Below are 72,089 nucleotides of genomic sequence, written 5' to 3'. Positions count from 1 at the left end.
GGGAGAGAAACATGGGTGGGAGACAACTGGCTGCCAGACCCTGGGCTTATAGATAATAGAAATACAAAGATGAATAAACATACTTCTTGCCCTCAAGAAGCTCTCAGTTTAGTGGATTTTTGTTTAGATTAATTCTAAGCAGTTAAAAATATCACAAAGATAGATGGATTAATGAAGAGTTCACTGGATTTTTACTTCTAGTGTAGTGCTATTCAACCAAAAAAAGAAAGGTATAGAGACACAGAAGGCATGACAATCAAATTTTTAGGTGACAAAAACCTGGAGGGGTGACTAAAAGTGTGGATGTCTGAATAAGTACTCTTAAAAAGTTCTGACATATCAGAATCAATTAAGTCCAAGTTGAACCTTCACTTAGTTTCAGAATAATTAATTAAGCAAGTGTACTGTTGAACAACCTCTGATTTATGTTTTGTTTTTTGTTTTTTGCTTTTTAACAGTAAGGTTGTTTTAGTCAACCACAGACTCATCATGAGCCAGGAGCACAATGTGGTTGCTACAAGCATGAATGCAGCTGGAGGATTTAATAATAGATGTAGCACATCTGGAACAAGGGAACTTATGACACCACAGTCTACTGTTCAGGTCTAGTCTTGCTCAGAAAGAATGGTGTGTGGTTTGGAGTACCACATTACTTAAGGATATATTCATAAGTTCCCTATTCTTCCATAAAGTATGTCTTTCGTTTTTTGGTAAATAGGCTGTTGAAAATGCATTGAAAACTATTATAATCACCCAAACAGAAGAAGTTTTAAATAATGACCCAGACTTAAGAGATGAAAGCCAGAATACTCATGGATAGAGTTTAGTCTTCCTGGATTTTCCTGGATCTCCTCATTACATTCCATAGATTTCACCATTCTGTTCTCGAATTGCCTCCATGACACAACATCCTCTTTCTTTAAACTCTTCTCTAGTTCGTGATTGCCCCACTGACAAAGACTCTCTCCTTGACTAAACTTTAGTTAGGCCCCTCTTAGTCCTCCTTTCTGCTAGGCCTTGTCTTTGGGCCCTGTCTTCAGCCTGCCTACGCCAGTTGTAGAAAGAATCCTGTTGAGTCTATCTAGCAAGAATCCCCCTACCCTTGATTTCTCCTCTTAGTAATTTTCCATCCACCACGTCCCTCACCCCCTTGGCTCTGAATCCCCAGCTGCCTTTACCACATTCAGAGTTGAGGCTCTCCCCTACTGTGAGAGTCCTGACACCTATCACAAGAGGCCTGAATAAAGTCTTCCTTATCATATAAAGTCTTCCTCTTTCTCTTCCCTTTCTCCTTGATAATTCATCTACTCCTGTGGTTTACAACTTCTGACTTCTTTGATAACCTAGAAATCTATTGTTGCACCTGATGCTTTGAATGCCAGTGCTGTGTCCAACTGTTGAGGGAAAAAGGATAAGAGAGTATAAATGCGTTTAGTAGTGTTTTACCTATGTGATCTTACTTAATGCCCACAATATCCCTGTTTCGTGTGAGTAGTTGTATACCTATTTTTCAGATGTGGACAATGAAGCTCAGAGAGCCTGAAGTCAGACTTTTGTAGAATGACAAGTTGGTAATTTGCACCTTGGCCTTCTGGCTCCTATTCTAGGACTTTTCTCACCATAGCACAGAAGCGGCCCTCACCCAGAGTCGGGTTTATGCTCACGCCAGGCAGGGCTCAAGCTCACCCGAAGCGGGGCTCAAAATGAGGAACAGTGAGATCATGGCCTGAGCTGGAGTCTGATGCTTAACTAACTGAACCACCCAGACACCCCACAGTTCTTTCTTTTTGAAGCTAACAGTCTAGAAGGCGAGATGATAAAAAGGCAGATGACAGAGCCAGGTTACAAGGACTTGATCTACTATGGGATGAGCAGTTTACCTTAGATTCTTGAGGAGGCAGTATCTGACACTGGTGGGGTCATCTCTCCTGACACTTGGTGGGGTCTTGGAGGAGAAGTAGAAATTTGACTAATATAGCTGTGCCTTTTATTTCACTTTGCACATTTATATGTGTTATCTTCCTCCCCACCTCATGTATGTGCGCAGTAGGCCCTCAAATTGTTGAATGCAAGCTTTGAACAGGACTATGGCTGTAATGCAATCAAATATCCACACTTAATTCTTACATGAAAATCTCAGTACATCAAACAGATGGTTTTTCATTACCTGTATCAGAATACTTATCAGTAGAACATGTTGCTTCTTTATTTTGTGAGGGAAGAAATCACGTAGCAGGGAAGTTTAGTTACTTGTGGAAGGTCACACGGCATTCAATGTCAAAAACTCCGTGTTGGATCTGTTCTTTGGGCTCCCAATCCCTGGTGCTCACCATTGTAGCAATCAACATCCGAATGTTCCCATCTCTTCAAAGAACAGCTGGAGATAGAGCCTGAGCAAGAATAGACATGTGTTTTATCACTGTGGGTGAGAGAAGGGTCCACAAAAGCACATTCAGTATAGAAATGCTAATAACTTATTAGGATCTCAAAATTTAGGCAATTTCTTACCACCTGGACATTAATGGCTGCAATCAGTTATCCACCTTGGTCTGACCCTGGGAAAACCTGCCAAGTGCTGTCCCACCCTACAGAAACCACTTTGCTGGCAAGAAGAGAAGGGCCATTTTTTGTCACTGAATTCATAGAGGGGGGAGCAGTTCACTTTAATAGTTCTGGAATCTGAAGTTTCATAAAAGGCACCGTATCTCTCTGACTTTCTCATATGTCTTCATCTGTTCCATCGACTCTCTTTGATGGAATATACCAGCAGGTGCTGCAAAGTGCTTTTTAATACTTTAGTAAACAGTTGAGAGAGAAGCCTCATTACAGATAAAGTGAGGAGTGAAGTTGGACAGCCCATTTATCTTACTTGAAATGAAATAAGTGCCATTGTTCAATTAGGCTAAAATAAAATCTCTCATGTTTCTTTCCTAATGTCTTGTTTGGGGCAGAGGTGTGTGGGGGTGGGGGGAAGTAAGCGGCAGGATGAGTAAGCTTCTGAAATATTGCCCAAGATGTGACAACAGAAAAATATCCTCTTTTGAGGAGGGGCGATGGGCATGGGGGCAGGGGAACAACAGCCTCAGCAGCTGCTCCCGCAGAAGTTGCTTTGCACTGATTTCTGCTGGCATGTCCAATTAGGAAGCAGGGGCATGACACAGCTAGGGACCCATCAGAGAGAGCCAGCTCAAGTCCTTCTTCACTGATGGAACTTTAATTAGCATGTCTCAGAGAGGAAACGGGAGGAGGGAGATAGATGGCAAAGGAATATCGCTGGGGGTTTTAGGAAGGGGAGTTTGAAGAGTCAGCTTGATCCCTACCAAAAATGTAGGAAGATTGCATATCTGCTCTTATCCTTTCGCCATTAATCATAGCCAATGTTTTTGCTGATTTGAAGGGGATGGAAGGGGGAAAGTGTTGAGCTGAAGGGTGGGGTGTAGGTGTTGGGAAAGCATGGTGGTTGTGGAGGAGAGAAAGAAAGCTTGTCTTCTCACCGAAGTTTGCACCTGGCTCTTTCTCAGCTGCTGTTCTGGTTAAGAGAATGCTTTCATTTGTTTTCTCCCTGTGGATACACATGCTTGTTTTCAAGAAATGTGGGAAAATCCCATTTTTGCTCCCAGACTGTTCATCTGGTAGAAGGCTATGATCTTTGCTAGGAGATATCTTTCCCCCTGACTTTTTCCACTTTGCCTGAACCAAATCAAATTTAGTGTAAGGTATCTGATACACTGGGGGGAGAAAAAAGGCAGCGAGAATGAAAGCTGAAGTTCTGGCTCATTCGTTTGAGGTTTCAGACCTAGGTAGAAATATCCCCTCCTGCTCTCAATAGTAATCTTGTTTTATGTGTGATATCCAGGGTGATAAGTCCTTGTATTCTACTCTTTCTACTATGGCTCCAGTATTTTTCAAATATTTTTATCTACATGGAAAATACAAACTATTCACCTATTTCTTCAAAACTTTTTTTGTTAGCCTAAGAGACTCATGCATGAAAGTATTGCCAAATGGTGTTTTGATTCAGTTCCTGATTAAGTTCTTAAAATAAGAGGATTTCACTTCCTCAAACTTTCCTCTACTTCAAAAGGCAACCATGTGCCTCTAGTTGGAAGGACAGCAGCCTCCTGGTCAACTGGCCCTCAGGATGCTGAAAACCAAAGAACTATCACAATACTAAAACCTGGGCTCAGGAGTACCTGCTTGTCCTGGAAGCTCCAGGACAGTGTCCTAGAGCTGCCTCTCTTAAGGCCTCAGGAAAGAGAAAATGCTTCAGAAATCATTTAGAATACTTAACTCATCATATATAATAGAGCAGAACGAAAAATCTGGATTTGGTTTATGGAATGGTAAAGAAGCAATACCTTGTTCAATCCTTGTTATTAGGATAGATTAGTTTAGAGATTAATTTACCAGGAATGTGCCATGAAACAACACTAAGAGGCAACTGTGAAGTTCTTCATACAGTTATCAGCTTCCGAAGAGAGAAGTCAAATCAGATGCTGGTTCAGGGTGGGTCGAACTGGCAAGAACCAGGCAACACCCAGAGAGCAGAACCAAGTGACCAATGCCCAATGTCTCTTGAAAACCACTTTTAAATTTTAGGAAACTTTACAGTCTTTGGGAGGGCAGATATGGTAGCATTGCAGTTATAAATTGCAATTGTTTGTATGAACCTCAGCCTCCTATACTCTGAGCTCCTTGAGAGTAGACATCCTGTTTCTTTCATTTATTCAGTAGGCACAGAGAGTGTAACAAACATGGCTGAGCTGAACTGAACTGAACTCAGTGGATGGCTGGACATGTCCCACTGTTGTAGACTATAGCGAACACAGTAGTTTCTACTTTCTAGCAAATTCAGTAAGAAACCTTCACAAAATAGGAGGCTGAAAATCCCCCTGGAACAAGAAGCATATTTCCCCAGAAATATTCCTATCACTACAGAAGGGTGCGTGGTCTATGTTGGAGGCAGGGGAAGTTGCTCAAGCTTTTCCACAGCTGCATCAAGGAACTTCAGGTTCATAAGTTATTTGACCATCATTCATAAGTAAGATAATCCAACTCCAAATTCAGTTTCTGCATTCACCAACCTGCCCTTAAATTTCCATTGTGGGTTTCCTGATAACTTTTAACCGAGAAGGGGATGCCCCAGCCAGGACTTTCTTTTCAGACAGGACAAGAGAAGCCACAAAAAGTTTTCACAGTGTCTTCATTCAAGATATTTAGACCTCCTTTCAGAATAAAAATGAAAAGTCACAGTTAATGGGCAACAAAAAAAATGGAGGACTGAGTGTATAACCACGAAAGGGTTTTCTGAAACCAAAATGTGGATCATAAAGTTGGCACACTCAATACTCCAATGCAACCAAGCCCGTGTGTCAAATTAGACTTTGGGTCTCCTCTTGGGACTTCAGGATGGTGCCTTACAACCCAGGGAATGCCCACCCACTGGAGGAGAACAAATGAGTTCTTAACAAATTAAGGGACTCTTAAGTTTAAGTTAATAAATTTCTAGATCTTCAATTTCCAACTGTACTCTTTTCTAAATTTGACCTGCCAAGTCTGTGTTCTGCTGATTCTTCCCACCTCTTATTTTAAATTACCTTTTTACAAACGAAAGACAAACCTTTTACCCATCTTAAGTCTTATAATTGCCCCAGAGTATCAAAGAAGAGGACAATTCCAAAATACCTTGCTCCAGAGGGGAGTCCTGTAAGTGCCAGCAGAACTTATTGAAAGGAGAAGTCCCTTATTTCATCTGAGAGGCGAACTCTTGGCAAGGATCTGAGGGCTTGCTTATCTACCCATTCATCCATCCATCCCTCCTCTAGTTAAAATTCAAAAGTGAGACGGCTATCACGGGACTGAGCTTTAACATGCTTATTTTAATTGAAAAATAAAGTAAGACTTTCTGACAGGAAAGTGATTCTGTTTGGGACGGTTGGTTTGGCAATGAGAACTGGGTTTGCTAATATATATGGTAGATATTGTCTATAAATTAACTGAATTAAGTATGAAGCTCCAAGATTTTGACCAAAAAACATATTCAGAGCACATAGACATCATAGAATATGATAGAATATGTTGGAAATTAAACATATGATGAACATTTCTCAATGTCAGCTCAAAATCATGGAGGGTCACATAGATTATTTTTCAAAGATTGTAACGGAATGTGCAAGGAAATTTGAAGACAGCTGCTCTGGGGTTTCAGCAGGGACTAGGTTAAGCTAGATCAATCGGAAGAGGTTCATTGAAGTGGATTGGTTTGGGTGTTAGCTAGGATGGTTCAAAGTAAAAAGGCAGGGTAAGGATACCTGGTCATTTGTTCAATGTTGACAGCACATGCAAGGACTTCGAGGTTATGCCAAATGTGTCCAGTGGCAGGATGATAATATGACTGGTGTCACTTCAGGGCAGGAACCAATGGGATGGAAGGGACAAATACTTGGGCCACCTGTCTCAGCCTGGAAAAATTTAATATCGTTCTTGCTGGGGAGTAGTAGGGGAGTAGATTGGACAGGTGAATGAGAAATAGGGCAGGTTAGAAAAGGTTTTGAAAACCCCATGAAGGACTTTTGTAAAAATGTTTTTATTTATTTTTTAAGAGAGAGAGAGCAAGTAGGGGAGGGGCAGAGAGACAGGGCCAGAGGATCTGAAGTGGGCTCTGCACTGATGGGCTGACAGCTGCGAGCCCGATGTGGGGCTCCAACCCACAAACCATGAGATCATGACCCGAGCTGAAGTCTGACGCTCAACCCACTGAGCCACCCAGGCGCCCTGAAAAACCCATGAAGGATTTTAAACCACATGACCAAAGCAGGATTTACTCAGTCTTAGTCCCTCAACTTTTCTAAGCAGGGCATGTTGCTCTATTGGATTCCCATAAAATTATTTCCATTTTCTGTTAGAGGAGGTCTCTCATGTCATGGCCATTGTTTGGTTACAGGTTGGTCTCCTCCATTATTAGTCTGTGAACTCTTCAATAACATCGGTTATGTCTCATATATCTTTGTAACCCCAAGGCCCAGCACGTCTTCCCTCAAGTGATAGGATCTTATAAACTTTTTCATAAATAAAATAATAAACAAAGGAAGTCCAAAAGGAAGGCGAAAGGGATGAGATAGGAAAAGAGGCCCAATATGCTATATAGTCCTGTATACCAGGGACTGTGTGCTAGTTCTCCAAAGTCCTCCCAGCTCAAGGGAAGTCCTTTCTCCTCTGACCAGCTGTTTTGCTCTGTCTGTAGCTTTGCACTTTCAGGTTGGTGTATTATCACTAATTTGTCATTATTATGTTGTTAGGTGTATGAAATTTGATATAACTCACACATTGGTAGCGTGCAGTAGTAAAAAAAGCAACACTTCAAGGAAATACCTAGGTTTAAAAAAAATGTTTTTTTTCCTTGAAGCCTTGGATCACAGCAGCTGACAGAGAACATCTGAAAGTGCAACCCGAGAAACATAATTTGTCTCTTTTTTTTTATCTAGTTCTTGAATTATTTTCACCCTAAAATCTGTCCTATCTATGGAATCCTTCATAATGGACACTACAAGTTGCAAACTCAATACCCATTCCTTGCTTTCTTGCTAAGAAAACCCTAATTTCCTTTTCAGGCATCTACTCTTTTCCTATATGACTTCTGGAACTGCGTCCCCAGCTCCTAGGATAGATCCTACAGATCTAAGCTAATTATGATAATCTCATTTCCCCTGCTAGTGATTGGTTTAGAAATGACCAGAGAAAGTGAAAACAGAAGTGTCCTTGTACAGTGGGAATTTCTGCAGAAAGGCCCAAATCTCTTTAGCCTAAATACAATTTAAGGGAAGGAAGAAGATTCCCTTTAGGGCATTGACCAGACATTAGGTAAAAGCAGAGATTTTTTTTTTTTTTTAAGCTGGTGAGGTCAGCAAGGATCTTAATTTATTTCTCATGCTTTGCTTAGACAAGATAATGCACTTAGTACTGCTTGGTCGGTCTCAAATGCTTGGCCAGCTCTCAAAGAGCATTTGATTTGGGGAAAGGATAGAACAGGGCATTCCCAGCCAGCCTTATCAGGACCAGACAGTACTCAGAACTGCAGCCTCAATTGTGTGTGTGCCCTTTTGTGAAACCTTTAAAAGGCTGGATCTGCTTACAGAGCCATTAACTACGGGGTCCCAAAAGTCACCTTACAGGGATGGCTGAGCATCCCTCTCCTAAATGCATAGCAGTCATCAAGCTGGAGCCTTTCACTCTTAACCATTGCCAACCCACAACATACTTAACAGATGCAGGGAAACTCACCAAATCTGTGTGGAAATAAAAATTTCTATTTATTCTGTTAACATACCATTAACTGACCCTAAAATGGGATGGTCACAGGGGGCAACTTGGAGGAAGTAGGATTTTGATTCATTCATTTCCTCATAAACTCAGCCTTTCTCAACTAGGGTTCCCCTTTTGAACTAACTATAGCACACAAACAGTGATTTCAGTGACTATTTTCTCATTCTAAGAATGGTACAAAGCTAGCGCCATTCATGAGGCATGGGAGAATAAATTAGTTCATGCAGTGGATGGGACATTAGGGCTTAATTCTCTCATGGAACCACAGTTCATTCATTCATTATATTTATTGAATGTTTACTATGTGCCAGATACTCTTATAGGTACTGGTTATACAGCAATGAACAAAACAAAGTCCCTGTTTCGTGGAGCTTACACACACACACACACACACACACACACACACACAAACACATACACACACTCTGTATGTATATAAATAATATGTATGCTATATGCTTGGGTCTGGAAGAAAATGGAATTTTGGATAGTGGAAGGGAAGGGGGAGCCATTCAACATGATCTAGGAAGGCCAGACCATCTGGAAATGGATCCAGTACCTGGATGGTTTCTGCTCTGGTCACTTCCACCAATAGGAAGGGCTAAGAGGGCAGGCTCTCCCCATCTCTGACTGCCAACCATCATAATCTCTAAGCATATGCCTCTTTGTCCATGGGGCCATGGTCAAGCTCCACTTTTGTGGGGCTGACAGTACAGGAGCCAGATGTCACTTAGGTTATGACCAGGAATTTGGTAACAAGGTTGGGCATCTTGGGTCACCAGAAAAGTAGACACCAGAAAAGTACATGGGGTGATTTAGGGATCCTGAAGTCATCCTTCTCACAAAGACTTTCCCCAGAGCTTGCTAAGGAGCTCCAGATGCTACCCTTACTTTCTCCGTTAGCCTAGGGCAGAATTTCCTGAACTTTCTCAGTTTATGGTACATTTATTTTTTTTCATGGTTCTCCTAGGTCAAAAGAAAGATCTAACAGTTTTATTTATTAAGTAGTTAAGACCAAATACTGTAACTTAGTTTGTAGTAGTTCCTGCAGAGTCTGGCAAATGTCTCTATGTTTCCCTCCAAAATTTAAAATATCCCACAGTACCCCAGTGAGTTCACTGTGGAAAGCTTGGCACATGTTTGTGGTTGTAGACTCGATGCACTGAAAGTTCCTGTTAAGATATAAGTCATCTATCAACCCTGAAAGCCAAATGTGTGTCTCTGGTTTGTTGGAGAGTGGTCTGAGCCTAAAGAGATGGAACACATGATGGTTCAATTTGGATGGAGGGGAAAAGATGTAAAGGCCAGGATATAAAGTGCTATGGGAGTCAGACCTGTGGAGGGGGAAAAGGCTGCCTGCCAGGAGGAGAAAGAGAAAGCAGTGAGAGTCCCACATGGGGAGCCTGCAGAGCCATAGGAAGTGAAGGCAAGGAGGAGGGTCATGAAGTAGATGCAAATTATCTACTGCTAGTACACACTGCAGCCCCCAGTATGGACCCAGTCAAGTGAGAGCCTCTCCTAGGTGTGAGAAGTCACTCTGAAGGGCTGGCTCACCCTCTTCAGATGGACCCGCGCTTTAGTGTTCCTGAAATTCCGAAGTTGCCCCTCTTGGCCATACCTCTCCCAGTCCTATACGGACTTCCAGGACAGGTAGGAGATATCATCTTGGCATCCCACTCACTTTGTTTCTATAGGTGAACATTTACCAGGCTCTACCTTGAGAAAACGCTCAGGTGTTAGGGATGAATGAAATGCAATTTCTAATTTTATGAGCTTAGAGTTCCAACATCCATCTGGAAGACCTTTGGATCTTCCCTGTCTTCTTCCCTTTTGTCTGGGAGTATTTAGATTCATCAGGTGTTAGAAAAGTATGGGTCTCTTGACTAGCTCTGTTGCACATATTCTCTTTGAATTTTACCAATTAATTTCCAGATTCTGTAGGGAAAATCTAAGAGAGAACTACCAAATTCCAAAGGCTCTAAAATGACAATTCCAAGATGCACCCAATATTTATGTATCTCTAAGAAAGAAAAAAATGTTCTTAATTATGGTTGTGAGATTTTATTGATTTTAAGATATAACTTGTCTTTAGAAATGTTAAAATGTTAAAGAGAAGGTGTGTCTCAGAGAAGAGAAAATATAGTAACATTGATTAAGCATCTGTCATGGTTAGGGACTGAGCTAGACACTGTTTATATATTATCTCATTTAATCCCTGTTTTCTGCAGGTAGAGACTACATGACCAATCTCTGAATAACTAAGGCATATTCAGATGGGTTTTTTGTTTGTTTTTTGTTGTTTTTTTGCTATGTTACTCATAACTTGATCTCTTAATTTAAGTTTCTCAGAAAGTCAAGCATTTAGATAGCAATCTAGTTATTTGGGAAGTGATTCCAAATAATTCCCTGAGGGACCATGGAGAGTGCACAGGGAGAAGGAAAAAGTCAATCAGGTGTGCATTATCAAAACCACCGATTTTGGCTACAGGGGCTGAACTCTGCAGGGACCATTGAGGCCTACAGAAAGGCTTCCAGAATTGTCTCTCCATCATAAAGGAGGTTGGGGCATCTGTCCAATGGATCCTATTTCCCTTTGGCTGAAAGTTCTCCCTGGGGGCTTTAACTACTCCCATGTCCTGGAGAACACGTGTGCCGGTTGAGTGGGTTCTTCCTGTGTTTTTAGAGAAACCCTTGAAATGGAAGAACAGAGAAAGGCAGGGGTACACTTCAGGTGAAACTGTGATAGCTGCAAGCTGTAGCTGAGAGGATATGATGCTATGAAGATACTTTGCCATCACTTGCAACCTTGAGTTCTGACTAATCTTATAGTTTAGGATGAGTCAAGGGGCTGAGCTCCACACAGTACTGTGTAGTCTTGGGCAGGACTGTTCACATATCTGGGCCTCAGCTTCCTCCTCTGTTGAATGAGGGCGGTGGACCACACCAATTTTGAGGAGCCCCTTAATCGATATTCTATCACTTGACCTCAATCTTCTATTTACCATGATTATACTATTATTAGTTTCAGCATTGGCCACCTTCCTATCTACCTCCTCTCTTTGTTAGATATCTCCCTGAAGGCCACCCAGATGGTAAGGGATGAGACTGGAATTTATATGCAGCGTTGTCTGGTATAGACTATACAGTCTGAATCAACGTTAAAATCAATGCTGAATCAACATTAAAATATAGAACTCAAGTTACATTTTCCTCTTTCTTTAATCCATTCATTCATTCAATAAAATTTTATTTGATGCCTATCACGTATCAGTCACCAAGCCAGGCTCTGGTACACAGCAGCAAACAAAAAGACAAAGTCCCTATCCTTTTGAAATTTATATTCTAATGGAGAAGGACATATAATAAACAATTAAACATTTAAGTACTGAGGGGAAGATAAGTGCTATGAAGAAGAAAAAAATAGGCTAAGGAGATAGAAAGTGGTGGGGGTACTCTTTTCTATAGGATGAAGGTTGTTTGCCAGCAAAGTCTTCATTGATAACCTTAATTGGTGTGGTAGATGTGGCATGTCAACCCTTACAACTTTTCTCTTACCGCAGTTGAAGACCCCTCCCCAGTCTTTCCTACCCCTACCCTCTATTTCTAGCTGGAGCCTTGTACGGCGGGTTGCATTTTCCAAAGATGGCTATAACAAGCTCTTTTGCTCTGCGTGCTCTTCTTATAATGTGACTTTTAAACTCCTTTCATCAGGAGGTAGATACTATGCTCTTCCCTTTGAATTTGAGTGGGTTTATGACATTAGAATAAGTGATGTTATTAAAATTCTGAGGCTAACTCATTGAAGGTAATGCAGCAAGCAGGGACTCAAACAGGTATTTGCATACTCATGTTCATACCAGCATTATTTGCAAGAGCTGAGAGGTGACATTTAGGTTGAGATTGGAAGGATAAGAAGGCAATTGTCTTCTACTGGAAGAATACAGTGAAGAGTATCCAGGCATAGGAGAAAGCACTTGTGAAGGTTTTGAAGCCCAAAGAACTTGCCGTGTATAATATACTTAATACATGTGTGTTTGCCTGGGCCTGCTCAGAGCTGTAGGTGTGGTCCAGATTATTCCACAAGTCTCTTATCCTGTTTGAACTAATGTTAGCAGGGTAGGCTCTTCTCTGGTGCTGGCAGAAGCCCAAGAAGGCAAGCCCAATTGTGTAAACACATTACAAGCCACTGTTTACATGCTTTAAGCATCCCATTGGACCAAGCAGGTCACATGACCAAGTCCAGCATCATTGGGGGATCCATGGAAGAAAGGGAAAAGGGGTACATCCTGTTTTGGGGACAATCCTCTACATTTGTCAAATTCCCTGAATCCTTACCTATTATGAATATTGCCTGGGCTCCCCCTTTTGATCTATGAATGCTAATAATTTTGTAGATTGTACTGACACCAAGTAGACTGTTCTTCCTGATACTTCCAGGTAGGTCATGCCCCCTCTCCTGGCCCCTCCTACCATCCTACCATCACGGCTCATGCCAATGCCTTGTTTGATTTTCCATCCTCATCAGTCTGCCCCTCTCTGCAGCGTTTAACTGTCTGTACCAGCTGCATCCGGCTATGACAAGAAAATCTGATGAAAATGTAGGGTGCTGGCAAAAATCATTTCATGTAGAGAAATTAAAATAAAATCGCCTAGGCTGATTAAAACCCTGAAGAAGAATTGAATTGGAACAGGGTAATAAAACTCACTTATCTTAGAGAGATGCCATGAAAATTAGCTAGTCAGTATTCATGATTTGAACACAAAAGAAAAATTGTTATTGATTTACATATAATGTCTCTGTTCTGTCTTCCAAAAGCCTCTTCAACTAATATATAATGGGATGGCAAAACCAAATGTTAAGCTTAGGACCCATTCATCATGGCTTTCTTTTTTTGTTGTTGTTTTTTTTTTTTTCCTTTTTTTTTTTTTTTTTTTAATTTGGTCAATCAAAGAATACCATTAGCAGAGGCAAAGATAGCAGCTCTCTCGGCAGTGCGTGGAAAAAGCAAAGAGAGCTGGCTCTGGACCTAGACATCTTAAAGAACTGCCGAGTAGATCGTAAAACACCATTACATTCATAAAGTATGGTTCATTAGATTTTTGATGGAAAACTTCAAGAGGCATCTGTTTTCCCCTCTCTGTTCTCGCCCCACCCCCCATCACCATTAGAGGCCATTTTGGAGTAAATTATGGCCTGTTCTCAAGCCTGATTATTCCGGGCCTGCTTGGCTTGGCTGCTTTCTTTTTCCTGCCAACCAGCGTCCCTCCATCTCACAGCTTCTTAGCCCTAACCTCTGAGAGCACAGAAGCAGAAATAAAGAGGAGGGACTCATGCCAATTCATTATGCCTCTTGGTGGTGGTGCTGGTAAGAGGTTTGCTGGGAAAAGAGATTGGAATTATGGCCCTCATTAACTGAGGCAATGGAAGGCGGGCCCTGCACTGCTGTTCAGCACTACATCACAGTTTAGGGGTAAAACCTCCTTCCTTCCAAGCTTGTCTTAGCAATGTCTATTGAGAAGAACTTTCCAGCAGGTTTTGTTTTTTTTTTTTCAGAGTCAAATGATATTATGCTATGATAATGGTTATAATTATAAGAAGACATGTTCAGTTAGGCACTGTGCAGAGTATTTCCAGTGTATCATCTCATTTAATGCCCATAAAGACCCTAGAGGTGAGAACTGTTACGGTGCTTATTTTACAGAGCAATAACCAACTTGCCGGAGACCGTGGCCCAGAGCAGCAGTAGAAACTGTGAAGAAAAGAGAAAACTGTTCTCCACTACAAGCAGCTTCATCATCTCTTATGGCTGCCCCACTGACACCCTCTGTCCCCGAGGTGCAGAAGCTCGTGTGGGTGTAACACTCTTTCCCACCTTTGTGGAGGGATTCACCAGAGCTCCTTCCCAGCCACTCCCCACCTGCTTGCTTGTGAGATTTCCCTGTGCACATCATGGCCTCTGCCTGCATGATAGAGCCTCCATGGTTTTCTCCCCAACCCTCAGACAGCAAACAAAGGCTCACTGAGGTAATACAGCACACTTGTTAGTCATTCTGGTTTTGGATCCAGACTCCTGGGCTCCATTCTTGCCTCTCTTACTGATCCCCTCTGTGACCTTGGGAAGTCAGTTAGCTTCTCTGTGCCTCAGTTTGCTAAGGCTGATAATCATGCTTACTGTCTACAGCTGTTGTGAAGGTCAAATGCCCATAGTTTCAAGCACTTGGCAAATGCTCAATAAATACTAGCTATTATTATGTCTTACTACATACTGTCCTAGGACTAAAGAGGCATGGAAAAAAAAACCCACTGGGCTCAGATAAATTTAGGGGTCTTCAGTAACCTTACATTTTTATGGACTGCTCTAGGTATTAATACTATTTTAGGCATATTTTTGGTTAAATAGATTTTGGTGCACTGACTCGGGAGCCTTGTTACCATTTATGACATATCAATGTGCTCTGAGTTTGAGCAACTAACTTTCAAGGACCCTTGGGAAAGTTCGCTTACTGGGACGAGCTGAGTAGACTGGAGAAGCAGCACTCATTTCCTACACTAATGATGAGGCTAGGAAGGGAGGGTCCCTGATTAGGAGAGGAGCGATCCCAACCTGCTGAACATTCCAAAATGGTGGGCACCACAATGGGTTAAGAAACAAGAGGAAAGAGAAACCATTTCTTGGAATAGCATCCACTGGGCAGGAACCATCAAACTGTGGTTGAGTATTATGTTTAGCTGCATTTGAGAAGCTGCACTCTATCTTGTTCATAGAATAAGTGTCTGCTCCTACCCATTTTATTTTATTTTTTATTTATTTATTTTTTTAACGTTTATTTATTTTTGGGACAGAGAGAGACAGAGCATGAACGGGGGAGGGGCAGAGAGAGGGGGAGACACACAGAATCGGAAACAGGCTCCAGGCTCCAAGCCATCAGCCCAGAGCCTGACGCGGGGCTCGAACCCACGGACCGCGAGATCGTGACCTGGCTGAAGTCGGACGCTTAACCGACTGCGCCACCCAGGCGCCCCATGCTCCTACCCATTTTAAATATTGGTTAGGCTTAATGGTATAATAGTTCATTTGGGGGGAACCCTCAATGTAGAAACTGAATGTGAGGCTTTTGGAATTAGGGAGACTTGGGTCAAATCCCAGGCTTCCTACTCTACCTGCTGGGTGGTTTAAAAGCTTTTATTTCCCCTTTTGTAAAACAGAGATAAGAGTGGTACCCACCTCACATGTTGTTAGAATGAGATAATGGGTGTAAGTCACCTGTGCCTGGCATGCAGGAAGCACTTAAATCATTGCAGCTATTATTATTTCATTGTTTTCTTAAGTTGCAAGGTTTCTGTTGATAGGACATTTGGAGAGAGGAAGTTGGGAAGGGGGTAGGGAAGACCAGCAAAGGAATCCCTGTCCACTACCTGCTCATGACTGTGGTTCCTGTGATCGGCGATGTGAAGCCACCTCAAATGAAGCAAGTGACCCCAGATGGGAGGAGATCTCTCCAGCACAGCCAGATTGGTTTCTAAGATAGACACCTGGCTGCTAAGGGCTTGACAAGTTTCTGGGTCACCACCAGTGTTTGTCCACTACTAATCCAAGGAGGATTTTTTTGCATTATTGCATTGGAATGTATGCACTGTTGGTGGATCTATGTTCTCTAATCTAGGGAAATACAGGTGTGACCAGTGGCCTCTCCAACTCTGAAGTAGTGAGCAGACAGCTGTCCCATGTCTGCAACCCCTGAAGTGTGGCACTATCATAGTAGCAAAGTCACTATTCCAGCAAAACAACACACGAAGTTATCCAACCCATCTAATAATTTGCATACTAATTATTTTGCTATATGCTAGTGAAGCAGATATGGTAAGCTATTTATAAAAATCACCATACTTCTGTTGAAACCAAAACCAAAGAATAAAATGAAAAACAGCCTTGAAAATTCCCCAAGCAGATAAAACCAGCGTGGTTCTACAAGCAAAGCTTCATTTAGCTAACTTTGTAAGACAAACTTTACCTGGGTTATTTCCTGCTTATGCCTCTGAAAATCATAAAAAAAAGCTTAAACCATCTCCAGGGTTAATAAGAGGTAACCACTAACCAATTCCCTATCATTTAAGAAAATTCTAGGGGCACCTGGGTGGCTCAGTCAGTTAAGTGTCCGACTTGATCTTGGCTCAGGTCATGAACTCACGGTTCATGAGTTCGAGTTCTGTGTCTGGCTCTGTGAGGCAGAGCCTGCTTGGAATTCTCTCTTCCTCTTTCTCTATTCCTACCCCACTCGTGTGTACTTTTTCTCTCAGAATAAGTAAACAAACTTAAAAAAATTAAAAGCCAACAAAATAAAAAGGAAAAGAAAATTCTAATATAACTAATCACTGTGAAGAATAAAAGTCCCTTCTTCCTCACTATATATGCTGCTTTATAGTAATATACCTTTCAGCCTCATTCCATGTTTTGGTTTGTGTTCCTCTGGTTTGCAAACTGCCTTTTTGTTGTGTGGGCAAACTAAACTTTTACTACTTACTTCCTCAGTAATTAATTGGCTTTACTACTGTTATTTCTGAACTTTTGACACTTCCCATGATTTCCATATGGACCAGTCATATTTTTAGTTGTTCTCTTTGCTAGTTGCCTAGCATCTCTCTGCTCAGGGTCCCTATTGACATAGTTTTCCACCTTCTAGAAGTCATGCCTCCTGCTACTACTGCTATTCTTCCTTTGTCCTCCCAGGAGGTATTCCTGTCCCCCCTCCCAGTGAGCTCCTGGGTCTCAGCAGCCCTCCTAGATCAGCTGTCTGGGAGCTGGAGGGCTAGAGTTTGCAGAAATTGGGCTTAAAATCAGCCACAATGGGCATCATGTTGGGAGTGAGAGAAAAAGTGGAAATGGGCTGAGAAGAAAGACCTAGAGCACTGGCCCCAGTGCTTAATAGTACTCTCCCTGCCCCCCTCACCCCAAGTAAAGAAATGGAGGGCTAGCTAGCAATATGGAGGGAGAGGAAAGAGGAGCTACAGTTTAAGGAATGTACCGTCTCTGGAGACTCCGGGACCTTGGAATAAGCACAGCAGGTTCACACTTAATGTCTCTAGTGAAGCTTCAGTGTTCTCATCTGCAGAGTGAGGACAACAAGGTCTCCCTCACAGTGTTGGTTCAAGAGTGAAGACAGAGAATGTGTGTGAAGCACTCCATACAGTGACCAGCATCCTGTAAATGCCGATGAATGGCACCGGCTGTTTTTTGTAATGGCGTCCTCTTGTCTTGCCCAATAGGGCATATAAGCCCCTCCGTGGAAAATAAGACTCTGGCTAGAAAGAATACTAACGATTATATAGATCTGTTATCTTGATAAAAGACAAATTTTTAGAACATATCCCATTATGGCTAAATTTTGGAATAAAACTACTTTAATCCATGGGCCCTTTCCCCTGTTCTGATTATATTCTGAGTATTTCACTTGCTCGCCAAATTTCTCACTAGTAATGGCCTATTTATTTGACAGAGTCAGTAAAGTGGTATTACATTTCAGCTTATTTTAACAAGTTAGAGTAATATGGGGGGGGGGGCTGTCATTGCTCCTTTTTTTTTTTTTTTACTGTTTCTGCAGTAAGTCAGCTTTAAAGTGAAAGACAAAAAGGCAGTTTCAGTCTCTGCTTTATTTACATCAGTGTTTCTCAAATGTGCCCATCAGAATCACCTGGAGAGCTCTTGAAACACAAGATGGCTAGATCTCACCTGCAGAGATTCTGAGGACTGTGCTTTGAGAACTACTGATTAAACCCAGGCTGATTTCTTTGCCCTTTTAGCTGTGCTGGTTAATGAAAGATCCCCACTTGGCTTGATGAACTTTGTAGATACTTTTTTCATTGGTTAAGAATTAAGAAAAAAATTTTTTTCTGCTCTAAGAAAAGTTACTAGGCCAGGAGGATGGCAGGGAATAATAGGTCATTGACCATATTTGGGGACACATATAAAAAAAGGTTTTGGGCAATTGACTGGCTCAGTCAGTGGAGCTTGCTACTCTTGATCTTGGGGGTGAGACGTTAAGCCTCACATTGGGTGTAGTGATTACTTAAAAAATAAAATCTTTAGGGGCACCTGGGTGGCTCAGTCGGTTAAGCGTCCGACTTAGGCTCAGGTCATGATCTCGTGGTTTGTGGGTTCAAGCCCCACATTGGGCTCTGTGCTGACAGCTCGGAGCCTGGAGCCTGCCTCAGATTCTGTGTCTCCTTCTCTCTCTGCCCCTCTCCAACTTGTGCTCTGTCTCTCTGTGTCTCTCAAAAGATAAATAAATGTAAAAAATATTTTTTTCAAATAAAATGTTTAAAAAATTAAAAATAAAAATAAAAATGGTGTCTATGTTACACACCGATTAAGAGCTTGGGTTTTGGGGTGGGAAGACAAGAATGAGACCCAGCTCTGCCACTGTCTGTTTCTGTGGCTCCCCAAACTTTGTTTCCTTTGTCTGTAAAACGGGGTCAAGGATAGCTTGTTGCCAGGTTTAAAGCAGGAAATGCATATAAACAATTCAATAAGTATTAGCAATGTTTTTCAAAGCAAAGTAAAAACTCAACAATGCCCAAGACTGTTGAGTTCCACTGTTCATGACGTGAAGGCTAGTTAGACTCTGTCAGTCCATGTGGAGAGGGATTTCCAAAGGAATCTCTCTCAAGTTGTCATTCAGTCTTTTCTAGAAAATTCACACTGAAGAGTTTTGTTCTCTAAAATTAAATATTGATAAAACAGCCCCATTGATTATCTGCCCATAGGTTGTGCGTGCTGTTTACGTTAATTAATAAATTGGGGGTTAGCATCAGTTACGACTAAAACATGAACAGCTTTGCCTTTTTTTTTAAAATTTTTTTTTTCAACGTTTATTTATTTTTGGGACAGAGAGAGACAGAGCATGAACAGGGCAGGGGCAGAGAGAGAGGGAGACACAGAATCGGAAACAGGCTCCAGGCTCTGAGCCATCAGCTCAGAGCCTGACGTGGGGCTCGAACTCCCGGACCGCGAGATCGTGACCTGGCTGAAGTCGGACGCTTAACCGACTGCGCCACCTAGGCGCCCCCAGCTTTACCTTTTTTAGAATATCTTAGGATGCAAGAGCTAGGATGGTAGAGATCACCAGCCTCAATACTTTTATTTTACAGATAAGAAACCTCTGGGTCAGGCGGGTTAAGTGAATAATTTGCCGGAGGATACATAACCACAAATTTAATTGTTACTGGACTTGCTATCTAAATGCTCTCAGAAGGAATGGCTAATGATGAACTATTCTAAAACCACAAGTATTTTAGTCTCTTGCAATATGTAATTGGTTTATATCCACACACCCTAAGTAGAAGGTAAATCCATTTAGTTTCACAGGGTGACATGAAACAAATTTATCTGGAGACATTTCTCGGGAAGTCACAGGGAATAAAGCTAGTCATTTTATGATTGCATCATTGCAACTGTTTCATAACCACAACATCCAACAGGTAACATACGCTTTCAAACACCTCGGGTCAAAACGTCATGGGTCCTGGGTGTATTCTATGAATAAGAACATTGGAGCTTCAATGTCCCCCTTTTCCATCCACGTAATTACACGCTGGACTGTTTTCTGAGAAAAATCTTGACCTTTCTCCAGTTGCATAGACCCTTTCTCCACTTGACCCTTTCTTTTTGCATAGACGGAATGATGTTCTGTACTTTCAGTTGGTGAATTTTTGGTAAAAATAAGTTCAACTCATTTTCTACACAAGTGGTTAATGTATAGGGATTTGTGCTCCCTTTCTTCATCAGAGACCTTAACTTCAAACGTTCAGCTGCCAAATTCTTATGAAAAGTTGGGTAATGAAACAACTATATGGAACTTTGTGTGAAGGGTGTGTAGTTCATTACTTTAGAAATTCTGATAGCGATGATAATAATAATAGTAATAATAATAGACATTGTTAAGTATTTACCATATGCCGATTACCATGCGCCATGAGTCAAGATTTTTCGTGCACTGTTTTATTTGATCCTTAGAATCAGTGCTTCTCCAACTTCAGCATGCACCAAATCACCCGAGGGCTTGTTAGAACACAAATTGTTTCTGATTCATTTGGAGTCTGAGAATTTGCATTTCTAATAAATTCCTAGGTGATGCTGATGCTCTTGGTTTGGGGACTGTGTTTTGAGAACTACTGCTTGCTATTCACCTAGGAGGTAGGGATTTCAATCCGTATTTTACAGATAAAGAAACAAGAATTGAAGTTATGTAACATGCTCTACACACAGCTAATAACGGGCAGAGGTGGGATTTGAAATTTTGCCTCTTTGATTCCAAAGTCTGTATATAGTCTTAATTTCTGTGCTAGCTGGTTTTGCAAGAAGACATTCTGTCTAGGAAGAATAGTATAGGACTCTACTGCTCCCAATACTGAGGTTCAAATACAGGCACACTTCGGACATTTTGCAGGTTTGGTTCCAGACCACTGTAATAAAGCAAATATTGCAATAAAGCAAGTTAAATGAATTTTTTTTTGTTTCCCAGTGCATATAAAAGTTACGTTTACACTATACTGCAGTCTATTAAGTGTGCAATAGCATTGTGCTAAAAAATGTACTTACTTTAGGGGCGCCTGGGTGGCTCAGTCAGTTAAGCATCTGACTTCTGCTCAGGTGATGATCTCATGGTTCATGAGTTCGAGCTCTGTGTTGGGGTCTGTGCTGACAGCTAAGAGCCTGGAGCCTGCTTTGGATTCTGTGTCTCCCTCTCTCCGTTCCTCCCCGCTCACACTCTGTCTCTCTCTCTCTCAAAAATAAATAAAGATTAACCAAATGTACTTACTTTAATTAAAAATACTTTATTGCTAAAAAATGCTTGCCATCATCTGAGCTTTCAACAAATCATCTCGCCTCGATGTTGATGGCTGCCGACTGATCAGGGTGATGGTTGCTGAACGCTGGGGTGACTGTGGTGATATCTGAAAATTAGTGAATTTGCCACATCGACTGAGCCCTCCTTTCAAGAATAAGTTTTCTGTGGCACACGGTGCTGCTTGATAGCATTTTAGCACAGTAGAACTTGTTTCCAAATTAGAGTCAGCTCTCTCAACCCCTGATGCTGCTTCATCAACTAAGTTGATGTCATATTCTACATCCTTTGTTGTCATTCCAACAGTCTTCACAGCACTTACACCGGGAGCAGATTCCATCTCAGGAAACCACTGTTTTTGCTCATCCGTAAGAAGCAACTCCTCGTCCATTAGTTTTGATCATGAGATTGCAGTCATTCAGTCACATGTTCAGGCTCCACTTCCCATTCTAGCTCTCTTGCTGTTTCCACCACACCTGCTGTTACTTCCTCTACTGAAGTCCTGAGCCCCTCCAAGTCATCCATGAGGGCTGGAATCTTCTTCCAAACTTCTTTTCATGTTGATATAGTGAAGTTTCCCCATGAATCACGGATAGTATTAATGACATCTAGAATGGTGAATCCTGTCCAGAAAGTTTTCCATTTACTTTGCCCAGATGCAACAGAGGAATCACTGTCTGTGCCAGTGATAGCCTCATGAAATATATTTCTTAAGTGATGAGATTTGAAAGTTGAGATGACTCCTTGATCCATGGGCTGCCGAATGGATGTTGTGTTAGCAGACATTAAAAACAACATTAATCTTGGGGCGCCTGGGTGGCTCAGTCCGTTGAGCATCCGACTTTGACTCAGGTCATGATCTCACGGCTAGTGAGTTTGAGCCCCACGTTGGGCTCTGTGCTGACAGCTCAGAGCCTGGAGCCTGTTTCGGATTCTGTGTCTCCCTCTCTCTCTGCCCCTCCCCTGATCAGGCTCTGCCTGTCAGTCTCTCTCTCTCTCTCTCTCAAAATAAATAAGTGTTAAAAGAATAAAAACAAAAAACAAAAAACAACATTGATCTTATCGTACTTCTCCATCTTGTAGGTGACCAGGTACATTGTTAATGAGCAGAGATATTTTGAAAGGAATCTTTTGTTCTGAGCAGTAGATCTCAACAGTGGGCTTAAAATATTCAGTAAACTATGTTGTAAACAGATGTGCCCTCATCCAGGCTGTTGTTCCATTTCTAGAGCATAGGCAGAATAGATTTAGTGTAATTCTTAAGGGCCTTAGGATTTTTGGAATGGTACATGAGGCTGCGCTTCAACCTAAAGTTCTCAGCTTCATTAGCTCCTGACAGCAGCATCAGCCATTTCTTTGAATTTCAAAGCCGTGCATTGGCCTCTCCTCTCTAGTGATGAAAGTCCCAGATGGCGTCTTCTTCCAATAGAAGGCTGTTTTGCCTACATTGAAAATCTGTTGTTTGGTGTAGCCGCCTTCATGAATTTTCTTAGCTGGATCTTCTGGATAACTTACTGCAGCTTCTCCATCAGCACTTCTTGCATCACCTTGCACTTTCTGTTACAGAGACAGCTTCTTTCCTTAAACCTCATAAACCAACCTCTGCTAGCGTCAAACTTTTCTCCTATAGCGTCCCCACCTCTCCCCACCTTCACAGAAAGGAAGAGAGTTAAGGCCTTGCTTTGGATCAGTCATGCTTTGGCTTAGCAGAATGTTGTGGCTGGTTGGATCCTTCATCCAGACCACTCCAGCTTTCTCCATATCAGCAATAAGCCTGTTGGGTTTTTTGTTTGTTTGTTTCCTTTTTTAAAACATTTATGTGTTCTCTGGAGGAACACTTTTGATTACTTTCAAGAACTTTTCCTTTACATTCACAACTTGGCTAAGTGGCACAAAAGTCCTGGCTTTAAGCCTGCACTGGCTTTCAGTATGCCTTCCTCACTAAGCTTAATCATTTCTAGCTTTCGATTCAAAGTGAGAGATGTGTGACTCTGCCTTTCACTTGAACACTTAGAGGCCGATATAGGGTTTTTAGTTGGCTTAGTTTTAATATTATGTGTCTCAGGGAATAGGGAGGCCTGAGGATAGGGAGAAAGACAGGAATGGCTCATTGGTAGAGAAGTCAAAACAAACGCAACATTTACTATTAAGTTCCCCATCTTACATGAGCGCGACTCGCGGTGCCCCAAACCAATGACAATAGTAACATCAAAGATCACTGATCACAGATTGATTGCTGCCAGAGGGGAGGGTGGTGGTGGGACAAGCAAAATGGGTGAAGGGGAGTGGGAGACACAGGCTTCCAGTTACAGAATGAATAAGTCACAAGAATAAAAGGCACAGCATAGAGAATATAGTCAGTAATATTGTAATAATTCTATAACAGTGACAGGTGGTAACAACACTTGTGGTGAGCGTAGCATAACTTATGAACCTGTTGAGTCACTACGTTGATCCCTGAAACTAATACAGCATTGTGTGTCAACTATACCCAAATTGAAAACTTTTCTAAAAAGTAAAAAAAAAAAAAAAAAAAAAAAATCACTGATTACAGGTTACCGTAACAATTTATAATAGTAACGAAAAAGGTTGGAAATATTGCAAGACTACCAAACTATGACACAGAGACAAGATGAGAACAAATGTTGGTAAAATGGCACTGATAGACTCGTTCGATGCAGGATTGCTGCAGACCTTCAATCTGTAAAAAAATGCAATGCCTGTGAAGCATACTAAAGGGAAGTACGAACGAAGGTCTGCCTGGAGGCTGGCGAGCAGCCCTCCTCCCCCAAAGGCTATGGGATGAAGGGGAGTCTTGTTCCAGGTGGACACTGCAAAGTGTACGATCGTGGGATTTGTCTCCACCAGCCATCCTCGTTGGGGCTTGTTCCCGAAAGATTTGGCTGCATGTGGAACCTGAAAGAACTCTTTAGCTTAGGGAGCTGTGCTTTGAGAGGCCCTCAGTTGAGCATCATAAGGAGGAAGAAATGGCTTATTGTGCATAGTGCTCTGATTTCTACCTCTAAGGGAGCAGTAAACCTGGCATGGGGCGCCGTAGTTGGCACTGAAAAAGGGGGTGGTGGATTAGGGTTAACAAGATGCATGGGTGACTGGGTAAGACCTGTATTGCTAAGGTAGTGCATCCCCATGAGTTATAGAGGGGAGGGGAAAAGTTCTGTCCTGTAACAGCTATAATACTTCAAGTCATGATGAGCAACTTCATTGCTTGCAATTAAATTGTATTAATTAAAACAGCATTCCTGGCTCAATTCTGTAGACTGTTACATCAGAGGCCAAGGGTGACCTTCCAGTTTTGCCACTGTAACCCCTGCATCACTGGCTGCAGCTGCAATTTTTGAGTCAACTGGAATGGGGGGTGTGCAAGATGGGGTGGAGGGCCTAGGCTGTCCTAGAATGAGGCAGGAAGCTGGTCCCTGAATCCTTTCTGCACTAGCAGGTAGAAAGGAGAAGATTGATCTGTGGTCTTTAAGTGTCCCTGGAGACTGTGAGAAATATGTAGGGAAGGGGAGTCCTTGACAGGTGAAAGCTGGGAGTCATTGTATTTCAGGGTGTTAAATGAATCCTTGTGTGCTCATTTATACTCCCAGGTTGAGGAAACCTACAAAATAGCAGATATGTAACATTTAATTCCTGAATCAGGGCAAGAGCTCTGGCCTCTTTTTTTTTTATTTTGTTTTTTTTAACTCTGCTTTGGTGCTTGATATTGTCTTTGGTGCCACCCCAATGAGTGGCCTTTGGAGCGCCAGCATGTTTCTATAGGTGGATCATTGATATGAAGTTCAATCATACTTCCTTCTTTTTTTGGTTGCTAAAATCTGAGTCAGATTTGCCACTCAGGAATAGAAATTGACCAAAATCAATCATACATTTTATTTTTCCTATTTGACCATTTTTCTTTTATACATTTACCTTTTTCCTGTTATGTGGTATACATTCTCCTAATCATCTAATCTTTCTGAAAGAAGGGAGAGGGAGTATGCACAGAAATAGAAAAGAAAAGTAGGATGAAAAAAGAGGTAAAGGAGAGGAGACAAGAAGGAAAGTTAACCCATTTTACAGAGGACATTTACATGGAAAAGCTAATGACCTAAATTGCCCAATCTTCACTTAATTGAGATGACTAATCCTAAATTTAACTTGAAGTATCTAACCAGCAAAAAAATGTCCTAATAAATTATAGTTTTGCAAAATACAATTTAGTGATGGCAATTGTTTAAAGTGGATCAGAATCAACAGGAAGTAATAACAATAGATTCTGGAGTTTATGCTCAAAGAAAAGTAGGCATCATTTTCTATATTGGTGTGCAAAAGGAGAAATGTTTCTTAGGGCAAACATACATTTAATAGCACCAAGTCTGAATCATTAATAGATCTTTTGTAGAAATTAGAATGCTGGAAGCAGCTTCGGGGGTGCTGGAACTCAGCTTTGGGTGAGCTAGGAGTTAGGGGACACAAGGTCCCTGTCCTTGAGCTCAGCTATGTTGGCAAATAATTGCAATTCAAGGCAATAAATGCTATAGGTGAGTTACACATATAGATATATGGATAATTAATTCTGCCTAAGGGAGCCCAGAATATCTTCGTAGAGGAGGGAGCCTTTGAGCTTGCTCTTAACAATGAGGGTCTTCAGGCAGACCGAACAGAAGAAACTACACAGAAGGCAAGCAGCCATCAGAATATGTGGTTGCTGGGGATTACCCAGTATTTCAGACACTGTCACTAGAATGTGAGACAGGGCAGAAACATGTACGCTGAACCCCCCAGTGCATCAGGCTTCCAAATATTTGCTGTAATAATAGCCCATTTTCTTTTACCTTATAATCATTTAACTTCTGTTTTGTTCTCACAAACCTGAAGCCTTCTCTATAGGCTTTCTTACTTACATCCCTCTTTAGTTCTCTTATTACTCAGTTTTTATTGGCTGAGTAGCTCCCAGTTATAATCAAGACTAGAGGCTAATTTAAACTTACTGGGGTTCATCCAAATGTGACGAGTTGGTTTCTGGGGTTTTGTCTGCTATGATTACTGTAGCTGTTAACCCTGAGACATCTATCTTTTGGAAATACTGCTGAGCAACTTTTAGAATTTAGATACATCTCTAAATTTCTTCCATTATGGATGGATCAATTCTCTGTCCTCTAGTTCTGGAGATGCTATTGGGACTTAGCAAATTACCGTTACCTGTATATTGAGCTGAGCCCTTTGTGCCAGGTTCTCAGACTAGTGTGGGGCAGTTTCCATTAGGAGAAGTCTGGCATGGTCGGCCTGTCCAGCTCACCATTTTAGAATAATCTGATCACCACTTTGTTATGGCCATAAAAGCATAGCAGTTGAAATCTTCTATGTTACCCCTTGACCGAGAGTTTTATTCTGGTTAGGTACTTGAATGCCTAAGTGTGCAAAAATTAGACAGCTTTTTAAAGAACTAGATTTTGTAGGTATAGCAGGATATACCAGGCAATATCCATTTATCACGACAGCTTCCAGGAAGATTTTATTCGGCAACAGCCGTGATATTCACTCCACTGAGGTTGGTAACAGCAACTGCCCTAACACACTCAGCTGGAAAGCGTAATAAATTATCTATTGGGTGCCAGGCACTTTGTAACATGGTACTCCTTTCAACCCTACAAGAAAGGTTTATGTTACTCTCATTCTAGAGTTGAGCAAAAAGGCTCAAGGAGGAAAGTCAGTGTTCTGCTTACCTTCCAAAGTTTTTACTTCTCTTTTTATAGCTAAGCTTTCTAAAACCAACTACAAGCCTGCATTAGAATGCAGAGGGGCCCCATTACAGGGGTGCCTGGGTGGTTCAGTCGGTTTAGGGTCTGACTCTTGATTTTAGCTAAGGTCATGATCTCCTGGTTCATGGAATCGAGCCCCGAGTTGGGCTCTGCACTGTCGGAGCTTGCTTCGGATTCTCTCTCTGCACCCTGCCCCCCCCCTCAAAATAAACAATAAAAAAAAAAATTAGCACAAGGTTCCACTCAAGATTGTTCTCTTACCATTTCACCACAGTCAGAAAGGTGATTGTGTTTCCAGGAGATTGAATTAAAGGAGCAAGCTAGTACTACAAACATTCCGAAAGGATTACAAAACACATCATAGAAAGTGGAACAGTAAATGACGTCACATTGGAATAATTTAAGACTGATCTTGTCTTAATTTTGCAGGGTCATTTTACCTTCCTCTTACACTTCAGTTTTAAACTGAAGGCCCTAAGAATCTTTAGTTGGAAGCCCTCCAAAAAGAAACAGTATTCTTTTACATACTACTGATAGAAGTGTAAATTGGTGTTTTCTAGGGGGCAAAGTGGCAGTAACAAAAGCTTTTAAAAACTGGCATATTCTCTCCACTAGCAATTCCAAGTATTCATCTTAAAGAAATATTAAGAACACATAAAAGATTTAGCAACACAATGTTCTTTAGAGCAGTTTATTAGTGAAAAATTGGAAACAGCCTAAAAGTCAACAAGTTTAATAAAATGTGGCACATACGATGGCATACTGTGCAGCCATTAAAAAAGATGTAGAAATAGATTCAACACAGCAGGATAGTTATGGTATTGTCAAGTGAAGAAAAGTTACAAAACAGTACGTACAACTTGATTCCAATTAAAAAAAAATGTATAAATGCACAAGAGTCTGGAAGGCTATATACCTCAATAACAGTCCTCCCGGATGGTGGGATGATAGGTGATTTTTATCTTTCAAACTAAATTTTCATTTTTTTTCCCTTTTTACCAACACATCTATGACTTGTATTATTAAAAAAGCATTAACAATTCTCAAAAAGTCTCCTGTGAAGTAGGAATGAGAGTGGAGCTTAGTAACCTGAGGCACAGGGATGTAAACATTAGTCTGAAACTGCTTTAATGGCTTGTCAGGGTGCTTTGATGTCAAACTGTCACTGTGTTTAAGTGGAAATGTGGGTGGTCGTAGAGCTTACCCTTCTTCAGACTACGGGATTCATTCCTAAGAAACCTTCCACAGCAACCAAGAACTGGCATTCCAAGCAAGATTTCCCTTGCACACACTAAGCATAACTTTATCTCACCCACTTGTAACAGAGCCCAGCAAGGTGCCTCTACCCTTGAGAACAGTGCTGGGTGACAGTACAAAAGGCAGGGAAAATTTCTCAAGTGATGTCAAAGAGTACCTGAAGGTGAAAGGCAAGTTTTTTGTTCTACTGAGGTGGTTCTCAAACTCACAAAAACAGATTGTGGGGCCTTACTCCCTGGGTTTAATTCAGTGGATCTCAGATAAGGCTTACGAATTGCCTTTCCCCCCCTTTCATTTGACAAGTATTTATTGAGTACATAAAACGTGCTAGGTCTTGTATTGTTGGAAATTTGTGATCAAAAGAATTATAGCCTCTATCTCAGAGAGCCTATATTGTAGATTGACAGATATATATTAAATAAATTATAAAAGTAACTCTATATATAATTAAAATTATGATAGTGCTAGAATAAAGACAATTTTTGTCTTAAAACTATTTTTTAAAAATGTTACATGAAAGAACTAAGACCAGTTCTATAGCCCCTTCAAGACAAAAAATTAAGTACAAACAAAGAAAGTACTTGGAAATACGAATTAGCATTTTAGACAAGTCCCTAGGTGATGCTGATACTGCATCTTAGGGTCTCACACTGAGAACCACTGAGCCCTAACTGAGTAGACTTTCTAATTAGGATAATGTGGGAGGAAGGGCACAAGGCAACAGCCATTTAATCATCTGGGGGAGGGGCTGAGGCAAAGCTAGCTAGCTATTATGGCTCCTTACTCAGGCTTCAAGTGTTACATACTAGGCAACACAGATCTCAAAATTTTAAGCATTTGGGAGGCAGGGAAGAGATTTTTGAGGAATCCTGTCAACAAAGCATGGAGGTGAGCTGAGCCTCTGGGTAAACGGAGCTGTTGCTTTTTGTCCTGCACTTGTCACCTCTCCCACAGTATCTCAGAAAGGTGCTCCCGTAACAGCTCCTCCATTCACATTCTGTTCTTTTGTCCTAGTGGGTAACAGCAGACTGTGTGGATGGACTCGAACCCACTGGTGACCCTAGCCTCAGGTTTCTTATTTCTCCTGTTACTCAGAATGAGGCACATTCCCATTTCTGGGACCTAATGTTCTAATGTATCAGTTTTTCTGATTTAGCACCATAAAAAAAGATTTAACACCATGACCTTTCAGGTTAGATTACTTTGAGAACAGATGCAGAGGCAATCCAGTAATTTTTTTCAGTCTGTAAAAGAGCCTACAATTATTTCCAAGTTTATTACATCATTCGTATGTGCATCTTTCACGTTACTATACCTTTAAGCTCTGGGCCACAGAGCTTATTTAAATAATTTTAAATTGCACCATAAATTATTAGGCTTCCCAAGCTTTTCTTCTATGCTTAAGAAACTTTATGGGCTTTTACCTGAGTAAAAATCAAACTTATGACTTCATAAGTCAAAGCCAAAACCAAAAACCCACAGAAAACAAAACCAAAAAAACCTCCCAAACCACCAAACAAAACCCCTTTAACATAAAAAGCAATGAACATGAGAACAAGCCCATATATTATGGTGGATTTGTGGTAGACAAAGGCACTAGAAGCCTTTGGACCTTAACATTATTGAACGTTACTAACATTATTGGATTACTATAGTCAACATTCATTTGATGGAAAACAAAAGGTTCTGATAAAACTTATGCTCTGGTGAGGTTAAACCTAGATCTAGGTCTGATTTAAAGGGGGTAGAGGACACAGGTAAGTAGAACAGAGCTTGGATATAAAAGGTATCTCTGGTACACAGTCATAAACAAGGCCTATAGTCTGGATTGGTCAGGAAGCTAGGGGGGCTAACAAAGGGAAACTGGTATTTACAGAATGTTTCTACTATGTGTCAAACTCTTCCCTAAAAAAGACTTACCATACAAGTTAACATTTGCTATATAATCCTCACAATAACCTTAAGGTGGCATAACTATTATCCCTATTTTACTAAAAAGGAAGCAACAGTTTATATAATATTGAAGCTCAAAGAGCACAGGATATGAGGAAGACTGGATTTGAACTCAGGGTGGTTTCACTCCAGTATGCATACTTTTTCTCCTTGACTACTCTACTTCTCATAAACTTCACTTCCAGTTGCTGTTTAAGTTGACCTAGATTTTTTCTATGATCTCCTAAATCCTAAACCTGGACTGATGTAACATAAAAGATGGTACTCTCTCGGCTGGCTACAGACTTCCCTTCTGGGGAAAGAAAAAGTTCACTCACTTGGCTGGTGCTATAGCTAACTAACCAGCGTGAACACCTGTTAGGGTTACGAGTATGGTGATTCACAGTGTGAATCAAAGTGTCTTTGTACAATTATAAAATTGTAGAGCAATGTGTCTCAGCACAGAAATAAAAGGGTAACAACTACTGTTACAGTTTGGACTGTGGGCTAAATTATTATCAACATGTTGACAAAGTTCTGATTAGGAGCTCTTAAATAAATTTGAAAATACTTTTTGTGTTATGTGTCCATTTTTTAAAGTACCAAAAAGTGTTTTAATGCATTAACATTCCCTGAAGAAATGAACTACATTTTTGCACTTCACGAGTAAGCCAGACTGAACTCCTTTCAATTGTCAGAACGTGTCACATTCTCTTGGCTCGAGGCTCTTTTTCCCTCTGCCTCGAACACTTCCCCTCCATACCATCTCCCACTCCCCAAATCCAAATTAAGTGACTCAAAAGGTCTCAAACACAACACCCTGCATTCCTTCTATCATGACATGGATTCTGTTATATGGCAACTGCCTATTTATTTACTTAAGGTCTGCAGGGGGAAGGACTGTGCATCTTGTTCAGGGTAGTATCCCCAGCTGATCAGCATAGTGCCTGGCCCTCAAACAAATGTTTGATGAATGAACGAATGAGAATGAATGCAGAAGTCCTAACATGGAAACAATCTGCTGATTCATAGCAATGCTCCAAACAGCAATTTTCTGACCGTAAGTGTGTTTCACAACCGGAGATCCTGATCAAGATAACCTAAGTTCATTAATAAATATTCAAAATTTTATTAGTAAATTGAGTAACCAAAAATGTATTGTTTGTATGCAGTTTTCCTCTATAATGAGTGTAGTTGCACTAATCAATATTTTGATAAGAATTTGTTGTTCCATAAGAACACATTCTCTTTACTGAAATAGGTTCTTAACAGATCCAGTTCTGATTATGCATTAAATTGTGCCAATTAAACAATCTTAAAAGCATTGTTTAGCAAATTGAACTTGTTCCAGATGTTTTAGAACCTTAACGAAATACATAGCAGAGAAATATGGTAATCCTTTTCAAGGATTTCAAGGACTAGTTGTTCTTAAATTTAAAAGAAATCATTCAGTAGTGTTTAATAACCACCGCCCCCCCCCCCCACACCAAACCTCCAAAACAAACCATTGAGATACAATATTGAAATCACTCCATTTCTGTTGGAAAACAAGGTAAACATGGTAGATTAACTGCATTTCTGTTTATGGAAACATTCAGAAATATTATATTTTTCACAAAAGAGGCTTACACCCTAGAGCTCTTTTAAAACCAACAGTTTAAAACAAATTTTAATTTTATTCTTTGGCTATTAAATTATGCCTAATAAATGAGTCACTGATATCAATTCACAATAAATTTATTTTACATAAAAGAAAAAGCTTGCCATTAATGAAAAAATTCAGTAGAAAACAGTTCTTCTGCTTTAAGTTGGAGCTCAAAAGTAGAAGCTGCTTATTAGTGAAACTCAGTAGAAAGGGAATTTTGTAAGAAAACATTCTTGGCATGAAAGCACTAACATAAATTCTGTAATGAAATATTTACCATGCAATTTCACTGGCAGAAAGGCTGGTTTCTGATGGCTGGTATTTCTTTTCAGTCTCCTAAGAACATTAACATGGAAGATACTTAAACCTGCTTTATTCAGAGTTAATTGTATATAAATACTGGTGTCATGATGGGTAATCTTTCCATAGTCCACCTATTTAATTGAGCAGTTCTAAGTAGGTAATTGGCACCCTGCCCTTCTGATTTCCCCTTTCCCCCATTAGCCAGTCTGAATCCATTCCAACGACACTGAACACAGTGATCACCTACAAAATAAAATAGTTCCAGTTACTAACTATGTCAGAAAATAAACATTTGTAACTTGTTTAAGCTATTCATTATCAAAGTTCTTTAAACATTATTAATTTTGCTGAAAGATAAAGGATTTTATTAGAGGCAGTTTTAGAAATTTTCTAGTTATTTAGCAGTTAAAAACTTTAAATCTGTGCTATTCTATTAAAGAATAGTAGTTAAGGGCGCCTGGGTGGCGCAGTCGGTTAAGCGTCCGACTTCAGCCAGGTCACGATCTCGCGGTCCGTGAGTTTGAGCCCCGCGTCAGGCTCTGGGCTGATGGCTCAGAGCCTGGAGCCTGTTTCCGATTCTGTGTCCCCCTCTCTCTCTCCCCTCCCCCGTTCATGCTCTGTCTCTGTCCCAAAAATAAATAAACGTTGAAAAAAAAAAATTTATAAAAAAAAAAAAAAAAGAATAGTAGTTAAAATTTTTATAAAATGTTGATATAACCATCTTAAATCTATGAAAGCATTCATGATAAACTATTTCCCAAGAAGTAATAAAGAATTTGCATTTTATTATAATACTAGAAGGTATGTCAATCTATGATACAGTTTTCTTCTTAAACCCATATATTACTCACCTCATCTGCCAGAAGTGATAATTCACTACTGTTTGCAGCATCATAATCATACAGAACCCTGGCCTTCCTGCTGCCACTGCACTCCTTAAGGTCAATGAGGTTGGAAGGGGAGGTGATTACCAGACCACTTGTTGAAGACAAGGCAGAAGAACCAATCACATTTGATGAAGCAGATGGTGCAGGTGCCACAGAAGTCTGATTGTTGTTACAATAATTGGATGGAAAACTGTTGGAAAAAAATGGCCAATTATCAATTTCCAAGTGACTATAGCTTCTGAATACCGCCACTTGGTGGCAGTGTTTACTTTCTACCAACTTCCACTTTGGCTAAAGATTTACAGATGTAATATTTTAATAGCAAAGTACCCTAACTAACTTATGCCTCTTAGGCCATAGAGAGGAAGACACAGAATCTGAAGCAGGCTCCAGGCTCTGAACTGTCAGCACAGGCCTGATGTGGAACTTGAACTCATGAACCGCGAGATCATGACCTGAGCCAAAGTTGGACGCTTAACCGACTGAGCCACCCAAGCGCCCCATGCAGGTGTTTTTCAAATATAAGTACTTGGAAGTTTTTTTCAAAGCTGTCTTTACAATTATAAACTTGAAGTTTAAAAACAACCCCCCCCCCCAAACATGCTATTTCCAGAAAAAAATGAGTTTATCCTTAAAACACTTCCAAAAAACTTCTACTAGTATGTTTTATTAATCTTTTCTTGCCTTTATGAATTGTTAAATAAAAATATCAATGAATAACACTTCTATACTAGATACCACCACAAGAGTGAAGTCTTCTCAAGTTAATTCTTTGAGAAATATTTGAATAACCAAACTCTCTTTATAAAACTGGTCCAATCACACTTTCCTATTCATTCAAATGACAAATATTTATGGAAAATCTACATGTCCAACATCACTACCACAAGCTAAAGACACAAGGATGAAACAATACCCTTCCTTTATGGACATATACACAAGGGAAGGACACGGACATACAAATACTATGTTATGAGTAATAATTACCATAATGAAGACTCGATGGGAGAATAGGGCAAATTTCACAAGCTCATTCTGTCTTGTATTTTTTGTAGGGGAAAAATAGTAAAGTTTTATTAGAAACTAGTGAAATCTAGGGATGCCTCGGTGGCTTAGTTGGTTAAGCGTCCAACTTCAGCTCAGGTAATGATCTCACGGTTCGTGAGTTCAAGCCCCGCGTTGGGCTCTGTGCTGACAGCTCAGAGCCTGGAGCCTGCTTCGGATTCTGAGTCTCCCTCTCTCTCTGCCCCTCCCCTGCTCACACTCTTGTCTCTCTCTCGAAAAAATAAAACATTAAAAAAAAAATTTTTTTTTAAAAAGAAGTTAGTGAAATTTCTGTGGCAAATGTGCTTGTAAATATTTTAAAGATAATTAAAATTTTCAATTTAGTGTAAAGCTACTGTTTCTCCAATACTACATGGAAAAGAGTATCAAATGGCTGGCCTATATTCATTCTCATCCAGCCATTTCTAAGGTTGAAAATTTCCTATGAAAATTCATATTTAAATTTTAATAAATATGAAAGGTCTCATCTGGTAAGGTGGGTGAAATTCATCCCTAAATAAAACACAACTTCCTTCTTCTCTTTATGACCACTGTGCCATCTGGAAATCAGTCAGCCAACAACACAATTCTCGTTAGTCTCATAACCTCTTCTCTAAACCTTCCTTCACCCTCTTATGCTTGTGTTTATTTTTCATACTTATTGAGTCTACAAGTGGATGGAGTAGGAGTTGTATGGTTCTCATTACCATTTCTACACTCTTCTAACCAATCTTGCCCAATCTTGGAATTTCAGGTTATTTGACTCTTTACTACCCATCATCTCTTGTTGCCATCATCTATGGATGTTTCATTCTCTTCTCCATTTCTACAAGATTTTAGTTCCTGGCTCACAGATACTGTATCTCACCTGGTGATTATAATATCCATAGAGACAATCTTCCAACACTTTGCCTTTTCAGATCCATGGTATCTTCTCTTTCTGTACCTGATCCTGTAGTTCAGCCACCCATTTCTACTGCCTCATCTAGACCTCATTAATTCCAAAAACTATAACCCTTGCAATAATAATTTCCAACATCCCATTGTCTGACCATCATCCTTTTTTTCGCCAGTACTCTCCAACAAGTCTATAGTGGATCTATGGTCCTACTAATACGTCCTTCATGGCCATGGTAATTACTATAATCACTCCCTTGCATATGTCTTCATCTCCTATATTCCTCACTTTAAATTACTCATTTGGTAAAAATCTATGAACCTACTCAGTATCCATGTTATTTACTGTTGAGAGGAGAAAAGTACAAAACCATGTTGTCTGGCCTTGCCCTGAATTTATGAGTAGGAACCTCAAGTGGGTCCACAATGCTGCTTAGCAATTACTATACATTTCTCTAAGTCCATTCACTTTCCATTCTTCTAATATTTCATACACTTTCATCCATCCTCAAAATTCTAGCAATTTCTCCTCTAACCTTATACTCGGTTGATGAGCTGTTTCCTTTTTCACAAAGAGGAAAAAGAACAATCAGGACACATCTACGTGTTTGTGGTCATCTCTCCTCTTACTACAGATGAGCTGTCTATGCTTCTATGGCTAATTTCTCCACCTGTGCACAAAATCTCATTTTTACCTCTCAAGGATATCACGCTAGCAATTCTTCCTTTTCCCATGCTATCTTATTTCTCTATGTGCTGTATCATTCTCATCAGCTTGCAAACATGCTCTGATTTCTCCTATCTTAAAAACAAAAATCTGCGAGACACACTTTCTCCTCCAGCTACTACTTCATTTTCCTGTTCCTCTTTACACTAGAACTCCTTTGAAAGATTTATCTAAACTTACCATCATAGTCCCTCCTCTTCTGTTCTCTTACACTGTAGACATGATCTGGCCCTATTGTTCTACCAAAACTACTCTTGTCAAGGTCAGCAAGGACTTCAGTGTTCTAATCCAATGGTCTATTGACATTCCTCACTTCACTTGACATATCTAGTGATCACAGTGGATCCTTTCCCTCCACTTTCCTGTACCTTCCTCACTTGACTTCCAGGCCACACTCTTGGTTTATATCTTACCTTACTGTTCATTCCTTACCGCCACTTCCTTAGCTGTGCTGGAGTACTTCAGGGTTTAGCCCTTAGCCCTCTTCTTTTCTCTGCCTATATTTTCTCTGCCTTTCATCTAGTCTGAGACTTAAACATCCCTGATATGCTGACCACTCTCTAACTTGTATCTCTAATTTAGCTCCCAAACTCCAGACCTGCATATCCTAAAACTGGGCATCTCCACTTAGATGTTTAATAGACATTTCAAACTTCATTATGTCTAAAATTGGGCTTCTGGTGTAAAACTGGGGTGATCTACCACCCCAACCACCTCCTCCTGTGACACTCCCCATTTTAATTAACTACAGCTCCCTTCTTTCAGTTGCACAGGCCAAACACCTGCAATAATTCTTAACTCCTCTGAGCCCTATGTAAATGAAGTCTGTCAGCAAATCCTGCTGGTTCTACCTCTAAAATGTACCCAGGGTTTGATCATTTCTACCACATCTATCACATTCACCATGATCATCTCCTGACTGGATAGGCTAAAAGTTTGCAATCAGCTCCAAACAGTTCTGTGTGCTTCCACTCATGCCCTCTAGCATTTATCTTTAACAGAGCAGCAAGAATAGTCCTATTAGATGCTAGTTGAATCTGTCACTCTTCAGGGCAAAACCCTCAAAGGCTTCTCACCTCTGAATAAAGGCCAAAGCCCCATATGTCCCAGCTTCCCGTTTTCGTTTTCTCCCGTTTTCTCGATTCATCTCCAGCCGAGCCCTCCTCACTGTTGCTTGAACATTACAGCTATGTTCCTGCTTCAGGGTTTTGTACTTGCTGTACCCTCTCCTGGAGCAATTTTTCTCACATGCCTGCATGGTTTGCTTCCTCTCATCTTTCAGGTCTGTCTTCTCTAACTAGTGCAAACCTTTACCCCTAACCAAGGCACTTCTCCACTTATTTTTCTTCACAGCATTTATCACCTTCTAATGTAGTATGTAATTCACAGCCATATCGATTTTCTACTTCCCTCTGTCCCCAAATAGATGTAGGTTCAACGAAGACAGGGATTTGGTCTGTTTTGTTTACGCTGTATCCTTCATGCCTGGAATAGTGCATTTTTAAAAATTAAAAGCAAATGTTTCTCTGATAGATAATAGGGTTTTAATGACAAAAAGAACTAATTTCTAATTCAGGTTTTACTATAAAGTTAGGAACACATTTCTTAGCATCTCTTGCTCAGTGAACTCAGTTCCTCAGCAGTGGTTAAATATACACATTTCTGAAGATAAAAAAAAAAAAAAACTCTCTTTCCCCACATAAGTGTGTTTATACACACGTGTTTTTAAAGCCTCTAACTATGGAATTTTACTTTCAAATTTACTAGTATAATTAACCTTTGTTCACCACTGACCTCTACCTATGTCACTTTGGGGGAATTAATGGTAAAAAGAAAAACACCCAACCCCCATCCCTCCAACCAAACAACAACAAAAACCCTGAAAGACCATTTTTACCTTCTAAGAACTTTTATTGATATTTTAAAAACTATAGACTTTCTGCTACTGTAGCTTGATGTATTAAAACCTTCTAATTATTTAAAAGTAAAATACATTTGCTAGCCTTGTGACTAGTGCTTCTGTTTCCTCATCTGGAAAACGTGGATAATGGTACCCACCCTCACAGGTATGAGGACTGTAACATTACATATGAGGTGTCTAGAGGAGTGCCTGGGGACAACTAGAGCCCTTCCTAAATGACTACTGTTTTCAGTTACTACTACTGCTACTAACACTGCTCTTATAACCTGGTTCTACTTCTCAGAAATAGCTTCTGAATTAGCATGGAATTGGATGATTTGTCAAGTTCTGCAACTGAATACTTCTATACACTCTTAAAAAGCATAACCTGCAACATTAAAGACTTTAAACTCTCTCCCCCTCCCCCACTCTCTATTACTGGTCCTTACCAGTAATCTAATTCTTTGAGGGCAGGCTTTCTTCCCCAGAACAGCAGCACTCAGTTCACGGTAATGTCTGAGCTTACCCTAAAGTGCAATAACTAGCATTTTGTTTGGATGGAAGAGTTCCAAGCATTTGTATGGCTTTAAGCAGAGTGCAAGTATAGATGGTAACATCAGCAACCCCTCTGCTGTATCAAGACACAGTGAAAAGAAAGTACTAAGGCTTCTTGGGCTTAAAATAGTTGTAACGACGTGGGGATAAAGTGGTGTTCTGCTTTCAGGTATTTAACACCACTAACAAAACTTTAAATATACAGAAGTGTAAATCTTCTGTAAATCCTATTGGAATAACCAATGCTATCAGACCACGATTCATTTTTAAGATCTAAAATTGGTTTTGTGGATGTGCCTAATATTGTTCTAAGCCCAGTTTTAAAGGATTATGCAGAAAAGAATATTGAATCCACTTAAAAAAACCCCACCTTATTCCTTAAAATTATCTTCTCTTGATATTTTTCCTTCAAATATTATGTATCACCCACTCCCTGCTTTAATGGTTTCTCACTATATAAATCTTAAACTCCTTACTATTACTTACTTTACAGGACATTGGTGACATGACCCTGCTTCACTCATCTAGCCTCATCTACCATCCCATTCCTTAACTCAAACACCATGCACACTCTAGCCAGAACGAACTACTGTCAGTTCCCTGAACTTGCCACACTACTCTTTTTTCCCTGGCCTTTTTACATGCGTGTTCTTCCTTTGTCTGAATATTTGTTGTCCCTGCCCCTTTCTTCATCTAAATTATTTCCACTAAAATAATTTCATTTGTGAAACTTTGCTAGACCCACCTGAGTCACAGTTAGACGTCCCTTGCAGGAACCTACACTTCTACCTTTCCACTTGCCATCTGGCCCATCCCCCAATGGCCTTTATTTCTAGCTAGACTTTAAATACCTAGGTATTTCCATCTAGACCTTGTAGAGACCATGTTTGTCCTATACATCATTTTATTTCCAGTGTAACCTTACAATGTGAACTCCATAAGGGTAATAAGCAATTTTGCCTGTTCTGTGTGCTGATATAATCCTAGAGTACAGAACAGTGCTTGGTATATGGCATGTGTTCAATAAATATCTGATGAATGAATGACTGAGCTATGCATGTTATATGTTACCACTTTGCTTTAAAGTATATTAAAATATGATTTTTAATAATAACATCAATGGGCTTGAGGTCTTACAGACTATTCCAAAACTTTTTTTTTTTTTTTTTTTTAAAGCAGTGAACAAGTGAGTAATGAATAAGTATAAATTAGCTAGCTGATCTCTAAGGGCAAATAAGTGTCAATGTAACTAGTTAATCTTCCTCAACTAATTGCAAAGGTATTCCACAGAAAAGTGAACTTCAAACACTTTTGGTGCCAGGAGGGTTCAAAATGTTTTTGCTACCTCAAGTCTGACAATTACTTTCCTTAAGAAAAAAAAATCTGATTTTAAGCAAGCTAACACAAGCCTTTAATTCTTTGAATCTTCACCTCTATCATTAGTTCATATGCAAAAATCTGAATTTCTTCTCTTATCAGGAGTTTTATGTGTGAAAAGGAAATTACCACCTTCCTAGTTGTTTCTGGAGGTCTAACATGTACTGGTAACATTGTGCATAATAAGTCATCTGGGCTTCCACAAAGTCATTCAGACAGCGGAGATGATGGGCCTGTAAAGGAAAGTTACAGTTACTTCTCAGTTCTATAATCTACTTAAAAGTGTTAAATTCCAAGGGGCAAGAAAGCACGACATATACTCATGGCAAAACACCAGTAACGAGCATTCTACTACATATACTCATGGCAAAACACCAGTAACTAGCATTCTACTACAAGGCTTATTGAGACTGACCTCGGTCAGCAGTGTAAGAACAAAACGTGTAGCCAATAAAGGCCAACAAATGATGATAGTGGGAGAACTAGGTGATGAAGTATAAGCAAAAATTTAAAATATTTCTCCATGTATCTTGGAAAGTGCCACAATTTAAATTTTCCTTGATAAGTGACTGAAAAAGAAGTTCAGTTTTCCCCTCTCAAAGTGCCTTAGGACCATCAAAGTCTTCTGTTTCAAACAAACTTCCAGTTAATGAACACTCACGTGCGTACTGCTGATTCCCTCTAACAGAAGTCTTGTAATCTCTGCTTGACGATCAAATTCACTTTGGGTTATTCTCAATTCCTGTTCAGACTTAAATTGGAATACAGTTTTAGAATTTTGCTTAATGACTTAGTCCGTTTCACGTACATTTGTTTACACAGTTTACAAATCTCTCAGGAAACCCTGAATGATGAGCTGGCAATGCTCTCATTCTGCTTTGAGTTTAAACTGTTCCCTGAACTCTACACCTCAGCTTTTCTATATTACTCAATCTAGATAGAATGTATTCCTTACCATTAATTGACTCAAAAAAATCTATTAATGTCAAAGCTTAATGACATACACATAAAAGCCTAGAAACACTACTATGGGACAGTCAATATACTGTCATGTATTTTGTCATGTCAATATAAAAGGTCATAACATTTTATAAAATCTTAAGAATATTAGTTTATATGGATATTTGAAAAAATTCTCAATTATTACTATAGTTAATTTATTTTGAAGTTAAAGATAGCCTTTAATCTCAAATGAAAAAACTTAAGAGTAAAGCCGTAAGATTTTAATCTCTCTCTTTTTTTTAATGTTTGTTTACTTTTGAGAGAGAGCACGTGAGGGAGGATGGGATAGAGAAGGAGACAGAGGATCAGGAGCAGGCTCTGAGCTGAGAGCGCAGAGCCCGATGTGGGACTTGAACTCATGACCTCAAACTCATGACATCATGATCGGAGCTGAAGTCAGACGCTTAACAGACTGAGCCACTCAGGTGCCCTAGATTTTAACCTCTTATGTTTAGTTATCAAACATACTGTTTCTAGACATATAGTTCTTAGGTTCCTTAAGAAGGAACTCTTTTTGCATAAGGGGTGACTTTTTAGTTTTCTTTCTAAACTTTGCATTTTATATGGCTTAAGCATCACTATTATCTACAAGATGTACTAGGGTTTTTCTGCAAGTTATGGGTGACCTTTAATCAGTAGTGTGCTGATAAACTGGCTGGGGTTGGGGAAGTTCTAATGTGCTGATTTTCATGGTGCAAATACTCCAACCACACATCATTTCAAGCTACCAAGGTGAAGTCACTGACCTCATGGCTGGAAAGAGGTTTATATAATAGCACTCCACTACTACTAGCTTCAACCCTCTCATACAGGTTCAGTGCTGGGACAAAATAGTTCACTAAAAAATCAACTCAATAAAAATAGTAAATACTCAATAAAAAACATCTTAAACCTTTAGCCAGAGCTGGTTGGTAGTAAGTGAGGAGGAGAAAAATAAAATCTCACACCTCACTCAAAATACTCAGCTTATCCCAGAGGGGAATCATCATTGGTGAGAATATCATTAATACTGTTATGTTATACTACCTCTCCAGGATAAATAGCTCCCCCCACCTATCCAAGTAATATTTCTAAGACTGTAGTAAGTATAAAAATTAGGTCTAAACTTTTTCCTTGCACATCCCATCTTCCTCTCCGTCAACATTTGGTGGCAATAGTTAACCTAGTGAACCAGTCAACAAGGAAGCAAAATAATCAGTTGCTATAATCATTTTCATCCCACTGGTAACAGACCTGGCAGAGTGACTAAGAAGTGACCACTAGATTGGATTTATGGAAATGAGCTTGAATTACTCAATAATTCAAAAGTTAAAATTAAATTTTACTTGGCTGAAACCAGAATGCATGGTGCTTTGATAACAGAGCTGAAGTTACAAGTTTCACGTAGAAGCCAGTATGAAGCAGAAAAAAGTCCCAGGAGAAGGAAAGAATCAATCAATATTCTTCCTAAGTAAAGTGTTAAGGAAAACCAATCACTTCAGAGTTACATTTGCATTATTTATTGTTCTGCTTGGTTGAATACAAAACGGTTTTAAGAAGTTACCATAATAAACCCAAAATAAATGAAATTCAGAAGTAAACAAGACTAGTGAAAGTACAATTTGATTTAATGGCTCTTAGGAAAAAGGGCAGAAAAGCCTACTAAATAGCAATATTTCTATACAAGGTGTAAACAAGTAAGCTAGATAATAGATTAAGGGACTGGAAAGTCTGAGTATGAAGTGGAAGTGTTTTAGTTAAGGACACTGAGTAAAAAAAGTTATAAAATGATCTCACAAAGGATAAGAGATCAGTCTTCCGTGTTTGAGCAAAACTGAATGATTTCATTATGAAGAAAGGCACCATGTTACAAAGCCTAGGAAGTCATTCTTTGAACAATTCAGACTTCGTATTTAGAAAAGGTAAATGACAGGAAGGAAATGAATCCCATTTTTTGAACAAGTTTCAGTGTATGCCTGGGGTAGCTGCAGTCAGATGTCCCAAACCATCTCTACTGCTGACACATATAATGATCATAATAATTAATATAAAAGGCTGAGGTATCTAAAATAGGTTTGGCATCATTTACTTAGGAAGAGAATGATCCCTATTAGAAAGACAGATAAAAAGGGTTTAAAGAAAGAACTGTCTTTCTTTAAACATTTAAGGGTTTTTATTCTGTCCTCCAGAAGACCTCATTCCCTGACGAATTTTACAATTAAGACAAAGAGTTCTAGGGGAAAGACCTTTTCCTGCCAGAGTATATGACAGCATAACTTGGGTTAGGGAAGCAAGAACTCTTTTAGGATGTAACTTGGAAAAAGGGCAAGAATTTGTTGATCTGTGATATCAGGACTGGCTAACTAGAAGCTAGAAATTTGGTGGTTATGCTTTTGAGGCATTTGCTGTGAAATTTTGTTCAGTGTTATTTTTTTCTATAGGCTTAACTCTTAAAACATTTGAAGATATGAAGTTTTAAAATTATATATTTTTTAAATTATAAAAATGACAGAAGTGAGTATGGAAGAAAAAAATCTCCCTAAATCCATTTTAATATATTTTCTTAAGTTACACACACACACACACTATAAATATTTGTTTCATGGGCTTCTTCCCATTGTATATATCACATATTTCCCAAACTTACAGAGACTGCAGTATCAGAGATTTTTTGGTGTATCTGTTTGCTAACCAGAGTGGAAGAGACCCTGGTTTCATTGTTCAACTTATATTCTCTTCCATGTTACTCTGCCCTCTTTTCATGCTAGAGGTTCAGGAACAACCAGAGACCATGGCAGAAACATAACTAAGCTGACAAATGGATTTCACAATAGAGGATGGAAGAAGTCAAGCATTTCATACTGAATTTCCAATTCATAGAGTCAAAACCCCATAACCTACTCAGGGAACAGACTGTATAGTCAGCATTCCTACAAAGCCAAAAAATAAAAAGATAAAGTTTGAAAAAAAAAAAAAAATAGGGGCCACAGTTACCACTTAATCTCCAGCACTGTCCTCATCTGGAGGTCAAATTTTGGTAGGCATGAACATGAGGAGTAACTAAAAAATGCTTCTGAAGACCTTAAGTAGCATTTGAAACAAATCTGCCTAAAGTCATAATTTTATTCCTTACATTCTTGCTGATTATTTCCCAGCCTAGATAAAATGAGAAATGGAAATACAGAAAGAGGGCCTACTAGTAGTAGTAGCAGTCATGTGGGGCTTCTAAGTGACAGTCCAACACTGAGGGAGGAGACAACATACTTCAAAAACAAACAACAGATCTAATTGTTATACAGTACAATAATGTACATTTATAATAGTGACCCTAACTGTAAATGAAATTAAATACATGCTATCCTGTATTTACCTAATGGAGCAGTAAAATACTATTTTAAAACTGTTTTCAACTAAAGTGACAGAAGACTTAGCTCTGGTGCTGGAGGAACAAGCTTTGGTTACCTAGGAAACTCATTTGTGTGACATATGATATATTCAATCTCTGAATATACAAGACATGGCATAAACTATATTTTACATAATTGTCATGTAAGTAAACCAAGTATTTAAACTGTTTCCTGGCAAGCACTGTAAATATTACTACTTAATGTAGCATGTATCTAGTATTTATCAGAGTGTGTGCACAGTACATCTCTGTAATATTCTTCTACTGCTCTGTGGAGCTACTACTAGCCAAAGAGATCTGAGCTTTCTATAATAATTTTCAGATTTTATAAGTAACAAAGATATAGTAACAAAGACTGTCACTGGCCCTATCCTATTGGCTGTTGTCCAAGAAATATTTACTGAATGAATGACAATTAAATTCTTGTTTCATAATTCTGTAGTTTAATAATTTACTTACTTTTGTCACTTCCTCTGCCCAAATCTAGCCAGCATTAAAAATTAGAGAAAAATATACAGCATGAAATAAAGTTGGAATTTAACATTTTCTACAACTTAGTATAGAAAAATGTAATTATTTTAAATTCAAAGGGCATACTCTCCTTTTCCGGAGTCACATTAACACAATAGTGAATCAGTATAGTTTAATATACTGTGAAAGTATGCCTTCATATGTATCAATACTGTTAATTTTTGAATCTTATACTAATTTTATAAATTAATAAGAGTAATAGTTTTCCAAAATTGGGACTATTTAGCCCCTCTTAGTTGTAGTTTTCTAATCTGTAAAATGAGAGGTTTGGACTAAGTAATTTCTAATTTCTCATTTAGGTCTAAAATTCTAGAATTTTGGGAAACTAAAATAAAGCAAGGATAAACAGACAGTGAACATTGATATAGCCACTGGTGGAGCACATTATACTTGAGAAATAGTTTAAAATTACCAGAGTTAAACACATATAAATAGATGACACCAGTAGTAACACAAATGCCTAATAAATGGAACATAGTCTTGCTAACTGTTTAGGATACTTTTACCTAAAATAAAAGAAAACCTATGATCTATAGACAATTACCAATGACTGAAATAGTCTAACACTTTCATTCACCTACAGATAGGACAATGGAAATAAATGAATGCATTCTCTTGCTATCTAAGGAAAGCCCTGATTTAGCCAGGGCTTTGGTGATCATAGTAGTTTAAACAACAAAAATGCATTTTAAATATTGTTTACATAAACTTTCCGATTACACAGACATTTTCCCCCCTTCAGCTCAATGCTAATGGAATAAAAACAGCTGACTGTGAATTTATTATAAACTGTACTACAGATTCCAGGTCACTTCTATGGAAGTAATTTATCTAGCAGTACAATGCCAAACACCACATCTATAAATCTTTATTGGCTAATGTTTATGAGTTTTGGGGCTATATTCAGATTTTATGAATTTCCATTTTGTTAAAAATTAAAAATTACTAACATCTCAAAAATTTCCTCAAGCCAGACTCAACATATATAGAACAATCCTCATTCCCAATTCTTACCCAAGGCTATTAATTAATATCCTGAAGCTTTCCAAAGTAAATTAGCAATGGATAGGGAATGGGCCTTGCTACTATAAAAATACCCAAAATATCAGGGGGAGGTGGAGTGTCTTGGCCTGAAACTGAAGAAATTAATTCAATGTTGAGTTTGGGTGAAAGTTGAGGTAAACATCAAAGATACTAAGAAACAAAGTAAATCTGTATACCTTACACTTTTCTCTAAGTAAATTTTGTTAATTTTCTTTGCTAAAAGTAAAAATGCAAAGTGCCAGCCAAATTAATGTCTTAATTACTAGGTATAAAAGGCACTATATATTTATATATAAATTCATATTTTAAAACCTGAATTTGGCATAGATAATAATATTTGGCAATTAGAACACAATTTCTTTTTTTCAAGTTCCAATATTACTTCAGCTAGTATTCCCTGTGATTTTTGCTGGACTAATGAATTCACGGCTTCGACTACTTTAGACTTTTACATGCAGATAATAGCAAGAGAAGGCACTTTACTGAGGATGTAGAAAACACAGTAGGCCAACAAACCTTCAGCCATTTTACATGCAGGAAGTTGAGCATGTAAGAGAAATTTACCATAATGTTATCTCCTTCAAGGCGAGCTGAGTTTAGTTGCTTAAGTGCATAGGTAAGAGACAAAGAACACATTATACCAATGAACACAGTGAAACAAGTTACTTCTTCACAATAAAGAACACACAAACAAGTATTAAGAGAGCTGAAAAATGGTCTTCTACTTAAAAAAAAACCCACAATAAACTATATTGCTCTATGGAATGTCACATAGTAGTGCCTATTCAAAATTTTCCAAAAGATACAAATTTTTAAAGACAAAAAACATGGTTGATGCTTGATTTTAAATTAGAATCATTTAAGGAAACATCACTTTAAAAACTGCTGCAGTTACCTATAATTTTTACTAAATTTTCACCTATGAAAGCCCTTCTGCCTACCCACAATTTTCCTATTCAAAGATCATTTCTATTTTATGAATATATGATGCCTTTAACCACATTTTCTTTTCAGTCAGCCTCAGCCAGGTCTTGGCATACCCTAAGGAAATATGAAAGGCAGGTCAATTTTTAATATTTTCAATATTAAATTTTAATATTTTTTAATATTTTTAATAAGCTTTAAATTCTCATATGTGTACATTAAGGTTAAAGTAATATGATGGTGCTCAGTTTACAGATTAAAGATTTAGACATCTGTGGAAATAAATGCTTAAGCAGGCAGAGGGACATTCATAATACTGTGTTATTTGAAGATGTATTTTCTGTATTTGTATACCTAAAAGTGAGGTCTAAACCTCGAAATACTAGCTTTGAAACCAGATGATTTTTTTCTTCCCATTAACAGAAGTCTAAAATAATTAAAAAAAATTTATATAGAACTAAATAAAGCTATTTAGTGCCTTATATAAAGTGCCTTATAATTTAAATGCAGAAATTTTATTTGCCTTTGCTACTTATGATGTAAGTTTTAGAATATTTTCAAAACTGTGTTTCTGTTCATTATAAAACATTCAAGTAGGTTTTCTTTCTGCTCAACTGGTATATTTTTGAGAAAAGCTTTTGATGTTGCGTTACCATTCTTCAACATGCTAACTAATAAAATACAAGTTAGTAAAGTAGCAATACTGTATACAGGCATAAATATTTTACTGATAGGGCTAACATCATCAAAAAGTTCAATCTAGTGTACTATATTGTGAACTGAGGGCAGCAGAAATTTTGCATTATTTATCTCTGAACTCCTCAGCAGAGCATGTTATACAAAATAAGCATTTGATAAATATAGAATTGAAAAAGAGGTCACAAGAAGCCAGTAAACAAGCTAAAAAAAAAGTCTTCAGGTACACAGGTCCCAAACCTTACTTGCAGAGAAATAACTACTCACAAAACAATACATGGAGATTTATAAAGTGAAATCAAAGAAATTCTGAGATTAGAATAACCTCTTCAAGCTGCCAACTAGGAACGAGGAAATGGGTCAAAGAAGGAAAAAAACCCCGCAAATTCCTAGTGGTTTCTATTTTTCTGTATTCTTCAAGTAAACAGAAGAGAAATACAGAAAACAAACCCCACCAGAGATCACAAAATATAGGCATGCCTCAAGGTTTTATGTAATAACAAACTAATAGGACTTTTCCTTTCTAAAGTATTTCAGACTTACTGCTATAAAGTTGGAAGAAAAAGGAGTTGGTTATCTAGGGGAAAAGAACACAACTAAAATCAGGAAATGTGAATTTCTGTTTGGACTAACGTTTTAAATATTTGGCTATAGTTAAATTTGTTTTATGTAATATATAAATTCTAGAAAAGTTGTATAAAAATAAAATTGTTCAATAAAGTCATTTGTATACTCTTTGGTATTTTAAATGTAATTTCTCATGGAAAAAATTCTGCCCTCAACAATACTCAGTGAAGAAAAATTGCCAAGATCTTTTCTGGATACATCAAAAGGAAACATCTCTCAAAGTTTGTTTACTATTATATTTAGTTCTTACAAACTTTAATAGCAATGGCAAAATAATTTAGAATAACTAAAGGACCTTTACAGTGTTAAATCTATGAGTTTTCTGGAACTTTTTCAGGTAAAAAAGTAGACACAGTCATTATCCCGTAATAGTGCTTGTGTAAGCACTACAAAATAAAGTTTTGTACTGACACTTGACAACGGTATTCTTCTCATTCCACAATCATTATTGGGCACATGTAGGCATTTTGAATAAAGAGATTTTGTTCTGGTTCAAACACTTATTTCCAAATGATCCTTATTTCTCTTAACATTTTTTTTCCTGATTATGACATTAGTATCTTAAAAAAATCAATTTATACTTTACCACATAAATCTTTTATTAGCAACTAGAAACCAATCCTAATTTAGAGTCTCTTGCCACCTACAATGTTCATTTTTAAAGTTCTTATTCTGCAAAAAGCCTGTTTTGGGAAGTTAAGGTGTTCTTGATGATGACATCATAATAAATTCTGAGGTGAAACAGCCAGTGAATTTGGATTCAATGTTCTGTCAAAGATAGCTCTCCAGCAGTAACTAATACAGTGTCTTCCAAAGAGGAGCTGTCTAGAAAAAAATTTTTCTAGAAAAAAATTTATTCAGCTCATATAAGGTTTTGGGGTAATTTCATAAGACATCACAACCCAATACCAATTTTACCAGTTTTAAATTTCACTGTAAACCAAATGTCAACCTCTTCTTTCCCCAAACAAGAGAGCCACAGTCAACTTCTGCCAGCACTGTGGTTTATGTTCCTTAAGGCAATGGTTCTTGATGAGGACAGTGGTAGTTGAGTTGGGATCAGAAGGCAGGGGGAATGTCATGCCTCTTAACAAAACATATCCCTTAATATATGTTAAGAATTTGTTAGCCTTCTCTAATAAATTCAGACCGGTTTACATTGTACTATCGTAAAGGCATAAATCTCAAATCTGATTGACGTCTCCAATCTTTGGAATGGAAATATAAACAGTATAAATACTAGATTAAATAAGCTTATAAATAAAATCTTTCAATAAAGTTATAAATATATACATACATAAATCATTAAATTACTACATTTAATATAAACCCACTCTATTTAAAAAGAATAAACTGAGGTTGATTTTATGAAAAATATACCAGAACTTATGTATCCAAATGAGTTTCCTCCCCTGCAAAATAGTCACCTGGGAGTCCATGCTGCCACTGTTTGAATGGTTTTGGAATTCTTGGTGACAACTCCTTTAGCCAGTTTGACTCACATGTGAAAAGGAGTCCAGTTTAATTTTTACGTCACACACAAGCAATCTCAAATTTGATTCTTTCTAATCTTAATTACTATTTGTTTTTCTATTTCAAAGATAATAACCCTATCTCCAAAAGAATATTTTCTAACATTACTGATGATATTTAAAGAACATGATACAGCTTTAGGAGCTCTCACAATTTTTATTTTTTAGCAACAGGTATATTGCTGAAATAATACTACCTGTTGATATAACTATTCTGCATTGACTTGGATGCATTAAGCTCTGGTAAGTTTGTTTAAAAACACTAAAAGTCATAGTCTAGTCTTCATAATTAACTATAGCTTGCATGGTATAGGAGTAAAATATTTTACAAATTTTAAAGTTATCAACCTAGAATGTTTTTCTATTAAAAAATACTACTTACTGAGGCTCTAGTTTCTGCAGCTTTTGCCTTTTTTAGTCTGGTTTTCGCAGCATCCAAATCCAGTCTCTTATTTTGTAATAGTTTCCTTTCTTTCTATAAATATAGAAAAGAAAAAAAAGGCTAATGATGCTAAAGTCCAGTAAAAAGCATACACATTTAAAGTATTATTCTCCATTAAATATATGAATCATCTGCTAAAGATCTAGGATTACAAAATTGACTATGAAGTGACACTTGATTCCTTTTTCTCATGGTTTTCAATTTTAAAATAATGGAGACATTCTAGATGCTTGAAAAATCTGGGAAAGATGGCAGGTGATGGCAGAAACAAACGAATATTAATTTTAATATTTTGTGGTTTTGCTCTCCAGGAAATGTTTTGCTCTATCTTCTTGGTTGTCAAAATTGGGGGTGTGGGTGTGTTACTGAGTAGAAGCCAGGATGCTGCTAAATATCCTACAATGCAGTATGGCTCCCACAACAAAGAATTACTTGACTCAAAATGTCAGTACTGTTCAGGATGAGAATGTTTCAAACAGACTATCTAGGAAATACCTATGATAAAGGAGATATGGGCCTAGGGCAAAGTTTCTTGATACCTTAAGTGATCTACTTTAAGAACTATGCAGGTTCACTTAATGTGCCATAGCAGTGAATGCAGTTCTACTACTCCAAAGTGGAATTCCAGATTTCATATATCAAATTTCATCCTATTGACAATTTAATCTTTTAAATCATCTTTCAACTTGGTAGCTTTTCTTTTGTCTCAGGTGAAATACTTTTTACCCAGACAAATTCATTGTAAACATACTGAGTTTCTGAAATAAATTGTAATAAGAAATCTGCAAATTAAAGTTTAAAGTAGTATTTACAATAAAGAATAATCTTGCAAAAATCTTAGGAAAAAAATCCACCTAGATCTCCACTCTCCATCACTGAAACAAACAAAAAATAATACTAGGCTTGGGAAGGTGATATTTATTTCTTTGGCAATAAAACATAGCTGTGTGAAGAGAAGATAACAGGCTTCTAGGGATGCAAAAAACAGGAAGTTGAACAACCAGAAATATAGCTTCCAATAATTATTAGGTTTTTTGCTTCCAGTTTAAATGAATAGTTACGTGTCTATACTATCGTGATATTTTGTACCATATTTTTATAATAATTCCAGGAACTTCTCTACAAATTTTAATGCTGGTAATGGACAAGAATTGATGTAAAGTAATCTCAATAACACTACAGGGACACAAAAATAGAGTACATATCTTTAAGAGTCCTTTATTTTGGTTAGGTTTGTGTTCTGCTGGATATGCACCTAGCTAGATTATTTAAATTTTCTAATCTGCTACATCTACATGATCAATAAGAGGGTAAATTATTCATTAAAAACTGGAATTATATATCTTAATATTGTACTAAAAAAAGGGAACATTTTCCAACTCACAGCAATTGTTTTGTAATCTCCTTCTATAAAGTTTCTTAAAGGAGTGAGAAAATTTAAGGCTGATGTTTGAATCAGCTCTCTGTCTGCTGTTCCAATTCGTTTTTGTGTTTCTCCACATTTAATAAGGGCATTACCTGCAAAGGAAAAAAGTGTTGTTTGGTTTTTTGTGTTTTTTTTTTTTTCTTATTTTTACCATTTTCTGGTAATGTCAGAAAATAAAATCAGCAATTTGATCTGCTTTAAAGTTAGTTGTCACTTCTTTACTCAAGTAAAAAATAAAATAGAATTAACTGTAGTTAGTTTTATTTTAAAAGGTAAATTTAAGACTATAAATATCTAAATAAAAATGACAAAGGTGAAGTCCTTACCATACCATAGTTAATTGTACCAATTCAACCAATGGAACACAAGAGAATAAATATACTAAAAAGTATTTATGGTCATAGCTCAAACAGTGGAGGTATGTTTAGAAAAGCATTAATGCTTAAAATATTTTAATAAGTCAAAATCTGTCTTCTGTTTCTATATTAATGCGTGGGCCTCAAGTATCTTTAAATAATAGTATAAATTTGCATCTTAGGTTAAAGAAAAAGCCATGTTTTGTAACACATATACCTTAATGTTTAAATAGGACAAGTACAGTGGAAAATCGAGCAAATGAAAGGGAACCACAAGACCAAGGTTCTACTCCCAGGTCTACCTCTAATAAATTGTAATTCTATGGATCTTGATTCCTCCATGTTAGCATGAGATCAGATCTGATTGGCAAGGAGGATAATATAACACAGTAGTTAAGAGCGCCATGTTTGGATACATATCTCCATTTGAATTATTAGATGTAGGATTATGGATGAATTATGTAATCTAAGACTCAGTTTCTTTGTCTTCAAAATGGAGATAATTTATATTGTAAGTAGGATATAACTGAAGATTTACAGAAATAATATGTTGTGTAGTGTTAAGCCCAATGCCTGAAATACTCAATTGTTAGCTACTATCAATTACTAATAAATAGATTCACAAAGTCCAATTCCAATAATCAGGGTAGAGTGATTAATAGAATTACTATGGGTAAAAACAAACTAAGTGGATTAAAAAAGGAAAAAAATGTTCCTTTTGAATGTTCATGTCCCACTAGGCCTTCAGCTTGATGAAGGTAAGGGCTGCATGCCCTTTATGACCCCCAGCATCTAAATGCATCTGACACAAGCAGGCACAAAAAAATCTGTTTAATGTGTAAAATTTTTGTAAAATAGTTAAAATTTAGAAATAAAACAATAAAAATTTTAAGCATTTTCAGACTTCTGAAAGAAGTACATTTTGAAAACCACAATGTAAAAGTTTCAGTTGCATATCTAACTGCCAGTCAATGGATTAATGCCATTCATTATACAGTATTTAGGATATTTCCTTCTGACATAAAGGTAACTACTAAAACTTTAAGTTCATTTTGCTCCAGAATTTAGTAACTATTTTATAAATCAGTACTATATGAGGAAAATCATTTACCTAACATTTCATACCCACATAAAGACCAATTTCTTGCAGAAGTCTTAATAAAGAGAATTTTTAGCCATGAACAATAGGAAAAGACGCTACAGAAATCTGAAATAGTCTTATATTCTGAGAAAATTAGATTTGAGGGATAATGAGCTTCAGAGTTATACATTTAAAACGTCAATACAGCAACTAACAAAGCTGACATAACTATAAAGCATGATGATAGAAAATTTGAATTACATGAAGAAAACAGAATGAAATGTAATCCAAACATGTAATCCAAATAGTTATCCAGAGATAACCATTGTTAACATTTTTGTGGTATTAACATCATTGTGTAATGAAAGCACTAGTGATGTGTTCAAACACTATGTGCCAGGCATTTTATTATAGAAATCAATAAGCTCTCAAGAAAGCTTTAAAGAAATCATCTAGAGAAGACATATGTAAACAAAATTACAACATATCAAAAGAAGTACTCTAACAGAGGTTGCAAGATTCAATGGCAGTACCAGTAAGGAATTAATTCATTCAACTTTTTAGATCTAAAAAGATTAATGTGAATTCTCAGAATAATATATACTAAAAACATTACACTGAATTGCACGTATTTACTGGTCACCTGTATTTCTCACTTTATCTGAAATTTAAACATAAAAAATTTGAAGTTAAAATTGAGTCTACTAATATTTGGCAAATGTTAATGATGTCTCTAAGTAGTAAAAAATCTAAAAGGAAAGTTATTAACTTAGCAGATCTTTTTGCCTTTTGCTTACCATAAGCTGTTCCTGGGCCAAACTCAGTCCCTGCATCAATCATATATTGTCCCAAAAGTTCTGGGTTGTTTATACGACTTGGAGCTTTTCTATCCAGTTTCTCATAAACAAATTCTTCTATCCTGGCATCTAGGAGAAAGGTTTAAAACTATCAATGATTTCAAAAAAGTAAAACTACTTAAAAGACTTATTGTTTTTTTTTTCCCTCTGAGCCATTTATCACTCTGTAAAATAAACATGAAGTTAGCATGCTTCTAAGTACATATCTTAACAGAGAATTTTTAATTTTTATGCTGCAGTATTATATAGCTCAAAGAAACTTATACTTTAAAAATATGGTAAAATATTTTGGCACAAAAATACTTAAAGTAAAACTATTATACGATGAGTATTCTATGAAATTTTAAGAGTTGGTTATTCACTTAATACCTAATGAAGTTGCCTTTGTCCCACTCATACACAGTCTAATTTTTAACTTTGAATACATGTTCATTTCAATTTCAAAACCAGGGATTTCCAGCTATGAAAATATAGAGATAAGTCACCTATAAGAACTAAAGAGTCACATACTTCTAATACCCTTTACGTGCTTTTGCTTGCTCGCATGCTTTCTCTCTTTCCTAGAATCTAAATATAGGCATGGGAATTTAAGGAATAGAACAATCTAGGCATGGAACAGCCACAGACAGAGATTAGCAATACGGTATCTTGGCTTAATTTTATTTAATTTTGCTTAAAGTACAAGACATATCTCTCAGCATGTATTCACATTAACATTAAGGTTAAAATACAAAATAGGTTAAAAGCAATAATAGAAGGCTAGTGTACATGGAAAGGAAAAAAAAATCAGTAAAATCTGAATATAAACACTTGGTTAGTGTAATGTACATTACATTCACACCTATACTGTCACCCAATAATGAGGTATTTTAGAGACAAATGAGAAAAAGTCAGTTTCTAGAAATAATGATGAACTATGAATCAAACTTACAATCCAAAGAGAAGCTAAAATAAATAGGTCCCTTCTAAGCAACTCAGATAATTCCTCCACAAGTGGAAGCTTCACACAGTGCACTGAAAATTTAAAAAATGAACTAAACCAATAAAACAAACACTTCAGGAGCCAGCATAAGCATTAATCATAATACATAAAATAGGCTGCTGGAATAATACTTGCTTTTGTGGTAGACTCTGGAGCAGCGTCAGAAGTTTTTAAGCAGGACTTTTAAAACCTTTAAATTGGTTAAAACCCTAATGAGTCAGTCCAAAACATAACCATTTAAAAGATGTTAACTACATTTCAGAATTTCATTTTCTGACTGTGAGAGGGATTCTTAGCTTTGTTGCATTTCTATCTATTTGGTCAAAAGTTCAAAGTTGAATCCTATGTTGATTTCATTCAGTTAAGAAAACATTTGGTATGTTTAAACTAAATGTTCATTTCATTAGGGCCTCAATGGACCATAATAAAATCTTAAAAAAATCTGCAGGCAATTCTGCTATAATGCAATAAATATTTCTGAAAAACTCTAGGTTCTGGAAAATTGTACCCCCAAATTAACAGGGTTTAGAGTAAAATGAAGTTTGTGCCTGACCACTCATAATCTATGTAACTTTATAGTCAGAGCACAAACAAAAAACCCACTTTTTGTTTACTACTTCAGACTTAAAACACTAACGTAAAATTGTACTATATGAGCCACTGTAACTTTATGCTGATGAAATTCCCGTTTGCCAGTTGTGTATGAGTTTGCCATTCAGAAAAACATATAGAATAGACTACTTATGTGAGGAGCTCTGGACAGAGCAAGGAACAAAAGGCAAAATATCTACTACTTTTTTAAGATGTCATGGTATATAATTTAAGTAGCCTTAAATGAGTAAGAAATACCACTTGGTGTTCAAAGACAACAGGCTTCAAAGTGTGAAAGGCCTGTTTCAGAAGGTCACCACAGTTCAATTAAAATGTACAAAATTACTAATATTTTGTGTAGTGCTTCAGGTTCACAGAATAGCAATAAAGTTTAAACCTTGGAAGTTAGTACCTAAAAGTAAGCTTATGGAATTTCACAACATGGTCACAATACTGGGGCAAAGGGGAATGAAAACATTTGCTGCTTTGTTCTTCACTGTTGATGTGAGCTTGATAAAGCTCACAGTGAAAAGACTGGGTGTCAATACACCAAATTCAAGTTCAATTTCCACTTCTAACTGGCTAAGCTACACTGTATAAAATGCTAACTTGTGATTTGCAATTAATAAACAATTGTTGTACACCTTATCTGAAAGATTACTGAGATTGGTGATCTGAAACCTTAGAGTTGTCTGAAAATCAAATGGAATAATTTATGTAAAAATATAAAACTTAACATAAACATAAATAATTGGTAACTAAGTTTTCACATAATTTTTCCTTAATTATTTAGGGACAATTCCCCTGTATATATATAAAAAAAAAGGTTAATTTTTTTTCACAGCCTTCCTAACTCTTAAAATTAAAAGTCACTCCCTGAAATTGAGTTTTCAAGAGGATTCTACGAAGGCATGAAAAACACGATGTTAGTCCAGTTGTCAGAGGGTACACAGGTGTTTAGCACCCTCTTCTTCACCAAAAGCACAACACACAAACCCATAGACCCTAAAGCCACAAACCAAAAACTTCTGTTTTCCAATAGCTATCAAAACCTTTTTTGTTTGTTTGTTTATATTAAAAAAACCCCTACTAACAGTACCCTTTAATGAGATTAGTCAATAAGGCAGACAAAGGTAAAAAGTTTCTTACTTGGATTTGGCTGCAATAATACTTCAGTTTGTTTCATTATTTTTTCTGTCCATATTTTGGTACATTCAGCTTTGCTAAGAAGATTCTCTAAGTGAGCATCCAATTCTGTCTTCTCTGCCTGGCCAAGCTTTTCTTCTGTGAACTGTTATTAATTATAAAAAAAAATTAAATATACCTCAAACACATTTTAGGAACCTATATCAGTAATTAAAAACTCAAATCCAGACACTCCCAAACATACAAATAATTGTTTGCAAACCATTGCACTGAGTGCTTTTTTGCCCCTATAGAAATTTATCCATACCTCTTAATCTGGACCCTCTCTTAAGATTAACGTATATCCTCAGTTCTGCTAAAAATGTATGGTGTGAATTCTAGAGAAAATCTAGCATACTGCCTGGTATATAAGTATTTCTTACATATAAAGGTAGGATAGCATAGTGGTAAGGAGTAAGAATTTTGAGTCCATTGTGCTGAATTCAGATTCTGGCTGCACTGCTAATTGTGTGACCTGAGCAAGCTTCTGAATTTTTTCTTAGGTATCTACTATCATAAAAGAGAGATGATACATATCGTACAGTGCTTTGAGAATTAAGAGTATGTACGTAAATCACTTTGTTCAGTGTCTGGTAATTATTATTTTGAATTCAAAAAGGGCTGCTTATGTTAACGTGGCTTTGTATTAATGGCACTTTAATCACCTCCAGTTTAATGTGCTTTAATGGGATGTTCTGGGAAACTACCATTTGTTTCTTCAGGATATGTTACAACAATTGATCTATAGACTAACTTTTGGGGCATATCTTATTCATACTGTGGAGGCAGGTTTTAAAGATCATAAAATGTAGTTAAATATAGTCAGCATATCAATTTTTACTATCTTGAATGTGGTGGTTTTTGAGGAAAAGCAGCATTGCCCATTCAAGAACAAAGAGGTAAAAAGATTTCCATGTGCATTTTATGGGCACTTCTGAAGACTTTCAATTGAACACTAGCAGTGACGACTTGGGGGGGAAAAAAAAAGAAGTGATGACTCAGGCTGTTTACCATGCAAAATTTTCTTCTAGAATATGTGGCTTTCTCTCATCCTAACACAGGCATATCACTAGCACTAATTCTATACTCATTACTCATGACTCACTTCTGGGTAACAATGTAATGTTTACTGTGCTTTTTTCCCCCTTTTCATCTCTTAAAATATCTTCTGCTACTTCATTTTTCTGAGTTTTATTATCTGTTTCTTTCAGCATCCTTTTTATTGGTCTAATACTTTCTGTTGATTATCAGTTAACATTTTAGCTGAAAGGTCGTCTAGAATGTTATTCTTAGAGTCTGGTGTTAACTCCCCACTGAAGGTCTTGTTCAGGGGCTAGAAATATAAGCTTCAACAGCTTTTGTAAAGCCTTATGTCTTTTTGAGACTGGCTTATAGACAAGCCCTGACCCAGTGAGTGCAACTGAAAATAGCAGTTCCAAAGCTACTGCCTAAGCCCACAACCTTGCAATGTACTGTAACTGAGGATAGGAATAGGAGTTGCATTGGGCAAAAGGTCAAAACCCTGATGCCACGGTCAGTTGGGTAACTACTATAATTTCACTCTTAAGAGTGAACTCTGGTATTCTCTCTACAAATCCCTAAAGATTCTAGGCTACAGACCTCCTACAGAGGTTAGAATTTTACATGTTCGAGGTCTACCTCTAATGGTTAAATAGGTTATCTCCCAGATAAAGCAACCAATAGGAGGCAAACAAAGGAGGAAATACATCCAGGTTAACATGATCTATGAAGGCTGATCTACCAATAGAGAAAAATTCTTAACTTAGCACCTTAATAAGCATATGTATTTCTTTATTGCATTCATTCCTTCAACAAATATTTTTAAGTACCTTAATATGTGCCATGCACTATTCTAAGCACATGGGTTTAAGTAGCCAGAACAAAGTTTCTGCTCTTAGAAGCTTACATTTTAATAGAACAGACAATAAACAAGTAAACAATTCGATAATAAGGATACAAAAAGACAATGGATATAGGACCGACAAAGTTGGTCCTATTATTTTTTGAGTGACTGAACAATTAAATGAGTGAATTAATGAATTTGAGTGTAGAAGAAGGAAGAATTCATTCTGCAGGGAAAGGGAGAAGCAGGAGAATCAGGGAAGGCTTCAAAGGGAGAGGAATATGCAACCTGGGCCTGGAATGGGGAACAGGAGTTTGAAAGGTGTGAGATGTGGGTGGTTAGAGAAACAGCCTCTCTGAACAGGTAACAACTGATCTAAGAGCAAATGATAAGAAATGGGCTATGTAAAGATCTAAGGGAAGGGTATAAAGTCCTTTCATGACTGATCTTCCAGTTGCATTTCTAGAAGATTCACTAGCACCGCCTTCATACACGTTAGTTTTTTATAGAAGTCCTTAACAGGGAAGTCAGATGCCCAACCAACTGAGCGACCCAGGCGCCCCTGTTAAGGACTTCTGTAAAAAACTAACATGTATATAGGGCGCCTGGGTGGCGCAGTCGGTTAAGCGTCCGACTTCAGCCAGGTCACGATCTCACGGTCCGTGAGTTCGAGCCCCGCGTCAGGCTCTGGGCTGATGGCTTGGAGCCTGGAGCCTGTTTCTGATTCTGTGTCTCCCTCTCTCTCTGCCCCTCCCCCGTTCATGCTCTGTCTCTCTCTGTCCCAAAAAAAATAAGTAAACGTTGAAGAAAAAAAAAAAATTAAAAAAAAAAAAAAACTAACATGTATAAAGGCGGTGCTAATGAATCTTCTAGAAAATACTTCCGTATTTTTAACAGTGTCAGGGCTTAAGATAAATTAGAAAATGCCATATACCAAACTGTGCATTTTATACCAAATACTAAAAAAACCTAAAACCCAAAACCAAAATAAACTCTTATAACACATAGATAAGAATCACAACTGTAGTGATGAACATTTTGCCTAACGTGTCAGTGTTGCGATTCAATCTCACATCTGTTTAAATCACAGTCTCTTTATACTGTAAGACTTCCAGTAAATAGTTGCTGATTTAAAAAAATTAGTATTTTCTTCTACCCTTATATGAATATATTCTGTTTTTCCTTGCCTCTGTGTCTTTGTTCATAGCACTCTGGTCAGCTGTATCCTATAGTGCACCTCTGCTTCTTACATGATATTCAATAACCATCAACTTAAGGTTAACTTTAATCCTATCTAGAATGAGCAAAAAAAAAAAAAAAAAAAAAAGGTGCCAGTACAGAAACACACTGCAAATGTTATATATTTAGGTTGAAATTATACATTTATATTTTATTACTCAAACTTATAATTGTAAAAGACACAGTATCTCCCATGACTTTACTGTGGGGGTTTAAGGATTTTTTTTCTATCATTAATCAGCAGGTATGACATACTAAGGTAACAATATAGTATATTTAATACATACATTTTTCTCTAAAATATTTTAAAGAAAGCTTACAGAAAATGAGCTACATCAGCTAAATTTAGGCATTTTAAATTGTTAATAAAGATATTTATGGGGTATATATTTTCTTCTATTGTAAGTGAGATAAAGAATCAGCATATGACACAGTTCTTTTGCCATCAAGGATTTTATGATCTTAAGAATGCTGGTTAAACACAAACATGAAATTATAATAATGGCACCCTTCTGAGACAGACAGAAGACCTTTTCTTTCCAAAACAACCCCAAAAAAACACAAAATTCCTGGGGCGCCTGGGTGGCTCGGTCGGTTAGGCGTCCAACTTTGGCTCAGGTCATGATCTCACAGATTGTGGGTTCAAGCCTTGTGCTGAGCTCTGTGCTGATAGCTCAGAGCCTAGAACGTGCTTTGTATTCTGTCTCTCTCTCTGTCCCTCTTTAGCTCACTCTCTTTCAAGATAAATAAATATTAAAAAAAAAAACCTTTCCCTAATTACAAAAAATTTAAAACTTTACTTTAAAAAGTTTTTGTTTTCGGGGCGCCTGGGTGGCTCAGTCGGTTAGGCATCTGACTTCGGCTCAGGTCATGATCTCACGGTCCGTGAGTTCGAGCCCCGCGTCGGGCTCTGTGCTGACAGCTCAGTCTGGAGCTGTTTCGGATTCTGTGTCTCCCTCTCTCTGACCCTCCCCCATTCATGCTCTGTCTCTCTGTCTCAAAAATTTAAACAGAAATGTTTAAATAAACATTAAAAAAAATAATAAAAAATTTTTGTTTTCAACATATTTAAGTCCAAAATCACTACTAAGTTTGTAGTCTTCTGAGGATAACCAGTTGTTAGTTAAGAACAATAGTTGAGGGGCACCTGGGTGGCTCAATAGGCTAAGCGTCTGGCTCTTGATTTCAGCTCAGGTCATGATGGTGAAATCTGGTCCAACAACAGGCTCAGTGCTGAACATGGAGCCTGCTTAAGGTTCTCTCTCTCCTTCTCCCTCGGGCCCTCTCCCACACACATTCTCTCTCTCAAAACAAAACAAAACAAAACACAACAAAAAACACCCACAAAAAAACCCCTATAGTTTGATTTTAAGCATTTTAATGAACTTTTAGCAGTACCATTTAATAAAAACTTTCATGAAAACAACCTACAATGAAAGTCAGAATGTCCTGCAAATCCAAATCCAATGTTCTCTAAAATGTAATTTGACGTACAATTCTTTCATAATGATTTCATTAGGAATATAGTAAAATGACACGAGAACCGAAAGCTTAATAATCCCCTTCTCTTTACATATTTTCTTTACACATTTCTTTAAGGAAAGGACTGTCTTTGAGTCAGCCACATTATGCCAGACACTGTGATCCTTTCTTTACTACAGGATAGGCATCTAGCCTACAGGATTCTATACCATGCTTTACTACAAAGAGAAAAGCACAAGCAAAAAGACTGTATGATGAAAGACATCTATTTAGTATGAACTCTAACCATCAATTCTTTGAGTGGGTAAAGTAACATTTTAAAAGTTATCTAAACTTCTTAGGGTAAAATGTATAGCACAAATTCTGAATATAATGAATTCGTAAATTGTAAAATTAGATCCTTCTCAACTTATTCTCAATTTTGGCTGCTCTTTGGAATTACCTGGGCAATCTTTGAAAAACAATGATGCCAAATCCAACCACAAGGATTCTTCTTTAACTAGACTGAGATGCAGCCTGTAAAGATTTCTGAGGTAATTCTAAGTGCAACTAAGACTGAGAACTACTGTCCTAAGCTCATAGGTGATTATATTAACATCAGGTTAACCAACCATCTTCTATCAGTTAATTAACACCAACAGCACCATAGGATGTGAAAAGTTTTGGGTAACACTAAATATGTAAAGTTTTTACACAATCAGAAAATGTATGGACTTTGAATGTGACATGGTTTATTTAGTAGAATTTGAGAGACATGGTGAAGTTGTTGCAGTTTATATTCTATAGAAGAAACAGGATTTCAAAAGGGCTTGGGTGAGTGTTTGGTCATGTTAGAATTCCATCCAGATAGGATCTCACAGAAGTTAGTTGAGGGCAGCAGCATATTCATCTTTACCTCTAGGCTCAGACACACCATTGTTTGCTAAATTAAACTGGAGATGAAAGCCAAGCTTGCAACTAAATTTTAAAGACTTTTTTTTCCCCCTCAGAAAATAGCTGGCATTCATGAAGTTTATACAGTAACTTCAGTAGGCAGTTCAAAGGAAATATTAGAAAATTAAACTCCTAAGTAATTTAAGTTGAAAATATTTTTTTTAGAAACAATATGGTCTTATTTTAAAGATGGTGAGCAAAATTTTGCTTCAATATCAATTCTGAAGTAAAAATGTGTCCACTTGGAACATTTATCAAGTGAAGTAACAGAATAGTACTTCACAAAATGGATATTTACTGCAAAGAATAAAATACTTAATTATGATAAATTGGGGTTAGCCTATGAAGTCTATGAGGGCAGAGACCAGGTCTCCTTTACTTTTGTACTTCAATGCCAAGCACCCAGAAGGTACTCAATAAATACAGGTTAAATTGAACAGTTTAAAATTTTAGACTGGCATTAGTCAACTTCAACTTCAGCAGATTTAATGTTAGAAAAACGCTAATAAAAATAACAAATTATTTAACATACTAAATGATTCAAAGAGTAAACTTTGAATATGGATACCCTGCCTGACTAAAATGACAGAAACTTTTTTCTTTCTTTCTTTTTGAGAGAGAGAGAGACAGAGAGCGAGCACGAGCAGGGGAGAGGGGCAGAGGGAGTGAGAATCTTAAGCGGGCTCCGTGCTGAGTGGAGGTTCACGACCCTGGGATCACGAGCTGAGCCGAAATCAAAAGTCAGATGCTCAACCAACTGAACCACCCAGGTACCCCCTAAAATTATATAAATAAAAGAACGATGTTGGATATTGTGAGATGGGAATAAGAAACAGAGTTGATTCCTTAGGACATACAAACTTATAAGGATGTGAAAGCCATAGAGTAATAGAATTTTACAGCTCCAAGGACCTTCATTAGAAGAAAAAAAAAGCCAAATGATCATACAGAATTGAAAAATGACACAAGATTTCACATCAAGCTCTTGGGGTCTGAGATGGACTGAAGTTTCATCCAGAGGGAAGGAAAAGACTACACAGAGAGAGGGTGGAGGGCACTGAAGAGGAATTTAAATGTATGAACAAAAGTCTACAGTTAGAAAAGTACAAGATATTTTGGAAATTAAAAAATAATTTGATAGGAATACAGTGTGTATACATGAGTGAAAAAAAAGACAAGGCCAGAAAGGAGTATGTAATACTCAACTAAGGAGTCTGGACTGAAAAGACAGATACTAAGACTAAATGGCTTTTAAGACCCTAATAAAGTAACAATTTATGGAGGATAAATTACCTGATGCTTTTGTATTCTACTATTTTGAGGGAGTTAAGAACAACAAAAGCACCCAAATGGAATAAATATTCCTACTGATTTATACATTTTACCTTAATATTCTTTCAAAGTGGCAAGGCATATAAATATAGCCCAACGCAGTGCTTGAACTCAAACTGTTGTGATCACGACCTGAGCCGAAACAGACAGTTGGACCCTTAACCGACTGAGCCACCCCTGTGCTCCCATATAAACAGATTTTATAAGGGAGTAGAGTGATGAAACCAATTTGTGTGTTTAATAGTCTCTCTTTTTTTAAAACAGGGAATGTTTACTTTTTAATCTGAAAACTTTTAAGTACAATGAAAAAAAGATATGGCAGTTGGCCACCAAGAGCATGACCTATTCCTTAAGGTATAATTCGATTTGAATAGAAATTATTATTCAGAAATGTGAAAGCTGAATTCCATTCCTACTGTTTTTATTACTTATAATGAGTAACTGGCATAGCTCTTACCCTATTCTTAGCATGAAACTTGGCACTGGGCACTATACTGATGTCAACTCAATTTAGACTGGGAATTCAGTTATTAACTAAATAGCAAAATGACAAAGCAGTGTTTTTGTTGAAAATTACTACACAGCATTCCAAATTTCACATGTTGCATTTTGGAATCATCTTTTGCTTCTTACATGATTAAAAAAATAGTACTGTGTAAAAGGTCAAACATTCAAAAGTATAATAGTATATTGAAACTCAGCTTCATAACTGGGAACATTCTGCCATTGTTTCAACTACTCCCTTTTTCTCTTCTAGAATATTTTAAAGCAATCCTCAGATATAATATACCTTCTACATAAATATTTCAGAACCTATTTCTAAGAAATACAGACTTAATAGAAAAATAATATTTAAGGAGTCTGTTCCTCCTGAAATTTTGCCCTTCTCAGTAAATCTCAAGCCAAAACCTCATAGTCATCCATAACACATCTTTCCCTCCTAGCCTCAAGCCAATTTGAGAAGCAATACTGAATAGGTTCTGAATCTTCCCTGCTATTACTATCACCTAAGTCAATATCACCTTTTGCCTATCCTATGGCCACAGCTCCCTAACTGATAACCCTGGTAACCCAGAACCTCAGGGTCTTCATACTTTTTCCCTCTGCCTAAAACGCCTTTCCTCCACAAAATTGGAATGGTCACTTCCTTGAGGTCTCTTGGAATTTGATCCTGTTGGAAAGACTTGTCCTGAATCATATATCTCTACAACCTGGCAAAAACCACCATCCCCGCCATTAACATATCACTTCTGGCCTTTTTCTTCATCACCACCTGATGTATTTACTAATTTGTCTTTTGCTAGATTATAAGCTCTACGAGAACAGGTATTTTGCTGATTTTATTCACCAGTGTATCACCAGAGTCCAAAATAGTAGTGTAAGACAGACATGGCAGTAGGCACTTAAGTATTTAGTACTGAGAATAATTTGATAGCTAAGATTAGGACAGAATTTAAAAACTAAAGGATTTGAAGCAATGAGCAATTAAAATCCATCTGAAAAGTACATCTTTTGAGAGCTTTGCTAGATTTATTTTTTTATTATTTAAAAAAAATTTTTTTTAACGTTTATTTATTTTTGAGACAGAGACAGAGCATGAACGGGGGAGGGGCAGAGAGAGAGGGAGACACAGAATCGGAAGCAGGCTCCAGGCTCTGAGCCATCAGCCCAGAGCCCGACGCGCGCTCGAACTCACGGACCGTGAGATCGTGACCTGAGTTGAAGTCGGACGCTTAACCGACTGAGCCACCCAGGCGCAGGCTAGATTTATTTTTTAAATCAAGTCTACTAACAATTTAAATCAAATTCTAAAAATCGACCAATCAATCAAATTCTAGTACATGTGTCTTATTTAAGCACTGTGGATTCTATACCTGAAAATACATCTCTCTTTAAAAGGGTGGCAATACAACATCAAATCTCTGCTTGGCAAACAAAATCTTTGGGAATCAGCAATAAAAAATATTGAAGGCCTCTTTTCAGTCAACATTAAGTCTCACAAATCAAATCATTTCAGACTCTCAACCACTTACTCTCCTTGCACTTGCCTTTTAACTATCGGAAGTAGGCTAATTTAAATCAATAAATCATTTTAACCGATGTCTTCACAATATAGCATATGTTTTATTTTTAAAATGTTTGTTTATTTTTGAGAGAGAGCAAGCAGGGAAGGGGCAGAGAGAGAGGGGGGACAGAGGATCCGAAGCAGGCTTGGCGCTGACGGCAGAGCCCTATGAGGGGCTCGAACTCACCAAACCTGAGATCATGACCTGAGCTGAAGTCAGACGCTTAACCGAGCCACCCAGGCCAAATGAACCATCTACAGCTTATATTTTAATGAAGGAGGAGGAGATAAGGGTTAAGGCAGCTAGCTTATTACTCACCATGCAGATTTTGGAACTTAGAAATCAACACCTAGAAGGAATTTCCCACTGCCTTAAGTATTATCTGCTTAAGTGTTATTGAAATGCTCAGATTGTATTAGATGATCTTTAAAGTCTCTCCAGTCTGCAACATTCTCTATTCTATACCTGCAATGCCTACTCCGCAAGACAGAAGCAGCTTTCAATGAGTAGTAGATCAGGCAGCACTTGGCTATTTACTAGCCATGCAAGTTAAACAAGTAACTTAACCTCTACGAGGCTGTTTCCTCATATATAAAAGGGGTTAACAGCATCTATCTGGCAAAGTTCCAGAAAGGACAGTAAGATAATCTGTCAAATGCCTTGCATATGTTTGACAGTTTTTTTCACAATATAGGCAGCTATTACCTAGCTCGACTTCTACCATTCTCTTGCCAAGAATAATGCAATGTTAAGATCAACTCCGCCAATGAAACTGGGGTAAAGGAGAAAAGTAATAAGGCAGTGCAACTGACTTACATTTCAGTATCAGTTTGGTATGTGTATTAGAAAATTATTTTTGTTTTCTCTTTACAAAAGGGAATGTTGTTGCTACTATGACTATGTCATTAATTTAAGCACCAGACTGTTTATAACTCATGTTGTGGTGAAATTTACATCTGTTCATAGATTTAACCGAGTTGACATAATGTGGGTGATAGCTGGGGAAAACTGTCCAAGTTCCCGAGTGCTGACACTTCCTTGACTGCGGAATGCCGCAAGGCGGCTAAATTTCCCCCTTACAGTGTATTTGAAATACAACAACTCTGACAACACGCATAACGCGAATCTTCCCCTCCAGCGTCTCCTTGTCCTGCTGCCGATGCTCCTCATTTTGAGAACGAGGTGGGAACCCCCAAACTCCAGGCTTCCCAAGGCCTTGGCAGAGTATGGACGCCAACCGACGATCTCCATTTCGCCCGCGGACCGCCCTAAGCCCAGGGACCTTCCTTTCAGGGAGAGAGAGGACTGGAAGGAACTGCGCTGGCAGCTCTTTCGGTTCAGGGGCAGGAAAAGGAAACTTCCTTCTTGGACTCGGCGAGGAGAGGGAGAGAGACGAAAGGAAAGGGTGGGGGTGGTGCAAGAAAGGCCCGTCTCTCTCGTTACCGCGCCGGGCTAGCAGGGCCTTTGCCCTCCCCGGGAGGGCGGCCACACCAGCCCTGGCGATGTGGGGCCAGAAAGGCGGGCGGTGCTGTCTCTCGGTCCGGAGCCGAATTCAAGGTGTCCTCCCGGGGCGGAGGAAGCTCCGCACCCTCTCCCCACCCCGCCTCGCTTCCGGGGAAGCGGCGGTTGAACTGGAAGGGGGCAGAAAACCGCCGCCGTGCCCGGAGGGGGCACCAGGCCGCGCCCATCATCCAGGCCTCCGGCCGCAGGCCTGCCAGCCGGTCCGTGTGGTCGGGTGCGGGGAGCGCCGCCGCCTGGCCCGGCCCCTCCTCGGCCCTCTCGGGCGCCACCCTTTCCCCCCCACCGCGGTACCTGCACAGCACGACTGAGGAAGGTGCCCGCGTCCGCCGCCAGCTTCTTCACGTTGAAGTCCATGATGTTCATCCTGGGCGGCGGCAGCCGGGCGGAGCTGCCGGCTGACTTAGCGGGGAGGCGCCGAGGCCGGGCTGGGGCACCGGGCGAGAGTGGCGGGGGCAGACGTGGTAGGTGGAGGGAGGCGGCGCCAGCCCCGCCGCAGCAGCTGTCGTTTCCGCGAGGGGGAAGCCAGAGGGTGGGGCGAGGGGAGAGAACGAGCGGGGCGGGCCGCGCGCCCGGGTGGCGGCGGGGGCGGCCGAGACGTCGGGCCTGCTCCGCCGAGTCTGGCGCTAGCGTCGGCGCTGGCGGCCGAAAGCTTGAAGGAGACTGACGGACTGGTAATGAGCTGTATGGGGCGGGGTCCCGGACGGAGGAAGCCCCGCCAGCCGCGGGGTGGAGCCTTTTCAGAGGTTGTCGCGGGAACAGCGACCCCTTCTGGACCGCCGCGGCGCAGTCGCGGGGCGCGCCGGAAGCTCGGCCAGCTCCACCGGAGGGAGGGGCATGTTAGCTCCCAGAAGTGAGTAGGGAGTCGTGGGGGCCCTGGTTTGCAGGTTAGCCGCTGAAAACTGAGAGCAGAGACAACCCAAATCCCCCGTTTTGCTTCAAGGGAAAATATGAAAATTGTAGCACAGATGACGATATTATGAAATTACAACCAACAGATAACTCCTTAGCATCTTGTAGCAGCCACGCCCCGCTGATCCCTGACGCCTGGTGGCACTCGATTTACGTTTGCTGAGCAGGGCTGAGTTTATAGTTCCCACTGAGTGTGTTGTTCATTAAGGATTACTGAGAATCTTCTGTGTACCAGGACTGAATCAGGGACTGACATACCGTACTGAACAAAACTGTCCCTGGTCTCAAGGAGCTCTCAGTTGGGTTACTTGACAATCTTCGGGCCCTTCACCCCCACCAGAAGCTCCGTTAACTATTTGCTGCTGCGGGGGTTTTGAGTGCCTTAAGGCAGCAAGCCCACGCTGGATTATTCGAGCAACACAACACAAGCCGCCTACTGTGTGCAAAGTACGGTGACGGGGGATACAAAGTGCCAGGTGGGAGACACAAGGAAGTATAAAATGGTGAGTGAGATGGAATAACTCTTAACCCTTAACATTCAGTGTGGGGAATTTTAATAACATGAAAATATGAAGTGAAATCTGTTCAAAAGCCCATAATGCCAAGTAACTTCCAAAGCAGCTCTCACGATACGACCTATGCTTGAACTAAGTTAAAACAGGCGATAGCACAGAGGGAGAGACAGTATTTCAAGAATGAAACACTCCATGTTATTTTTTTTGTCACTGTATCCTTTTGTTACATTAGGGCTGGGAAAATACGGGCCCAGCAGGCAATGAAATGAGCTCATGTTTTACTGAAGCAGCAGAGAAGCAGTAGCTATTGTTAACGGCTGAAAGATTAGTTCCTGAAGACATAAAGAACAGCAGATTCATACAAATATTTGTATTCTTTTATTCTCTGTGGTGGTGACAGAAACACCCACTTCTTTCTAAGGTAACTCCAATAGAATGAGTCTCCAAGACCAAAATTGCTGCATGTATATTTCATCTCAACCTATTTTCCCAGAAATATGGAAAAGGAAGTATGTAATCAGGAATCCTGCTTTTCATTTATTGTCTATTTTAGGTTTTTATGTGGAAATGCACTTTCTCTCTTTCCAGATGTCTGTCTTCACAATAAATATGTTTGCCATCATTTATGTCCATTCTAGTTTAAAATCACAAAACTGTGTCCACCATTATAGGAAAAAACTCTGAATCCTGTCCTCAAACATGTAGATCTTCCTAACTTGAAAAAAACGTCACTTCTTTTTGTTGAGCCCTTTAGAGTTTTAATACTGTTTCTCTTGTTTCACAAATTCATAAGACTCGTGTGTTGCCTGTATTAACTTACTATCCGTTTCCTGCCTGATTCAATGCAGTTGACTTCTATTTCTGTAACTATACCTAAACAGCATTCTTGAGGTTGCCTGTTCTGTTCATGATAAACTCATTGGCCTTTTCTCAGACTTCCACAGTGACTGTATTCAGTGCCTTCCCTGCAATACACCCCTTTCCAGGCCCTTATTGTTTGCTGGCCTTCCCAGTACCTCCTCGACTTTCCCATTCGACTCTGCTGGCACTTCTGATGGCTTTAATGCAGGTATTCCTTAAACTCAATGTTCAGCACTTTTTTTGTTTTCTCTCTCTCTCTTTTTTAATGTTTATTTCTCTTTGAGAGAGAGAGAGAGAGAGAGAGAGAGAGAGAGAGCGAGCACAAGCAGGGGAGGGACAGAAAGACATAGAATTCGAAACAGGCTTCAGGCTCTGAGCTGTCAGTGCAGAACCCACTACGGGGCCAAACCAATGAACTGGTGAGATCATGACCTGAGCTGAAGTTGGAAGCTTAAGCGACGGAGACACCCATGTGCCCCTGTTCTCTTTTCTTTGATTAGTTTCTTAATCCATATTTATACCGCTTCATTCTTTTATGCATTCATTCAGTAAATGTTTTTTGGATATCTACTCTGTGCCGCATGGCATTATTCTTGTGTCTAGGAATATAGCAGGCAACAAGACAGCCCTTGCTCTCATGGGAGTTTATAAATAATTCCTAAGACAGAAATTGAATAAGTACAATGTGATGAAATGCCTAGGAGGAATCCAAAGTGCTCTTAAACGTTCACTTCCAGCCTGTACTTAGTAACTTGAATTCTAATTTGGATGGTAGGTCTTTCTGTAAGGGTTCTAGATTACCTTTTAATGCTTTCTTTAATCTGTTCCTTATAGTAACTTCTTATTCCAATACAAAGTATTATGAAAGTGATGTTTTTAAGATCATACAAAGTGTTGAATACCTGAAATCTTCCCCAAAATTTTTAGCTTAAAAAATAAATAAAACCTTTATTAAAATGGTATTGTAGGTAGTATGATATGCATTTAAAATTTTTTTGTTGTTGTTAGTGGCTGACAAGATGTTCATTACCTCATACCTAGACCAGTGACATCTAAAGTGGTGGTTTATATGTACCTCATTGGGGTGTGCAATATGATCCACTGGGGTGCTGAAAAAATATTGGAACGTTGGTTTGTATTTTATCTAACAAATAGAAAAAAATTTGTTTCACTAAGTTTTTAAAAAAATATAGATTGACACTGGTGTTCTCACTTTACATTTATCAGGTAGACACATGTCACAGATAGTAAATGAGGATCTTAAGAGAATAATGGGAACTTCTCAACTTGGAAGAGTTGAAATTAGTAATTTCCTTTGATTGTTTGCATCAGCTTATGATAACATAATACAGTGTGGCTGATTAAGTGTATCTGTAAATTACATTATCTGTCTAGTTTTCACTAAATAAACCTTCACAAAAATGGGCAAGTAGCCTAAAGAATTTCCCCCAAAGAAACCATCATTAAAAGTAAGGAAACAAGAAATTCCAGAATCAAGTATTTTGGGAAGGTTGTTGAAATATGGATTAAAAGATGATTTGCAAAGTAAAACACAGTCTGAAAACTATAAAGTATAAAAGTTTGTGTAGGATTGGGTGAGAGTGAGAGGAAGGGGGTATTAGTAGGGTAAGAGAGGTGATAGTGATAATTAAGACTTCTTAGGCTGACTTTTGATTGAATTTATCTGGAAGGATGAGGTTTGATGGTGGGGAGAGATGATCAGGCTTTTAATTTATAACATGTTTGCAGTGTGGCTAATCAATTGGGGAGGGACAAAGACAGGTAGGAAGAACAATTAAGATTCTGTTATCAAAACTTTTCTTGTACTCTCCTATCTTGAAATCTTAAATTTAGAAATCTCATTTTGGCCAAAATTGCCTCTCATTTGACCTCTCTGATTCCTTTACTCATTTAGTGTGTTCTTACTATCATCAAGGGCTACAGTCCCATGACTCATTACTATTTACCGATTTTTAACTCTCACCAGAACTCACAGTTCCCATCATCCTTCTGGCCCATCAGCCTACGTTCCCAGATGAATGTTTTCTCTGTTCATGCTCTCAAACTGTCAAGTGTTGTTAGGGGAAAATTGCACAACATTGTAGGTGGATGCTACTACCAATGCATGATTGCCTATTTCCGTTGAACCTTTAACTGCCTAGAAATGCTTTTACTTCTTCCTAATCAACTCCTTTTCACTCTCTCTGCAGACCCTACTGCAAAACTTCACCACTCTCCTTAAGATTCCTACTTTATTCTCATATACCCTTACTCTCAGCCTTTGATACTTTTTCTTTACAGAGAAACTATATATCATAAAGCGATTTGGCAGCTCCTTCAATCAAATTCCCTTATTTCCACCTTTTATCCTTTCCACCCCCACCCTCTGCACACTCATCATTATTACCAAATGCTTCAAAGGAAAAGGTATCCTAGGTGTTGTCTTCTGAGTCAAGCTATTGCCTCTTAATCTTGGCTGTGCATTGGCATCACCTGGAGAGTTTAAGCAACCACTGGTGCCTCATCCCCTCCTCCAGAATGTGGACTGGGCATTGGGATGTTTAGAAGCTCCTCCAGGTGATTCTAATGTGTGCCTGAGGTTGAGAATGAACCCATCATCCGATGGGAACGTGCTCCCCCCCAGTCTATCCTTTGCTAACAGGTAGATTCCATTTCTCTTACTGGATTGAGTCCTCAAGGGCAGAAACCATTTATTGTTAATTTTTATACTTTTATGGTCTATATTCTCAGCAACACAGTGGATTCTCCATTTGTTAAATGAATAAGCAAATCAAGATGTATACAGTTTTTTTTTGTACCCCTCCTCTCCTATCTAAACATCCAACTACAGTGCTTAAATATTTCCAGCGCTGAGTTTCCTTTTCTTTAATGTCGTTTTTCTTCTTGGATTTCCTGTAATGGTAAATTGAATTATATGCACCAAGTCACCTAAGCTAAAAATCCCAGTCCCCTATGATTATTTCCTCTTCTTTATCACGTCCAACAGATCAGATCCTGACAATTTTTTTCTGTGCACTATTTCTCATCTTCATCTTCCTTTCCTTTTTTTTAAATTGAGATATAATTGACATATATTACATTACTTTCAAGTGTACAACATAATGGTTCACTATTTATATACATTGCAAGATGATCACCACAGTAAGTCTAGTTAATATCCATCCGTATCACCATGTGTAAAGTTACAAATTTTTTTTTCCTTCCCGCCCCACAACATGTTACAAACTACAAGAG

The 72,089-nt window shown here is 38.4% G+C and overlaps 1 protein-coding gene across 10 annotated transcripts; it reads right to left on the bottom strand.

Moving 5' to 3' along the window:
* Positions 1-31,837: 31,837 nt before the first annotated feature.
* On the bottom strand, positions 31,838-67,238 carry SH3GLB1 (SH3 domain containing GRB2 like, endophilin B1). 10 transcript variants are annotated; one of them, XM_023258874.2, is made up of 11 exons: positions 66,841-67,238; positions 56,077-56,218; positions 53,295-53,423; positions 51,019-51,152; positions 49,575-49,667; positions 45,930-46,016; positions 44,298-44,321; positions 40,113-40,202; positions 39,581-39,684; positions 32,916-33,141; positions 31,838-32,307 (listed from the first exon to the last, which is right to left on the bottom strand). In XM_023258874.2, the coding sequence occupies exons 1-11, from the start codon at positions 66,910-66,912 to the stop codon at positions 32,200-32,202; spliced, it is 1,209 nt and encodes a 402-aa protein (XP_023114642.1). In that variant the 5' UTR covers positions 66,913-67,238; the 3' UTR covers positions 31,838-32,199. The 10 variants fall into 10 exon arrangements, with proteins under 10 accessions (XP_023114642.1, XP_023114644.1, XP_011283192.1 ...); XM_023258876.2 differs by having other exon boundaries at positions 45,978-46,016; positions 66,841-67,236; XM_011284890.3 differs by having other exon boundaries at positions 39,584-39,684; positions 66,841-67,225.
* Between the last annotated feature and the right edge of the window lie 4,851 nt (positions 67,239-72,089).

The sequence above is a fragment of the Felis catus genome, chromosome C1, assembly GCF_018350175.1.
Source record: "Felis catus isolate Fca126 chromosome C1, F.catus_Fca126_mat1.0, whole genome shotgun sequence".
Classification (NCBI taxonomy): Eukaryota; Metazoa; Chordata; class Mammalia; order Carnivora; family Felidae; genus Felis; species Felis catus.
Note: the sequence above shows the minus strand (reverse complement) of the source record. Positions and strands in the feature narration are given on the sequence as shown.

Bases quoted from the DNA above. Each gene is read 5' to 3' on its own strand.
- SH3GLB1 (XM_023258874.2), bottom strand. From the start codon at position 66,912: ATGAACATCATGGACTTCAACGTGAAGAAGCTGGCGGCGGACGCGGGC. The intron at 53,424-56,076 runs GTAAGAAACTTT...CCTTTCTCCTAG, and splicing joins ATTATTGCAGCCAAATCCAA to ATGCCAGGATAGAAGAATTT. The intron at 39,685-40,112 runs GTGAGTGTTCAT...TTTCCTTTACAG, and splicing joins AGGGAATCAGCAGTACGCAC to GCCCATCATCTCCGCTGTCT.